This window comes from Pyxicephalus adspersus, chromosome 2 (assembly GCF_032062135.1).
Source record: "Pyxicephalus adspersus chromosome 2, UCB_Pads_2.0, whole genome shotgun sequence".
NCBI classification, from domain to species: domain Eukaryota; kingdom Metazoa; phylum Chordata; class Amphibia; order Anura; family Pyxicephalidae; genus Pyxicephalus; species Pyxicephalus adspersus.
In genome coordinates, this window is record NC_092859.1 from 88,368,279 (window position 1) to 88,440,367 (window position 72,089).

General features: G+C 36.0%; 1 protein-coding gene and 1 long non-coding RNA gene across 3 annotated transcripts in view; one reads left to right on the forward strand and one right to left on the reverse strand.

Annotated features, from left to right (window-relative positions):
* Positions 1-15,901: 15,901 nt before the first annotated feature.
* Positions 15,902-28,719, forward strand: LOC140322100 (uncharacterized). Its single transcript, XR_011919135.1, has 3 exons — positions 15,902-16,065; positions 26,073-26,219; positions 28,042-28,719. It is a non-coding gene; the product is annotated as an uncharacterized lncRNA (long non-coding RNA).
* Positions 28,720-70,988: 42,269 nt separating this feature from the next.
* The window catches only part of PHLDA1 (pleckstrin homology like domain family A member 1), a 13,571-nt gene continuing 12,470 nt past the window's right edge, over positions 70,989-72,089 (reverse strand). For both annotated transcript variants that reach the window (XM_072401387.1, XM_072401385.1), the window contains one exon: positions 70,989-72,089. This exon is cut by the window's right edge and continues 3,052 nt beyond it. The gene's annotated coding sequence lies outside the window, so the exon portion shown is untranslated.

Genomic DNA, 72,089 nt, shown 5'->3' on the forward strand with positions numbered 1-72,089 from the left:
TTAGTGTCCTGGCCAAGATTCGAACCTGGCTCCTAACACTGCAAAGGCCAGAGTGCAAAGCTTTGGACTAACCATGCTACCACCATGCTGTTGTATTTTGTTGCCATTTTGTGAGCTTTGACAATTTAATGATTTGCCTTTCTATTTCAACTTTCTATTTGAAATATGCTTTCATTTTTCACTAAACCTAAATGTGAAGAAATTAGTGTATTTTTCACAAAAGTATAGTTTTGATCATATGATATAATATTGAAAATATTTTAACTACAACATTTTTAACCTATGGGTTTTTTTCAGAAAATGTGCATTTTACCATGCAATGGGACTTTAACAGGGTAAATGAATTCATACAGCATAGTCAAAGATAGATGTAAAGTTTTAAATTGATTTTAAGCAAGAAAAATACAAATCTGGGTTCTATGTTGGCAGATTCAAAGCAAAACAAAAGCCTGCCATCACTGGTCCCTAAACTCTAGCTAATGGTATGTTTAGGCCATTAATACAAGGTACAAACCCTATAAATATTTAATATAATATTATATTATAATTAAATATAATAAATATTAAGGTACAAACCCTAAAAAAAGCTGACCAATGTAGGCACCCACAGCTATGTTTGTCTAAATCTCTATAGCTGTATCTATAGATGGATAGCTTGACCTGCATGCAGACCTACATAAAAATATGAAAACAGTTACCAGAATATAATATTTTTCACAATAGCCTTTGATACCATTATTGCTTCATCATTCATATTGGCCCTGATTTATTAAAGCTCTCCAAGGCTGAAGAGAATACACTTTCATCAGTGAAGCTGGGTGATCCAGCAAACGAGGAATGGATCTGGTCCAGGATTCAAATAATTTGCTAGCAAATAGCAAATGACTGTGAAGAAATCCTTTCCAGGTTTGCTGGACCAGCTTCAATAATGAAAATGTATCCTCTCCAGTCTTGGAGCTTTAATAAATCAGACCCAAAGTCTCCAAGAGAGCTAGAGCTCCTGTTTTCGGTTTTCAGCAATAATACTACTGGAAAATTACCTGTATTAGTGAAGAAAAATTAACCTTTTAAAGACTAATGACACATTGGTATTGTCCTTTTTCTTAGCTAGTTGTACTCCAGATTGTTTCGACAGAAAAGAGCAAGGCAAGGGGCCCAGCACTGGGATAAACACATGTTAGAAAGATTAAAGGATCATACTGGAAAGCTGTATGAACACTATAAATGTTCCAAGTATTTCATTTACATCCCAACGTGTCTACATTTTTGCTATACTAATCTCCAGTTCGGAAAAACATTTCCACAGCAAAAGCCCAGAGGAAATAGTAGTGGGAGTTGTGGGAAAGTAGACACGTATGCAGAGGGACAACCTACAGAGCACAAATCAATGTATAAAATACTTGTGACATTGTTCAGTTCTATATCAGCATACAATGTGGGAATATTGAGTAATGTCCTGCTTTCTGCATTCACTCTGTAAGGTCCTTTAATTGCCAATAAAGAAACACATCCACTACTCAAATCTGCTCAGTTCCCAGAAGAGCACAGCAATGATTCTGTCGTCATACTAAGTTTAATCATCAAATTAAACTATAAACATACTGTATTTTAATGAAATAATTGAGCAGCTTGCATATTTATAAAAGGAAATGCCTTTAGATTTACCATGCTAAAACACATTGTTTAAAGTAGGGCATGTTCACAAGTCTTCATTGCTGTCTGTATTTCTATTTGGTAGATTAGTATACTTAACTGTCTTTGTGACTATCATTTTATGGTTGTCATCAACAACTGACATCTGTGGACATGGATCACTTTATTCACAGACTTCCTATTTGGAAGACTTTATCCCCCATTCATAACAGGCAATAAATTACATTTATAATTTTCAAAATTTCTGCTCTGTCTGCCCATTATATATTGCATACTATTATATTCCTTGACTTTATTTTTATATTTATTATATTTAAGAAAGCTTTCATTGAGATACTGTTCATATCTTTCTAATCTGTGGCCAGATAATGCAAGCACAGAAAAAGTCCCTGCTTAACTATTTTTAAAAATTTAACTTTTGTCCTTGGACATTATTCTAATTATTTCAGACTCTACATAGTTTAACAGGTTTATAGATGCTTGTGCACCTGAACTGAACCCATCAAACGTTTTTTGATTTATGTGATGTAAAATATTTTTTAATTGGATATTCTCTACCCACAAATGTATAGAAACTCTCCATTTCATGTCATTTCAGTGATTATTCCAAGTAGTACCACCGCAGTTCGTCACTTTCAACCTTTACTGAGCAGTTTCTGAATGGAGATGACACAGTGGAACAACCCGTGTTGATCCTCCCCTTCTCAATAGAATGTGTAGCATTATATGAACAGCACTTGTTCGTTCCCACTGTCACCAAAAACATTCATTTTTAGCTACAATATTCAATATACAATAAGGGTTATATATTTCTAAATGTGCGAGCACTTGCATCTATATATTTATCTACAAAATCTATGATACTAGGTTCAATTTAATGTTGGCCATTCTCAATGGGTCAGTGAATTATAAAAACTTGAACATAGTTCCTCAAAGCTCTAGATCAGGGGTGTGAAACCATACATCAAATACACAGTGGGCCAAAATTAACAACTTAAACAAAGTTGCGGGCCAAACTTGAAACTGATATAGCACCGCTACTACAATTCCCTGCATCAAGAAAACAGTCCAATGTGGGGCTTAATGTTATGCGTGGCTGGAACTCCCTCTTCACTGAAATAGCACCGCTACTACAATTCCTTGCGTCTATAAAACAGTCTAATGCGTGGTCAGGCATAGGCAGAGAGGCCAATGGTCTATAGACGCGAGTGATGCCGCTACTACAATTCCTGGCATTACTTGTGTCTATAAAACAGTCCAGTGCGGGGCCACGCTTAGGCAGAGAGGCCGCTGGTCTATAGACACAAGTGATGCCGCTACTACATTTCCCGGCATTACTTGCGTCTATAAAACAGTCCAATGCGGGGCCACACATAGGCAGAGAGGCCGCTAGTCTATAGACACGGGTGATGCCAGGAAATGATCCATCTGCAACTAGAAGCAAAAATAGTCTGGTGCTGCAGGAAGAGATATCTCTTACTGAATCACTGAAACGCTAGTGTATACTTGGTTTATCACTAAACCACTAATTAAACAAAGTAAATACATAACATTCCCCAAACCCATCAACTACAGTTTTATTGAGAGACATAGGGAGATGGTTACAAATGTAAAAATGGAGGTAATGACCTGCAAGATGTAAGACAAGTTGTTAATAAATGAAGGGAATATATTGTGAACTGAACTACAGTAGATGTTTTCAAAAATAACCAAACTGTTTTCATTCAAGTTTTTATATTAGTTGAAATATATTTCAGTACTAATTATAATAGACAGAACATATATTAAATCTAAGGAATCTGTAACACAATTCTTATTTGGTATTACTGTCAGAATACTGTGCATATAGTTTACAGAGAACTTCTTACAATGGAAAACATGTCTTATAAAATGACATACTATTAAGAAAAAGTATACAATAGCATTTCAAAGCCTATATATACTGTGAATGTAAAATAGTCGACAAGTGAAAATAAATATTAGACTTCAGTTGTTGAGCTCTTTTGGATGGTGGGACATGAAGCCTCCCTCCTACATATTAACATACTTTGACAGTGGCCATAAAAGGGCATTATCTGAACACAAGATAAACATCTGTAATTAACCACTTAAAACACTATTGAAAGTTTATTTTCCTACAGGAAGCACTAAGATAAAATCAACTGGATAAACTTGCAAGCACTGATTCATTAGCAACACATGAAATATACTCCTCCATTCATCATAAAATTGTAATATTTTGCCTTATGTGGGCTTTTGCAATAAAGAAAAGCTAAAAACAAGTATGGTATAAAAAAGATCCACCAACTTCTAGAAGAAAGTAAAAAATCAGTTTACTGTAGTTAAATTGCTCAAGATATTATTGGTATTGGTATTATTGGTCATTTTGAATTTATAGTTCTAAATAAATAGCAGGACTTTCTAGGATCAACTGGGGACACCCAAGGGCACATTAAGGTGAATTTGTTATAAAACATGGAAACTGGGCATACGTTGATTGACATGCAGTTGATAGCAGTGGTCTGTCACAGGCTCAGCCACCCTCCCAGCTGTTCCTATTCTAGCTGGATGACTATTCATGCTTCCTGGCATTTGTGCCAGGTGTTCCATCATTACAAAGCCACCATGGCTATGAATGCAAATGGTCCCTAAAAGACCCTAGTGATATAGATAAGCCATCTAAAATTAAAATAAAAACACAGTAATCTTGTTACCATGTTGGCATGCCTGCCCTTCCTGCTGCCTCTTTGATGTTTATTGCGGCTGCTTCAGTGTTTAGGAGTACTCTGGGACTGACCTCCACCACCTGACGCTGTGTTAATAAGGGGTATTCTGTTTTTTAATTATTGGACATATCTCGAATCTTTTCTGATGAAGCGAACTTTGACATATGTGAAACACAGTTGCCCAGATTTATTAAAGCTCCCCGAGGCTGGAGAGAATACACGTTCATCAATGAAGCTGGGTGATCCAGTAAACCTGGAATAGATCTGGTCCAGGATTCAAAACATTTGCTAACAAACAGCAAACGGCAAATCACCCAGCTTCACTGATGAAAGTGTATCCTCTCCAGCCATGTAGAGCTTTAATAGATCAGACCCAATTAGTTTTATTCAAGATAATTGAATTGCTTTATGTAAACAGTTTTATTTATGGGTTTTTGTATGTTGTATTCAAGTTCAAGTCACAGCAGCCGGAACACGGTTGAACACAGTTGCGTTTGTTTTCTTTTCTCAGTCAAGTACCTATGTAACAGTCAGGAGCAAGTTCCACCCCTTTTGGTGGTTTTGTAACGATCAGCTTTAAACATTTTTTCAATACATTATTACTTCACTGCATTGCACATCTAGTCTAAGGGAATTTTAACTTTTTCACACTCCAAACATTTAAAAGTAAATTCAGCCAGAGAATCATTGTACATTATGTTAAAAAAATCTATGCCCATGGCATTTCATTATAGTCAATATGGGGCTACAGACTATATTGTTTTGGTAGTAATGCTGTTTTGTATATTTAAGAGGATTTTCAATTAAATTGTCGATGGAAATCAATACCGGCAACATTCCTCTTTTGTGTCTATCCACCATGAAGGTGGTATTAAGGTCTTCTGACCGACCATCCCATACTATATCTCTACTGTATACTATTACTCTCTCAGAGATTGTGCCCAACTCTCTTATCTATACCAGGTACTGGGAATCAGACATAGGAATACCCATATATGACTCAGAATGGGAACAGGCCTTCATCCTAATGCATAAACTTGCGCTTCCATGTAAAATTCAGGGGACCAATCATAAGATTCTCTCCAGGTGGTATAAATGCCCAACCGATCAACATTGTTTTTCTTCTTTTGCCCCTGATACATGCTGGTGATGTTTATCCCATACAGGTTCAATAATTCATATATGATGGTTATGCCCACCTATTTTTAAGTTATGGGAAACAATCATGAAGGTATATCTTACATTTACAGGTTCTGATGTCCATAATAACCCCAAAGTGGCATTACTATCCATGATTCCAGGTACAGTTAATTCCGTCAGAAAGAGTGTGTTACGTCTTATTTTAACAGCGGCCAGGGCCATTATCCCCAGGAAATAGACAGCTACTCCATCCATGAAGGAGTGGTTTACAGAGTAGGAAAAGACTTAACATAAGAAGTAATTTGAAAAATATAAAACCCCATGGGCAGCATGGGACTGGTTCAAGGAATCCCCCCAGTTTCAAACTTAGCTGTCTAGAGTTGGGATAGGTGCCTTGGCATTGAAGAAGCACAATCTCTTCATCATATGCAACCTCTTATCTGTCCTCTTATGACCCGACCACCTTATCCTAGTCATACTCCCCCCCCTTCTTTTCCCCCTACCCAACATATTTCTATCCCCCCCAACCCAACAGGGCTACATTTATATGTGTCCCCTTGTCTTTTCCCTTTTGGTATTTTTCAATTATAATCCACATTTGAAACATACGTTCTCGGATTCCTCAAACGTGTACCAACCTTTGAACAGCTGTACAATCTTTTGACATTAAACGATCTTAATTTCAATTGTTTGATGTAGTATACTGTATGATTCACCTTACTTTTGTTTCTATATATATTGTTATATTTATGTTGCGTGTTTGTTTTATATGAAAAATTTATAAACTGGATTGAAATAAAATGTCCATTGATATGATGTATTATTGGAACACTTTAATATCTGCCTGCATACGACACAATGCTAGAACTCAATAGCAGATGGCAATGCAGGTGACATTTGGAGCTCCTGGTTGAGGCTAAATCATGTAACTCCTGAGGGTTGATCTCTCTGTGTTGCAACAAATGTAGGTCAGAGCAGATGGGAAGAACCATTTATACTGTCACCTTAAATTAGATTAAACTATAGTTTAATCTAGTTTACTTTATCCAAACTTTTTGTATTTTTTCCAGGTTAGAGGGAGTTTAACCTCTGATGTGTTTTTATTGCAGTGTTCATTCCCATTGGGTAGATTAGTGAATATTACCACTATTACAAAAGTGATGAAACGAGGGGAGCTCCCATCAGAGGTAATACAAAGTGCATTATAAACCAAATAATCAAAGGTTTTTCAGTTTTCTTTGCCTAAAAAAAAAGATAAAGCCTTGTTTACATACATGTTATGAGGTAACACTACTCCCTTTCAACTAAACTTAAACTCTCTTTCTAATACAAAGCTTTGGTTAAAGATCCTTACGTCGAACTCCAGCTGTAACTTTTTTCCTGCTCTTTTTTTTTTGATTGGATAAAGTGTAGAGCAGTGTTTCTCAACCAGGGTTTCTCCAGAGTTTGCTAGGGGTTCCTTGAACAATGAGCAGTTTGTGACTTTCAAGTCAGTTTAACTAATACCAATGGCTATTTGGCCCACTGGTCAGCAATGTGGGAGACATTCTTCCTAGTGACCACCAAACTGTGAGCCATGGGTATAGTAATTATAGCAAGATTCCCTGACGACTTGAAAGCTACACAATGGTGTATAGGAAATAAATATTTGCTAGCTTTAAATTAGCTATGTCCCAATTTATGAGAGTTATCCTCACTTAGACGGAACAGCAAGTAATAGAAATTTACCTACTTCCTGTCTAAGTACTGGCTATCAGAGTAGGAAGTGAGGGGAAATCCAAAGCAGTACAGATGGCAATAAATAGAGCAGAGTGTGAAGGTGAAGGTCTCTGCCAGGATTGTGTTTCCATAAGAGAAATGTCCCTTTACTTCCCGTCTAGTTGACCAAAATCAAACAGCAGGAAGACAGGGTGAAATATGTGAATAATAATACTTTATATGTAAAACAAAACATTCCATTGGGGCATAATGTAAAGACTGGCAGAGATTTCAACTCACCCCTACTCTAGCCAAAATAAAAAAAAGTAGAGTTAAGGTAAGCTTTAGGTTCTATGCTGATGAACATTTGTTCAGGTCAGATGGAATTTTGCATTCATAAATAAGTCTATGGCAATAAAAAAATGTCACTTGAAACAAGTCAAATCCAGGGTCACTGTAAGTCCAATGTACCTGTCATTGAATTTTGAATCATCTGAAAAGCATTCAAACTGATGTCAAATTGATGCTATCAACACAAGCCCAAAGCCCATCGACATGAACCCTTAATATTCTGATCATAAATCCAGGGTTTATGCCAGAAACAGACATGTTGGTTGTATGCTCTATATACCCACAGGACACTTTATATGGTAAACCTCTTCAACAGCTTGGTTATACAAATACCTAATCCGCCAATAACATGACAGTAACTCTGCATTTAGACATGAAGATATTGTCAAGATGGTCTGCTGAAGTTGTAAATGAGCATCAAAATGGGGAAGAAAGGTGATATAAATGACTTTGAACATGGCATGGTTTTTATTGCCAGGAGGTCTGGTCGGAGTATTTCAGAAATTGCTGATCTACTAGGATTTCATGCACAAACATCCCTAGGGTTTAGGGAGAACAGCCTGAAAATATCCAGTGAGGGACAAAAAAGCCTTATTGATATAAGAAATTAGGCAATAGTACACTGGTTCAAGCTGATAAAAAAGGCAACAGTAACTTAAATACCTGTCTTATGACCAAGATATTCAGAAGAATATTCAGATATTCTTTCCCTCTGAATGTACAACATGTTGACCTTAAAGCAGATGGGCTACAGAAGTAAGAGAACAAAATGGGTGCCACCTTTTGGAACTTTGCCTGGTATGATGAGTCTTGATCTCTGCAATATTTGGATGGTAGGGTCAGAATTTGGCATCAACAGCATGAAAGCATGGGTCCATCCTGCCTTGGTGTAGGAGATATTTTCTTGGCAATCTTTGAGCCCCTTAGTACCAACTGAGAATTAAGTAACAAAATACCTTGGTATTGTTGCTGACCATGTGCATCCCTTTATAACCACAGGGTGACTTTCTCCTATTGACTACTTCCAGCAGGATAACCTATTGTGTGTGAAATTCCCCCACCTACTAGATTGTAAGCTCTTCGGGGCAGGGTCCTCTCCTCTTGTATCACTGTCTGTATTAGTCTGTCATTTGCAGTCCCTATTTAATGTACAGCGCTGCGTAATATGTTGGCGCAATATAAATCCTGTTTATTAATAATAATAATAATAATAACACATGGTGTCACAAAACTCGGATCATCTGAAACTGGTTTCTTGAATATGACAAATAGTTCACTGATCTCCTAGTCAAATGACCTCCACAGTCACCATATCTTAATCTAATAGAGTACAGTAGGGATGTCTTAGATAAATACATTTGTTTAATAAGGATATGCAGCCAACAAATCTGCAGCAACTATGTGAGGTTATTTTATCAATAAGAAACAATATCCTGGAGGAATGTTTTCAGCACCTTCGTAAATCTTTGTCACAAAGAATTATGGCAGTTCTAAAGGCACAACGGCGTCCAACCTTTTACTAGCAAGATGTCCTTAGAAAATGGCTAGTTTGTGTATGCTGGAATTGCATTTGAGATCCAGTTTTCCATTGAGTGTATATACTAGAACATGTGTGTAATTTATAGAACAAGAAACCAGAGTGCAAAAAATAAAAAAGATACATTCAGGACTTTTTTTTGGAGGACAGGCTTGTCAGCAGAGAGGTGAGACTTACGCAATTATATAATTTGTAAATGCAATCACTTGTTATCACTAAACAGTGGGTGTTTTATCTCGGTACCATGCTGAGAATGTGCTGAATAGTAACAGAGGTTTATATAGAAAAAACACATTTGGCAGTTTTAGCAAAAAGAAAATTTGCCAACCTTTGTAAAGTTCTGTTAATAAAATAAACTGTATGGGGTGCAGCTCGAACAATGTGAACTGATTTTGAACCTGCAACTTTTCAAAAAGACCTAATAGACAAATTGGGGTAAATTTATTAAATAAATAGAGCATGATAATTTTAAAAACTCATTTAGCTAGTTGAAAGAGGTACAGCTGTGCTGACTTTGGTTGTCCAATCATGTGTGAGAAAAATAATTCTATTTTTTATTCATTGTAGATCATCAGGTATTATTTGCAAAGGTAATTTTCACTTTGCTTTACTACACATATTAAGAAGGAACTGGTGTCTGAAGTCTCCTTACCCTTTTTAAAAAGGCTAACAACTAAAAAAGTTAAACATTCCTAATTAATCATTCTCACACAATGAAACATGGGGATTGCAGCTGCTTCCTGTTTGATGTTTTTGAAAATGTAAATTTTCTGGCTTTCTTGAAAAATCATGGGTGTCAGTATTTGACACTGGCATGAAACCAAGCTTTAGCTCAGGCACTATGGCTTTACTTTTTATTCCCTTTCCAGGTCACTAACTCTGATAGAGTTAAACCAAAGTTAGACTTTGAAGGACACTCACAATTGATGAACCATTATTTAAATGTATTTTGTAGTGAGGAGTTGTATTTTCTTTTATTGGCCATGAGTTTCGAATAAAATGCTAGAAGTATGAAGGCCATCTACAGCTGCCTTAGAAAAAGATCAAATTTAGTATCATGAATTCTATAAAATCCAAACACAGAACAATCAGACAGCATATACATTGAAACCAATATAATCTAATATATACATATGTACTTGCTGATCTACACAGATTTGCTTCCCCATCAGGCTGCCATATCCATCTTTACCCTTCTTATTTCTGTTATGTTGTTTAATTACTGATCCCAGCAGTAGCAAGAAAATAACTAGCTAGTTAACTGATATGAATATCTTATCTGCTGGAACACAGACTTAAGCTGCGTACACACTTCCAATTTTTATCGTTGGAAATGCGTTCAAAATGAACGACGAACGATCGATTGGGCAAAAACCGTTCGTAAAAAAAGTAACCAACGACGCCGACGAACGAGGAAAGTCGTTGGAAATGAACGACCGGACCGGCGGATCGGATTGGACGACGATCGTTGACCATCGTTCGTGTGTACGATCGTTCATTGATCGTCCATGGTCTGAGCATGCGTGATGAACGAACGTTCCTGTGGTGCACGTAACTTCCTGTATCGTTCAAACGATCGCATCTATTGTGTGTACAATATCTACGAACGATCGTGTCGTTATCTGTGTGTACAGGATCGGTGCTATACGATCGTTCGCACATATCGTGCAGGATCGTTCGTCGTTCGTTTACCAACGATAATAATTGGAAGTGTGTACGTAGCTTTAATTTCCAGAAAAACTGCCACACTTACAGTTTAACCTGAAAAGGTCTATGAATTTCCCATTTACCTGCTCAAGCACTTCAGAGCCAGATGTTAAGTCCATGATTCAAATCTGAAAAAATCAATGTCAGCCATCGTGGCCCCTACAAAAACATATATCAGACAGAACTGAATTCAATCAGGAAAAGGTAATAAGAAGCTTACTGGGCTCTAGGTTATTGCTTATGGTGATTGAATTTGCAAGAAGACACAATCTAGGCATCACAAACATTAAAATGAAACTGTAAATTGAATCTGACTAATCTGTGTGGCCTTATAACCCTATCACTGCTATTTACAGAATAAAAATTGGCATGCTGTTTAGGAAACAAATATCAGATAAACATTTGTATAAAATCAGTTTCATTATACAATAAATGATTCAGTGATCATCATAGTAGCAGGAACTAAGGTAATGGAATGCTAGACACAATACAACTGTTGACTGATTTTGAGCATTATATTCTGATTAAAACACATTATAAATCTGAGCACCATTGCAAGATATGAGCCATGACCAGTAAGCTATTACCTTGTTTACTGCTCTAGGCCTAACATGGGATGAGATTTAAATTTGCTTGGTAATGAATTTGCTGTGAATTTGCAGAATTTATATTCGCCTTGAGCAGACAAACATTTGGTGAACCCACAGTGGGCAAGTTTTCACACCAACTAATACATCCTTCTGCACCCTTTACCTTGGTGAGCAGACTGACTGTAAGTTGTTTGTGGACCCTTGTAATTACAGTCAGCAACTAATATGATAGGTTGAGGATGGCCTGAAATCCTAGAGATGACCAACTATAGAAGCTTTCATACATTAGGTTTATTAATGATGGACAGCAGATATTGTTATCCATTACCCAGTATGTATTGATGTGCTGTGCCCACCTCTGCTCATCATAGCCTAAGACTGTCATGATTTACACCAAGTACTACTCCCCAATACACACTAATTCTTATATCAATACAAATTTACTTTTTTCTCCTCATTATTCAAACATTCATTCCATTGTTCCTGGTGTTTGTGAATTGTGTGTGTAGAAAGCTATGATACTAAACTGTATCCATAGTAACCAATATCCACATGACATTTAACACAGCATGAGTCTTTTCTCCCAAATAAAAAAATCCATATGTAACAAAGAAATGTTTAATCAATGTATTCTGTATCATCAATCCTGTGAACCCAATAGTGTGTTACAATGATGGGAAATGACCTTTGAAGGATGAATATTTGGAAGAACACATATGTAGCTTGAACATACCATCATTGTATAACCATTTCTTTATTAAACACCTATATAGAGTATTCAGACCTACAGGTATGCCATGATGCAAAGGAGTGGGGTTTCTACCTTATCAAATTATTCCTCTTGTATATGACTGAAACAGCCATATGCACATGATAAACAGTAAGGTAAATAAGGGTAATGTCACAGAAAAGGTTTTATTTTAGTTTTAACTGCCAAAGAATTAATTTATATAAATAGTTTAGTAACAGAAATAGTGATTAGTAGATTTCTTTAATGCATATTTTTATTTCCAAGAAAGATCCTACCTGGTCAGACATGTTTCAGCCATGCATTTTTGTTAACATACAAGATACAACACAAAATTAGCTTAGTGACTCCAAACTCCAGTCCTCGGAGACCACAAATGGCTCTTTTTTTCTACCAGGTAAGAGCACATTTGTATTCATTAGTAACAAGTAATTTTCTTGAAATATTCACAAGTGGCATGTTAGGGTTCAATTAAAAACAGTCCTCCAGACTATTAGTTCTCCATACCTGACTGAGCCCATCCTTTAGCTTTGTGCCTTAGCTATTGTTAAACAATACCTGAGACACATGAGAAAGATGCAGAAATGAGTAAGACACCCTAAATCAGGCATGTCCATGGTCCAGCCTGGGGGCCAATTGCGGCTCCTCTTCAAATTTCCACCAGCCGTCAGCCTCTGTCATAAAATCAATATTATATGGCCCGCCAGCACTGTTGACCACAGTAAAAAATATACGCGTGCAAAAAAAGCTGTTTTATATTTCATTAGAGTTGATCAACTGGGCATAATCGGCAGGACGGTAGTCCCCATGTGTGCACAGAGAATCCCCTACTTCAAAATAGTGGGCGTGTGCTGTATGGGACCCGCCCCCGCAACTAATCGCCACAACACCGCACAGACCCGCACCTCACCAAATCTGGCCTTCTTTGCAAAAAGTTTGGAAACCCTGCACTAGATGGATTATGGGCACGTTGCCTACTGTAGATAAGCATTTTATATAAAGTAAAAAATTGTTTTTTCCCCCTAAAGTTTTTTTTAAAAGGGGGAAGCCCCTCCCCTTCTGCCCTTACAGCCGCTGCAGTAAAGACTGAATAGAAGCCCAGAGCCTCCTGGGAAACATATGTCTTTTCCAGGCATTGAAAAAAAAGTGTGAGATTTACAGTGTGAGATTTGGTGATATAGGCAGAAAAAGGAAGAAGGACAAAAGAATATAGTGGCACTGGCGCTTCCTCTGCTGGGACAAAAAAACGAACAAAAAACCAGGAGGGCGCAGGACTGAATCAAGCCCAGAAGTGGAGGGACCAGGGGTTTTTTGGAATTGAAGATCAGTGGTATTTTCAGTGGTAAATTCTTTATCCTTATGACAGTTCAGCTTTAAACTCTTTATTCTATTTTTTTGTTTCCTTTATCTTCATCTCACTAGCTGTGCAATGTAATCCATAGCTATGTAATGTATTGCAATGTAATGTTTTCAATTTGACACCAAAACACATAGGGCTCCATTTATAAAACCGGGAATCTGACATTCCCTCAAACATTCTCTGGTAGGAATCAATTACTGCCACTGAAACACATGGACCTGGAAGATTCTGAGAATGTTTGAGGAAATGTCTGATTCCCTGTTTTATAAATAGAGCCAATAGAGACATGTTCTAGTGAAACATCATCAGTTTTAAAGGAAAGATTTATTTTTACAGATTGCCTCAAAATATTTGGACATTTATTTGCTGAAAAGTCTGTAAATATAAACACACATATTATTAGATGAAAAGAAGGAGTATGCTGAATTCTCCTTATATAGGGATGAACTACAGGGCTGTCATGCTAATCCAGTGGCTTCAAAACTTTCTAAATCACTGGCTCAGGGCAAATATGTGAAATAGAAGTTTTGAGTTTACTTAGACTTTCCAGATCTGCATGCTTGTTCTGTGTCAGTGTCTCAAAGCCAGAGACACGCAATATTCATTTTTAAGTAGGTCTGACCCAATATTTCTCTGAGTAACATTTCATTGCAGAGAACAAGAAAACATTTGCTCCAGAAAGATCAGCATACATAAGATTTAATACAGTCCCAGGTTCAAGGAGGTTGTAGAATGTGACCAGATAATCCCTGGCGTTATGTATGGAAATAACTGCAGTGATTTATGTTTGAATTGTACTAAAATAACTATTATCTGTTACATGTAGCATGGCTTTAGACTTGCCATTGTAGTCTCCCTTAACAAACATGCCTTCTTCTATTGTGAAACGTGATTTATTAGAACAAGTTGACCAGTCAGTCACTGGAAAAATACAACATGGCATTTATTCAGTATGTACATTTAGCCCTAAATCAATCACACCAAACAATATAAAATGATCAAGATATTAAAAAGAAACAATAAATCTAGGAAATGTAGTTATTGCAATGCAAAAACCATTAAACTAATTCTATGCACACTATAAACATAAAAATATTTCCTAACATCTATAGGGTGATGAAAGTTGGCACTGCTTAACGCAAAAGTCTGGGAAATCAGGCCTCAGCAAATGTAATCTTTTATTCACTTGTTTTATTATGAGGATAATGCTGGTAATTCTGTAAATCCAGTAATGCATGATATACATCTTTTAATCCTATATAGAAGGATCATTTACATTCCAAGAAGTCCTTTGGGAAAGACAGCAGAAAATAATCCCAGCAAACATACAGCAATTGTCATCCCATATCAGTATGTACAGTGTTGTTATGCATTAATGGTACAAGCCCAAGGCATTCCAATGAACAGACTACAGTGAGGCGCACTGTGTGGCTTTTGGAAGCTAATCAAAATCTAAACACTAGTGCATTGAGGATTTCCTGGCATCCAAAGCGTTAATTGTGTCTCACTGCAGGAAGTCACATTAAGACATAAAAAAAAGCTTTTCAAGATTATGCAGTGTACAGGGATTTTCTTGATCTTAAGAATACTGCACCTGTGTTAATGCACCTTAGACATAAATATGTGCAAAAAATGTAATTTTATAATGTAATGTTATATTCAGTTCTAGTATATTTTATCTTATATAGAAAAATGAATAGTAATAAAAAGAGAAGAAAACTGATGAGTGAATGCCAACACAGAAAAATCACCCACTACTATACTATAGCAGCTGAAAGGATCTGCTTCTACTTCTACGCACTGACTTCCCCTGCACCAGAGAGACAGACGTCTGGAGAGATATCCCAATAACACACACACACACAGTATGGTTTTAGGAATATACTCTAATCTTTACTTAACGAAGTGATCCTTTTATACAGACAAGGAGTGGTCATTAGTTACATACATCTATTCAAGTTTTAGTCATATGTGGTGTTATTCGATACATTGTAATACAAAAGATTTTGCAATTTACAACATCTGTTTCCTTTGAACTATAAAAACAAGAAAGAAGAAGTACAACTTCCCTACTGAAAAACATGTATGGCTCGAGGTAGATCAGCTATTTTAACCCTTCAGCAGCCATGGGTCAACTACTCTTCTCGCCCCAACACAAAACAGTAGGTGAGGTTTCATAAATAAGTTGATGTTTCCACATTCCTGCATAAAATTCCTTCAACCCACATTGTTGAATAGATCTGTAGTAGTATACACTAAAATAACATCCACTGCTATGCTACAAAGAAATGATCAAAGTTGCCCTTTCAAAGCAGCACACACTAACAGGTTTGCTAATATTCATATCAAACATCTGTAAACCAGAGTACCAGGGCCAAATATTCTCTATGGCAAGGTTATGACCTAGGGCACCATGACAGCTAGGTGGCAGTGGAATTGGAACAGAATGAAGAATTGGACCCCGATGCAATTGGTTGACTAGCTCTACAGTAACAGGAAGCACACAGTGAAAGTGAATATACCAAACTCGGATACAATGCAGGGATCTGTGCAAGGTGATATTTATATTGAAGATATTACTATTATCTCTCCATTCTCCTCCTTCCTTGCCCATCTCTCTCCCCTTTTCCTCCCACTTTCTTTATCCCCCCTCTGTTTCTGCCCTGTCTCGTTTCTTTTTCCCTTTCTGTCTCTCTACTTTCCCATACTCTCTCCCTCTTCTCTCTCTCTCACCATTTCTCTCTACCCTCTTCCTCCCACTCTTCACCCCCTCCCTCCTCTTGCTCATCTGCTTTTCTCTTTGTTCTCCCTTTTCCCCACCCCTTTCCCTCTCCCCTTCTATTTTTCCCCAATCCCCCCCCCCCCCACCCCCTCTCTTTAGGTCTAATTTATTAAATCTCTCCAAGACTGGAGAGGATACATTTTCATCAGTGAAGCTAAGTGACGCAGGAAACCTGCAATGCATCTGGTCCAGAACTGATAATATTTGCTAACAAATATTATTATAACAAATGGTTTTGTTTTGTTTTTTTACACCCTCTCTTTCTCCCTCTTTTTCTCCCTTCTATCATTTCTCTACTCCCCTTTTCTGCTCTGATTCACATTCCACCTCTCGCCTCTCATTCTCTCTCACCTCTCTATATTTCTCCTCTCTGTTTCCCTTTCACTCGCCTCTCTCCCTCTCTATATCTCCCTCCCCCCATTTCTCCTCTATCTCCATCTTTCCCTCTCTCCACCACTCACTCCATCTCTCCCCTCCATCTCCCCTCTCCATCTCTCTTTCTGATTTTTTTTCTCCTCTCCGTCCCATCTTCCTCTCTCCTCCTCTTGCCTCTCACTCTCTCTCAGGGCAGCACAAGCTAGCTGGCCTAGGGGAACAAAAAAAACACCCTGATGAGTACCCACAATTGTAATTCAGTCTTTATGAAATCACTAGCCCTATATATAATAATCCTGTCTATTGTCTGTAAAACGATAAACCCCAGTCCTGTCATTCAGTATCTGAAGGACAAAAAAAGACCCAGCTCTACTATCAGTGTCTGAAGGACAGGTCCCATCCTAGCGTCTGAGGAAGCCTCAACAGTGTCTTTTGGAATTTTAACAAATTTTAACACATGACAAACAATTGAATAAGCATTCCCTATAGTTACTCAATGCCAAATCCCCAATTCAACCAAAATTGGAAAGAGGGAGGGACTTTAACGGCATAATTGATTCTATGTTTTACTGACTAGTTCTATACAACAACAATTGCATCAATATTGTGTTCTAAAAACAACTTTTGGTACACTTCTGTACCAAAAGTGTTACAGGTTTTCATGAAATTTTTTTTTTAAATTGTACAACATAAAAAATGTTTGAAACACACAATCATGTAAAAAAAAAAAAAATAAATACTTTTAATAAAATTAAAGGAAAAACACAAAATTCAGCTTAAACAAGAATACATAAATAAATGAAAAATACTGAAAATGCGATAATTCGGTATACTGTATAGTAATATATTTTTCTAAAACACCTCCCTAGTGTCCAACCGTCCAACGTCACATACCTATAGACAAAACCACATAAATATATTTTGTATTATTTTGTATTGGATTGGATACAGGACTTTGTATTCAATCCAATACTGAAAATGCGATAATTCGGTATAATGTATAGTAATATATTTTTCTAAAACACCTCCCTAGTGTCCGTCACATACCTATAGACAAAACCACATAAATATATTTTCTATTATTTTGTATTGGATTGGATACAGGACTTTGTATTCAATCCAATACAAAATGAGAACAAAATTCAAACTCTCATTATGTATTGGATTGAATACAAATTCCTGTATCCAATACAATACAAAATACATACTTTGTATTTATTTTTAATTGAAACTCATTCATTAATTTTGTATTGGATTGAATACAAACTCCTGTATTCAATCCAATACAAAATGAATGAATGAGTTTCAATTTGAATTTCCCGCACACGCGCCGACGTCATCACGCACGCAGCCGGCCGGCCGGCTGGCTGTTTTTTTCCTCCGCCGGCCGGCTTCTTGTTTCAGAGATCACCCGGAGCTTGAACGAGAACGACGCTGGATGATCAGCGGGACCAGCGGAACACAAGATGCCGGCCGGCTTCTTACCTGGTCCCGCTGGTATACGAGAAGGCACCCGATGCTGGAGAGGGAGACCGACGGACGACGATCGACGGAGGACGACGCTGGAACACGAACCCGACGCTGGATGAGCACAGGGGGACCGAGATTTTCCCTACAATAAAATCCCCACTTACCTGGGTAAGTGGGGATTTTAATGTACGGAAAATCTCGGGCTTAACGAAAAGAGCAACTTTTTTTAGCCCGTACGAAGGTCGGGCTTAATGGTCGGGAGGTTAAAAAACCGACTTCACAGACTTGTATTTGTGTTATCTTGATTACACTGACATATCAGACTTTTCCTCGACGCGTTTCGTGACTTTGGTCACTTCTTCAGGAGGAATACAAAGTCTGTTCTATAAATACAATGATACTTAATTAGACTCATACATATATATACATCGTCATTAATATACAAAATACTTTAATATATTCATTATTTTCGTACACATCTGTTTAATCCAATGGAATCAAGCCCCTTTCTGGGTAGTCCAGTGTACATGGGGGAAAGAAGAGGAAAAACACTTGTGACATGCATCCACAGGCAGCTCTTAATATTTGGTTTTGAAGACCCTTTTAATACAAAGACTATTTCTTATTTCTACGTTCATTTGCTGATAAGCTCCAAAATCATTATCTAATTAATTGCTTTTAAATATTAATAATTTCAAAGATCCAATTTTTAATAAAACAATTAATTAATTAATCAGTTGCTTTTCAAGTATCATAGACATCATGCTATCAATTCAATCACTTAATGATCCAATAATCCATATATGCATCTGGTGGTAGATAAGCCTCTAATTCATAATCATATTTCTCTATTTACCAAGTGATGTATAGAAAACAAAACTAACCATTAGCTTTTTTGTATATAATATAATCAAAAATTCCCAAATACTAACAATGTGTAGTCTATAAATTTTAACACATACCAGTTTTTGCAGACTTAAATCTCACAGCCATTCCTTCTCACCTTCACTGAAAATATTGTCCCACACAATCACACTGGATTTACTGATACATTTTATTTTTATATTATAGATAAATTAACATTTTAGACTCATGAAAATTCTGTGAGCATGCATTTTTATTTCCTACTATTTACTGACTGCTATTAATAGGATATAAATAATGTAAACCTGTGTCATCATTTTGCACAATTTTAGTAAAATAAAAACAATTTAACTTTTTAGAGTAATAGATTGCAGTGATACAGAAAGATAACCTGTGTAGGCAATAACAAGCGTACATAATGATTTCCATCTCTTACTGAAGACATGAATAATGCAGAAGGATAACATAAGCAAATATACAATTTCCTGTGAGTCAGAATGTTGCATTTACTCAGATTTTTATTTCCATGTTATGAAATCTTACTGCTTTTCCCATTATTTAGGTATTGCTTTCTTATGGGCACCATACACTGAATATAGTTAGAGATGTGGCCTAAATCCAGGTTTGCTGACATGGGTGTCATGTTCAAGTAAAGAGCTCCCTAAAAGAGAGGATTGATTTCAATGAAAGAAGCTAGTGTACTTCTTATTTAATTACCTTCTCAGTTAGAATAATATGTATCCCATGCCAAGAAAATCATCACTAGTTCCAGCAAACCTTGCATAAACATGACACAAACATGTAAAAACAGAAAACAAAGGTTACATTAAGGACAATGAGCATGGTGTCTTATGCGCCATCACTTCTTTCACAATTGCGTGTTTTTACATATGACCATTTTACAAATGTTTAGAAAAATCTCCTGTGTTTCAGTTTATACACTGCCTGGCTAAAGTTAAGTCCCAAGCCTGTGGGGGGCAGTGCTATGATCTGGGGTTGCTCCCGTTAGCCAGTTCTAGGTTCAGCAACGTTATGTGCCCAAGTGGCATGGGCAGCTTCCAAGATGATAATGCCAAGATTTATCATTTTCAAATTGTCAAGGAGCTGCTCAGGGAGCATGAGACATGATTTTCTCACATGGTCTGGTCACTACAGGGTTCAGATCTTAAACTCATTGAGGATCTTTGGGATGTTCTGGAAAAGCAATCCAAGTCTTAACATGAACAAGATCCTAATAAAACCATTATGCAACTTCGGATGGAAATAAAAGTTGTGACATTGAAATGGTATTATTGTGAATGTGTGATGTAATCAAACCTAAACGTGGTCCAGTTATTAGAGTGTGGGACTTTTTTTGGACAGGCAGTGTATACCTCCAGTTAAGACTCCATTTACATTTTTTGGTAGTTAGGTAGTAGGAATTCTGGTATTTATTTCAATTTCTGATAGAATGGGGAAGAGTACAGAACCTCTGTAAACAATGGAGGCACAGATAGTAATAAAACGTTTATTTAAACAGAATGAGGAAAGATGTGTAAGAACACTCACTTCCTGTGTGGTCACCAGGGCTAGAAGTAAAACCCTGTACAGACGTCAGATAGACATCAGATTACTGCCAATAGAAACAATCATTTGTGAATATTTCAAGTGACAGCAGAACAAACAAGCGCTGTACATACAGCACGTTCTGTTCTATGGGGGGAGGGGGCAAGTGACCATTTGTCTTGGGTGACAATCATTAGAAGTATGTACAAAGCCTAAGAAGAATACTTCCCAACAGGGAAACACTCAGACACCAATAAAAATCTATTAAAAGTTGCAACCCTTCCCCACTCTAACCAAAAATTTAGTTTGGCTGGAAATCAGTTTTGCAGAAAAAAACAGGAAAATTAAAGATATAATATTTTTCATGCATTTTCATCACGCTTTCTCCAGAGTTCTTGTAATCTGTATTTTATTAGTATATAGCTATTTGCATGTATTAAGTAGTGGAAAAGGGCACAGAGGCCTGGATTTTAAACTAACTTGAATTCAGGTTCAAATTGATGCTTCTTCCATCCATAGACTTGGGGAGTAATGTGCCTGAAATTCAAATGCTCAGTAACAAGGGTATTGTCTCTGTTTATAAAGAACCTTCATGCTCATCTGGATTGACAGCAATGGAGTAAGTATATTGGAAACCTCAGATATAGAATCTATTATTATCTTTTATTTATATAGAGCTGACATATTATGCAGTGCTGTACAGAGTCATAGTCATGTCATTAACTGTTCTTCAGGAGGCTCACTATCTAATTTTTAGGGGGAATAGCAATTATTCCACGAATATGTTTTTGGGATTGGACGTAGGAGAACCTGAAGAACACAAATACAGGGAAATACAATCTCCATGCCAGTAGTGTCCTGGCATCATGAGGAGCATACTATACACAGAACTACCATGCCATATATGTCTATCATTACCTGTCACTCATTAGGTAAATGAGTGATTATCCTAGCACACACCACCTTAGCAAGCATTTTGTTTAAAAGAAATATGGGGCTTCAGTGGATCACATACAATTTTGTTATCCTGCATAAAAATGAACCAAGATGGGTTCCAAGTATGTAATAATAAACCAACCCCATGATTTAACTGTAAATGGTATTGCCATTGTCCACTTGTGAGTGGGTCATTGATGTAGAACAAGTATGCAGATTCGAAGAGTCAGGAGCTCTTTTCTCTATGCTAGTACATTGACTCCTATGCATCATTGTGTAAAAACAAATATGACTCAACTGTATTATGTTCTACCGTAAAGAAAATTTTTTTTGTATGTTTCTAAAAAATCTTACAGATACAACTTATTTACTGTGCTATCAGATCAGTCCTGTTTATTTCAAGACACACCTTCTAGTACCCTTCAACAGGATTTTTGATTAGGAAGCATTTATTCTGGTTTAAAAATGCAAACCGCTTAACATTCTTTTAATATTCATAAGCAATCAATTGTATTGGTAATGCAGAATATTTTCTTTGAGATGACTGCACTGCATAATTATTGGTAGAGGCATAGTCAGCTATATAATTATGTAGTCTGCATTATCCTGGATGTTCCCTGATGTTTTGCATATTGTCTGCATAGAGGTGCTAAGTTAGCTCTGGGCACAACAGATATTTTCAACTAATATTTCGTTTTAAACAAGACATTTGTATTCCCTAAAGCTTTTCATAGAAATTGGGTGGATCTGCTCTTGACCCATAAATATGCCTTGAGGTAGTGCGGATCACTGTTCAAACATGTGATGCGGAACAAAAGACCTTTTGTTTGACTTGGGCTTGCTCACTACCCGGACCTGAAATAAAACATAAGTAGACATATTTAATTATCACTGGCAGAGATGAAAGCCAAGCATTATGTGGCATGCCCAAGTTAACATTAAATAATCATCGTTAAGAACCATGCAAAATAATAGAGGCATTCTTCACAATGCAGTGATGATAATATTGCAAAAAAATGCTGATCATTTATCTACTATCACAGTGAAGTTTGTCAGTGTAGGTGTCATAATACCTAAGCTGAAATACAGACAAAAAAGGGATAAAATGATTATTTAATTATATTAAAATGTAAAATATATCTAAGTCTAAAACAAGAGACATGTGTCTTCTAAACCTGTACAGTAATCCAGAATTAAACATCTCCTGTGCTTTGCTTTTGTGGGTTTTTTTCTTTGATGAAGACCAGTCCCTTCTCCCACTTGTGCAGGAAAAGTGATCTTGTATCCGCCTCTCTATATTACTCTTTAAGCAGTATATATTGGGAAAAGTGACGGTTTTAATCTTTGTATGTTCAGGACAGTAATGATGTTAATGCTACGTGATAGCACAGTAATATCGGGGCTTATAAAAGCCATTTAGTATCGGTAAACTGAATTGATATCGGTTGTGTCTATTGGGCAATATATTTCTATAAAGATTTTTGTGCATGGATTTTGTTTTAAAGTTCTTTAAGTTCTTTATCCATAAAGTAAAGAGCCTTTTTTTCTCCTAGACAGTGGTCAATAAAATAGATGTACCCATTGGAAGATTTCCCCATGAGTGTGAATCACCCAAGCAGACACCGACATAAAAAGAAAAGATATGGTTGTTATATATGCAATAAATAATAAACTTTACATTGGGCCGGATTTTTTAAAGCTCTGGAGAAGAAGATAGACTATCATAAGAGAACCTGGGTGATCCAGCACACCTGGAAAAGATTTCTTAAAATTATTTGATATTATTTGGCAAAAGTCTTTTATCCTAGACCAGATTTATTCCAGGTTTGCTGGATCATTTCCATTGAAGTGAGCTAGAAAGTACAAGCAAAGAACAGGAGTACAAAGATCAAATTAAATGGTTAAACTTGCTTTCTTGCATTTGTGGTATAAGAATGTCTATCCACATCATGTTTTACATTTTCATTATTTTCTCAAATAGTACAGTACAAATTACAAATGATTATAATTATCATTTAACATTAGGATTAGGCTCCCCTATATCATGTAGTTTCTGCTTCAACCTTTTAATTATCCCTTTAAATATCTGTGCTAAACCTCTGTTTTACCATCAATTCTATTGTACTTTAACAGGCAGAGCTATCCTGTTCTTTGCAGGTTTTTTTTTTGCTGGTAGACACTCGGTCTGAAGGAAGCAGGACCCAACAGTTGCTGAAATTATAACATATATACAATGTTCATAGACATTTTTTATATGTCACATGGTTGTGGAATGAATTTCAGTCCAGTGTCTGTGTGTGAACACAGCTGCACTCGCTTCTTAATAAGTACACAACTTGAATAACAAAAAAGCACATGATTAGCTGCTTCTGGGTGCCCCATTTGCCCAGTAGCAAAATAGACAGAAATGAGACATAAAAGATTTTAGCTAAACTACAAGATTAGTCAGTGCAATAATTATGGATCTCTTGCTTCCCCCTTTTCTATGTGGAACCCATTGGAATAATGAAGGACAGACTGACATTTGAATACACAGACATGAGGTATTTAAAAAATAAATACACATTTGAGCAATTTATTCACCAGTAGGGATGAGCGAGCAAATTTTTTTAAATTCGGTCTCGCGGTGAATTGGGCTATTCTTGCTTACCAAACATGTAGGCAAGAACAGCCTTCGTACATTTAGCCAGCAAGACCGAATTTTTGGGACCTGCAAGACCAATCAGGGAAGTGGAGCTGTCAGCCCTCCTCCACCGATTTTTGTTGCAGCCTGTACTATGTGTTCCTGGATAGAGTTTCTCTATCCAGGAACAGAGTGTGAGTCTCATTGGCTGCTCATAAATGAATGCAGCGTGGGAAAAATCCTCTGATTTTTCTCATGACCGTGTTCATTCATAAACACAAGCTGTATGACTCAGGACTCTGAAAGGGAGGAGTATCGCGGCTGCAGTTATGAATAGAGCCGCGAGAATCCTCCTCTAAGTGAGAGATCCCCGGGGACTACAGGTCAGAATGTGGGCTTGCCCTCATTCTTACCTGTAGTGGCCGGGGATCGTTTTTAACTGACAGGAGGATTCTCACGGCTGTATTAATGAATGCAGCCGTGATAATCCTCCTATAGTGAATTCCGTTGTTTTCCCAAAATTTTGCCGAAATTTCGCTAACTCATCGGAACTTTTAGCGAGAATGCTCCAGAGAACGCTCAACCCTCATTCACCAGTAATATGCCTAAAAAGAAAGCCACAGATATCTGATATGCTGATAGAAAACAAATATTCCCTATGGATTATGACAGTTCTTTACCTTACCTTTTTTCAAGTAATTTACCTTTATCATTCATTTTATCAAACAGTTTATTGTGAAGTAAATCAGTTTTGAAGGATACCAAAAAAGAATCTGTATCCATAATAGGATTTGTATAATGAAATGGAGACAAGTCTGAACATTTACAATTGCAGATTGAAATTGTGTCCTAAAAGCCATTACCTAAAAACCAGCTCTATCAGGACTGAGCCATCGTTATTTCATAAAAATATTTCAACTGAAAGGAATTTATAGTGGAATAGATACTGCATTCCAGATTGTTTTATGATAAGAATGGTGAACATATGTTGCTGAGACAAAAGTTCATGAACGCGTTCCCCATTGATCTGACCTTTCTGCTAAAACATTGGCATCTATTCAGAGCTATGAACATATTATCTATTCATGAAGAATATTTCAAAATGAACCAAAAGCATTTCTGGGTTTTCTTTCCTGCTTTAAATTACCTTTAGGGAATTGTATTTTTAACAATATATTTAACAATGTATATTTTACAACCTGTTACTCTGTTGGGAGATCTCTATTCCTTTATTGTCCTTGACACCAGTATAAGAATTGAGGCTACTAGGGCAGGAATACAGCCTCCCAACCCCTTAACTTTTCCCAAATCCCTATTGCAATATACTTTTAGCACATGTTAATTGCATTTACTTTAACACAGAAATGACATACACTGAGGTGCAGGTATATCTGCCCATTTTTTTTACAAGCATTACTTTTACCAAGGCAGCACAATGCAATGCATGCAGACACTAAGGAATTAGAGAGGGAGGTTAACAAAGGGTGAAAATGTTGTTTAATTTTAAAGTTTGTTTCTAAATGTAAAAAAATAGGTACTAGGTAATGGCCTGCTTTAAGAGTCACATTTAACTACCATGTATCAATATTTACTCACATTTAAACAAACAATGAGCAGAAGCACCTGAAATCACTTATAAAAATGTCACAGGTAATTTCTCTAAAAGTACAAGGATAGCTCAGCAGGTTTAAATGTATTGCACGTGGACAGCAAAAATCTCCTAAAGTATACAAAAAAATATTTTTAGGAATAGTTTGTACCAGAATAAATTCATACCAGTTAAATTAAGCAGAACTAAACAGAACAATAAAAAAATCCCACTTACCTTTAACCACCTGGGCAGTTCATTCTGTCCGGATTTATATGTCCAAAAGTGGTACATTGTTTTTCATGAAAATTTATTTTACAGTATAATATAATAGTATGAGTATATTAAAGGTATTTTGTATTGAAAACAACACAAATAGATTTGAAAAAATTCCCACCACGCCCCCAGCGCAACAGTCGCACGTACCGACGTCACCGTGAACTACTGGTGACTCATCTGACGCAGAGAACGCCGGCCAGAGGAAAGGAGAGGACGGGGAATGTGAGGGAGGACGCTGGCGGATCAGGTAAGGTTGTATTTACTATTGTATTTCACTGTTTTAGCTGTTTACCGCTTTCAGAATCTTTTTTCTACCCTGAGTCACATTACCGATCAGGGGTTACCGATCAGGGGCTTAATTCCGTAGATCCGTTGGCCCTCTTCTTCCTTCTTCTGGGTACGTCACCTGATTTGGCACTGCACAGAAGAAAGAGGAAAATGAGTTTGGGTTTTTGGCCATCTTGATTGATTGGCCAGACCAGGATGACATAAGACCCGTTCATGCCCACAGGAGCTCATTTATTCTCATGTATGTTGAGATCATATATTAAACAGAAGATTGCAAACAAGCAGGTATTTTTTATTGAAGAAGAAACGTAACATGTACTCTGCCAAAACATTTAAAAAAATATTTTCTGGCCTAACTAAATCCCTCAATGAAGTCCAAAGTCCAGAGGTAGTTATCAAAGCTTTTAAAAGAGGGATTTACTAAGAAGTCTACACCAGACCAAGGAAGCATAGAAGGTTGATTAAGCTGGCATACAGGATATATATATCATTGACATAAATGACTATAATTTACATCTGTGTAAGCACCACTGTTAGCACCTGCCAGCACCACCTGGCTATGACATAGAAAACAAAGAGCTCACTGTGCTGTTTAAGATAAGTAATGAGGTTGAGCAGGTCATGGGTTATGATTTCTGTAACACATACAAAGCCAAATCCATTACCAGAAATGGAAAATGGGATTTTATCAAGAAATGGATGAATGCCTGGTTTAACAGTCAGTTTCTAAAATATTCTAAAAGATGAAAGAGAGCATTTCATTTTAAACTAATATGACTTTGTTTGCCTGGTTTCTTTCAGGATATTCATGTATGTAAATGAATTGACAGTGCCTAGACAAGCAAGGTATAGCCTTATAGAATATACCATATGTCTGGAGTAGGTATACCAAGGCTACTGTGTATATTTTTGGACTTTACTAACAAACGTAATCTACTACGTAATGTGCCAGAAAAAAAAATGTGATTTGCATTTTTAAATTGGCAAAAAAATTGGCTAAAACATATTGCATATTACATAAGCGTGTGTGTTGAGGCAGCCTTTTTTTTATGAATGTGCTGCCAATGCACAACAACAGTTAATATAGCATCTTTTTTTCTCAATCCACTTTACCCCAACTCAAGGTATGCATAATATGAGCTACAGAGAGTTGTGGATTTACCTTTTTGTACAGTTTATTCATCCCAATGGCACAATAAAAGCAGATGGTCAAATGCATTGCGATATCACATACATGTATATGGGCCCTAAAAGTATCTTTAAAAATGCTATTATTTTTACATTATTCCCTGGAACGTGAAATCACTGTTTTCTCTAAATGTAATTTTTGCAATTGAATCATGTGCACCTGCTTCCAGATGCTGGAGAGAAAGGTGGGCAGGGCAGATTAGGGGTTGCATGTCTTTTTATAGAAATACCTTGGGAATGTTTGCACTGACTTTTTTGCTATACACCAGTTTAATGAGTGTCAGCTAGGCATGACCAGCCACTTACTTCCACTGACCTCTTGGTATTACTTAGAGGCTGATCAATCCCCTGTGGCGATGAGTTCAACTATGATCAAATCCAACATCAACACATCCTGTGGTAGTTTAGCAATACAAGCTTGACAGATTTCAACATCTTCCTATACAGACTTCTTCAGAACATGTTGAAGTTTGTACAGAAGGAAAGATGTTGGATATCTACAAGTGACAAGTTACTATGTGACATTTTCAAAAATTATTTTTCACCATGGGATTTTATTTAGTTTGATAACTATTCCAAATACACTATTGCAGAGGTGAACATGTAAAGCATCCAGGCAAGAACCCATCAGCAGGAGAAGGAGAGGCTAACTAAAAGGCTAATTGTCACCTTTGGAAGGTAAAAAGGGGTCTCTGTGGAAAACGACAGCAAGAGAAGAATGGCAGTATACAGGCTGAGAAGTGGTTTCAATTATTATTGAGTGCTACTTAACCAACTGATATGTGACCATAAGAAGTCATTATAAATATAGAAGCTATATTTACCAAACCCAATCAAAAAAGCTCAAGGGATTTCCAAATAAAAGTTCTCAAACAGTGGAAATTGTCCCCTGAAGAAGCCCACATGGGCGAAACGCGTCGGGAGAAGACCCAACTTCTCTGTCTCTTTGATTCCTGATACAGATTTGTAAAAACTTTGTTAAAGGATACAGTGTATGTTACCTCTGTTACTCTCATTTTTTTATGTTTTTTTATAATTCTTGTATATTTAATAAAAGTGATTTTTTTTAAATTTCATACAATACCTAAAAATTTTTCTGTGCCACAAGTAGCCTACTGTTCTGTCCTTACATTTCTAATAAGTTGTCCCTACTTGGACATTAAGGGCTTAGGCACATTAACCATATTGAGTGGGTTATATCAACTTACATTATTATTAGAAGGTTGACGACAGTAGATTTGTTCCCAATCTACTAATAAATATTACTTTTTTTTTGCTTATTTGCATATTGGTTTTAAAATATTTGTACAATACCTTCTTTGTTTGTTAACAGTGGTCAATGAAAATATCTAGACAATGAAAATTATATATTCTGATTTCTGCTGCACAATTATGTAACACTGTGACCTCGTGCATACAGATAATCCCAATACAAATCAGAAGTAATTATGAGTGTGTGCTAAACCTTACTCATAAAATTGGGATAGTGAGAAACACTTGACATAAGACAGTACTTATAAAAGGCCAAGCTATTTAGAGAGAAATAAAGCACACAAACAGAAGAAATGAAGAAAGGATTCTTTACAAGCTGGCTCTTATTTGAAGTAGGGGGATAAGTATCCTGTCAACAATTCCACTTTACTCCATATTTTACTTTCACCATCCTCCTCAAAGTAACTCCACTTTATTTGCCTCTTTACTAGTGATGAACAGATCAACATGTTGAACTAAGATATGACTTATTTGATTGACAAGTAAATGGTTGATGAAAATTCAGGATCCACCACTAGACTAATCGATCTTCTCAGTTAGTCCTTAAGAACTTCCAACAGTTCAATAAAGAGTAACTAAGTGGGATCCAGTCTTCTATGTATTATTTTAGAAGATTCCAAATAAACCCCTTCAACAAACCTCCACAACTATGAAGGACAGGTTATGAAGAAGATGTCCTAATCATTGAATATGTCCTCCAAAAACTGTAGAGCCTGATATGGACAGACAAGCGGGAGGACAATCCCCAAGCATGTTTATATGGACATGTTATATTGTTTACCTCTAAGCTGCAGCAAAAATTGTGTCATCACAGTGTAATGAAATAGTTTTTTTTTCAAACTGAATTTGTAAATAAAAAATTGTCAATAAAACTTTACATAATAAAATGGACAATTCCAAATTACTTAGGACAAAGAATATTGTAAGAGCTAAATGCTGCTGCAGATTACCTTTCACCAATGTTAATAATGCCACATCTCTTCTGTGGAGAAGTTTGTATCTTCTCATAGGTGACCTAACACCCCAATCAATGTCATGTTTAGGACTTGTGTAGTTAAATTGAAAAACAACTTTATATTTCAATGAAAATGGTATGAACTAGTGGTAATATTGAATATTTTCAGTTAGTCCTACGAAAATGTTTTGCTATCATACTGGGAAAGTTTGAGTCAAAAATTGACCAGGTCTTTGTTAATCTCTATTTCTTATATGAAATTAAAAATGCATTTATCTACTGCATCATCCTCTATAACAGTGGCCCTCAACCTTTCTTACAGCAGGGCCCGGTAACAGGATAAAATTTTGCAGTGGCCCGTTAGTTTAAGAGTTAAGATTAGATGGACTTGAATGAGTGGGAATTTCATGTTCAGGGTTATGTTTTAGTTTTAGATTAGGGTTGAGTTTAAAGGTTGGCTAGGTTAGTTGGTAATTTTTAATGATACATAAACGCTGGGCATGCACATGTTGATAAAAGATCAGTTATAGATTTTATTATTTTAAAAATCACTCAGAGCTAATGTTTACCATAACAAACACATATTAGCTTAGTCGAATTGAGATCCATTTTCCAACAGGTTACACCATGCCAATTTATTTCTGTGCCGTAAATGTGTGTATGTGAGTGAAATCAAGTTCAGCATGTCACCATAGGAAGTATTGCTTGTTGATTCAAATTTTTCACAATTTGAAAACATCAAATGTTTAAAAGTGTTCAGAAAAGTCAAATGTCCTCCCACTGAACACTGGGAGATCCAGATATTGACCAAATTTAGGCAAGTGTGATTAGCTGGATGGACATTTTCAGACAAAAAAAAAACAAAAACTTGAACGATTGTTTAATTTATCATTCTACATATATATACCCACAGAACGTAAAGCTGCTATGTGAAATAAATGTTAAAGTGAGTCACACTACGCCCAAAGTTTATGTTTTAGGAAGAAAAAAATACAGGAAATATGCACTCAAATAACTGTGCTGAGAGCAGCTGCTTTCTTTTGGGCTTTGGACAAACACAGCTTTTGTTCAATGCCTCAAAACTATAAAAATAAATAGGAAATTTAATCTCTTTCTATTACTTAAGGTGTGGAGCAGTTTAAGCAAGAGATAAAGTGTAATTTTAATACACAACAAACATCCAACACTACTGATTGTTCTCCAGTCAAGGTCTTTCACATCAAATCTTAAAAAAAAAACCTTCATAAAATATACTTTCCAAATCCCGAAAGGTTTTATAGTTTGCGTAATGTAAGAAATGTGTTTCAGATGAAGTCTGGATCTGTTTAAGGTTGAGGGACTTTTGATTAAGAAGATTTATAAGGGTTAAATATATACCACCCCTCTAAAATATACAGAGTGTGCTATATGCGAATGATGTATATTATTCACAAAACAGGAACAAAGCCCAGAAACAGCATGACAAAAAGTCCTTGCAACAGCCTGTAAATCATTCTTAATGTGTCCTGGTTTTCTTTTTTCAGTTATTGTTTGTGGTTTGGACAAAACTACATAAAAGGAAACATTTTCCATCACTTATAAAAAGTAGAAATAATAAAAAAATTGTGTGTTTATAAAGAAGCAGACTAGTTCAGACCGCATACATTTTTCTATAAAAGCGCTAAATACTTTTGAGCTTTAAAGTGAATCTGTGCCCAGTGTGTGCAAACTAAAGTATTTACACATTATGAACAGGCAATAAGCCTGTCCTGTACTTTCTCTGTTGTGTTTGAATATACTGATAGTCGAGTCACCTTGCCTTGTCATGTGTATCTTACTATTAGCTAATCAGCTCACCTGTAATAAATAAAGATTAACTCCAACATTCCCTTTAGCCTTGCACAGTTGTACAGGCTCCTCTACTGTACTGAAGTTGGATTGGCAAAGTTGTGTTGCAGGTAGCCCTTCCTCACACCCCTGAACCACTTCCCAAAGCTGCACATGGTGTCTTACCCACAGCAGCCAATGAAAATGAATGAGGTTTGGCAGTAATTGGTTCAGTACCTGCTGTTACCCTCATTGCAGCACGTCTCAACTTAACCTGATTCTGATTGCATTGCACAGTGTGAGCATCTCAGAAAGATAGAGGCCACCTCATTCCCTGGCTTCCAGACACCTGGCATCATGTAGTCCTTTTCTCCCCAGCCTTACTTACCTTGACTTGTCCCTTTTTTGAATGCAATTGAACTTAGTTTTGATGTTTGCATCACTCCTCCAAAAGGCCTGCCCAATGCATGTACCAGGACTTGGGAGGAGTACAAAGGCATGGTACTGTGATGTTTGTAGGAAATTATGTATAGCACTCTACTAGCCCCTCCTACCAGCCTTCAACCTTCTTGAATCAAGATGGCACCTAGGTCAGTGCATTAGATGTGGGAACAAACCTTACCACTTATAATCAGAAAACAGTCTCATTCAGGTATACGGCATTTTTGTTCATAATCCCTGCAGGACAAAACAAAGGTAAGTGAGCATTGAGCTGAATAATTTCATCATGGATACTTAAGATGATATTTCTGGCATGCAGATCAAAGGGCCTACCATGTTTGCAGGCCTACCATGAAGCCTATCTACTTAATAGGCAGCTTCCTGTAAAGTCTCTCCAGAAACTATTTTCAAGGTGGCTTCAGGTCTTCACTGCATACATTTATGACCCTCTACATTTTGGAACCTGTAGATTTAACTACAGTTGAATTTAAAAGTTTAGTCTGCTGTCTCCAATGGCTAAATAATTTTTCTTTCAACATGCCTTGCTGTGTAGTCTAGTTGTTTCCAGACTTGTGTGCATCATGGAGCTGTCAGGAAAACACAAAATTGTTGCCAAATACTTACCGTAATTTTCCTTTCCTGGCTCCATGGCTGCACACGATACCCCTCCCTCATATAGAATGGACTAGATATAAAAAAAAACACCCTGCAGGGGGAGAGGGTGTTAAATTTATGATGTTAGGATCCTATGGGGTAGAGGGGATGGATTCTACCTGACTTGTGTGCCCCTATGGAGCCCATCAGGAAAAGAAAACTACAGTATTTGGCAACAAGTTTCCATTTTTTTATAGGGATAAAGTGATCAGTATGACAAAATGGATAGATTTGTGAGCACACTAATCCATCATCCTTCCCCCCATCCACATGTACTTGGTAATGAGAGGCATAAGGACACAAGAAAGTATTTATTCAGTCATTAATTCAATTATTCACTCACAGAATTGAGATCTACACACACACACATACATTCATTATATATAATTACAGCACTATTTATGTCCTTCTTTCTTGATGTATACACAACACTTCTGTCATGTGCCTAAAATGTAAGAAGGACTACATTCAAGATTGTTATAATTTGATTTGACAAAGAATAGACAATTGCATTAACGATGCTTGCTGACACACAGCCTTGTGGAAGAGCTGGTGTAATGCCAGAAACTAAGGGTAAGGATATATATATATATATATATATATATATATATATATATATATATATACAGCGACCAGCTTTCTTTAGTTGGCTATAACAATATTAACTTTTACTTGAGTCAGTTTAAGTGTCAAGGACTCATTTATCACTGTGCCCTGCATCTGAGCAGAGACAGCAATGATTTCCTGTGAATGCAGCCTTGTGCCATTTACTGAAGCCTGTCAAACGAAAATATATTAATATGCTGGCTTTATGGTCTGAAAGACCCTCCATTAAGCTGCAGCTGCTTTTTTCCTTTAAATATATCAAATGTTGTGCAATGTCCTAAGCAGAGGCAGCAGATTATCAGAAGGTTATGGCATATTTTATTAATCCTTCTCAAGTATTAAAACAAAACAAAAGAAGAACTGTTTATGTGATGATACTAATATTGAAGAGGTTTTCCATGAAGATTGAAATCCCCTAAATTATTCAACCTCTTGCTTGGACCCATCACTGTTCAAGTGCCATTGTATTAGAGTTTTGTTTTGAGAAAGGGAAAGGGCTTAAATTCATTGTTACCACATCTTGTTTTTTAATAGATTTTTTTTTACCTCACCAGTGCATTTAAAATTAATATAATTACTTAGCTACATACTTAGCACCTTTTCTTTAAACATACTGTTCACTGTCAAAGGTGATCATAATTCCATTTGGACAAATTATTAGAATAGGTGACTGTTAAACTGTTTTTATCATACCTGGGACAAGGGCCTGATTTACCATAAGGTACACTTAGCCTATCTCTACAGGTACCTACAGGTAGAAAACTCTCCCCGCCATTTATATTTTACTGTAAATATGACCTCTCACTATATGGTTATCACTCATAGTTACATAGTAGGTTAGGTTGAAAAAAAACATAAGTCCATCAAGTTCAACCACTATGGAAATAAACATATCCCAGATATAAACCCCTATACGACATAGTTGGTCCAGAGGAAGGAAAAAAAAACCCTGGTACAATTTGCTTCAACAGGGGAAAAAAATTATTTCCTGATTCCATGAGGCAATCGGATGTTTCCTGGATCAACAGTCACTGGTATTTTTACTTTAAAGCCTTAATACCCAGTTATATTCTGTGCTTCTAGAAAAACATCCAGCTTTTTCTTAAAGCAATCTATAGTAGTTGCTGAAACTACTTCCTGAGGGAGCTGATTCCACATTTTTACAGACCTTACAGTGAAGAATTCCTTCCTTATTAGGAGCTTAAACTTCTTTACCTCCAGATTCAAAGAGTGCCTGTCACGGTCCCTTGCTGTTCTTTTGGTGTATTGGTGTTTTGTTTAGGTATTTGTTGTTTACTAGGCCTCAGGGAGACACTGGGTCCTTCATAGGGGAAGGGACCAGCAGTCTCAATCCAGACCCTACTGCTAGGGCTGTGCAGGGCTAGCAGGGCCTAGGTTCTTGGGTATGAGTATCCCTACCTTCAGGGGATGCTCATATGGTTAGGAGGCAGGGCTGGATTAGGGTTTTGCAAGGGGTGACCATTCCCTTTTCCCTAGGTATTTGAGGCCTAGTAGTTTATACACCTTCCTGTTACCCTCCCCTCCCTGTCATTCGTGACAGTGCCCTCTTGTTCTTTGTAATGATCTCAAAGTGAATAATGGGGAAGAGAGTTCTCTATATGGACCGTTTATATATTTATACAGGGTGATCATATCCCCCCTTAAACGTCTCTTCTCAAAGGAGAATAGATTCAGTTCAGCTAATCTCACCTCATAGCTGAGCTCCTCCATTCCTTTTAATAATTTAGTTGTCCTTCTCTGCATTCTCTCCAATTCCACAATGTCCTTTTTGTGAACTGGTGACCAAAACTGTACTGCATATTCCAGATGTCGTCTGACCAATGCCTTGTACAGGGGCAGGATAATGTCTTCATCTCTGCAGTCTATTGCTCTTTCAATACAAGAAAGTACTTTACTAGCTTTAGATATTGCAGCTTGGCATTGCATGCTGTTATTAAGTCGATGATCTACCAGAACCCCCAGATCCTTTTCCATTTACGACTCCCCCAAATGTATTCCCCCTAGACAGTATGAAGCATGCATGTTGTTAGCTCCTAAGTGCATAATTTTACGTTTATCTATAATAAATGTCATCTGACACTTGGCTGCCCAATCAAACAGTACATCCAGCCAGGTCTGCTTGTAGATTATAGACATCCTGTATGGACTTAATTCCATTACATAGTTTGGTGACATCTGCAAACACAGAAATGGTACTTTTAATCCCAAACTCTATATCATTTATGAAGATGTTAAACAGTAAAGGTCCCAACACTGAACCCTGGGGTACACCACTAATAACCTTAGACCATTCAGAGTATGAATCAATAATTACAACTCTCTGGATGCGATCTTTAAGCCAGTTCTCTATCCATATACAGATTGACTTTTCTAAACCTTTCGACCCTAACTTGCATATTAACCATGTCAAATGCTTTAGCAAAGTCCAAGTACACTATATCAACTGCTATTCCACTGTCTACCTGTTTACTTACTTCCTCATAAAAAGAGAGTAAATTTGTTTGACAACTTGTCTTTCTTGAAGCCATACTATAACTTATAATATTATTTTCTAGCAGAAACTCCTCTATGTGGCTCTTTATCAAACTCTCTAAGACCTTTCCAACTATGGACGTAAAAATAACTTTTAGGTCTTTAGTTACCTGGTAATGACTTTTGCTCCATTTTTGAAGATAGGAACCACATTGGCCTTATGCCAAGCCATCGGTACCTTGCCAGTGACTAAAGAGTCTCTAAAACATAGAAATATTGGCTTTGAAATACCTGAGCTCAGCTCTTTGAGGACACGTGGATGTAATCCATCAGGTTCTGATGCTTTGTCAACCTTAATTTTTCCCAGCTGTTTCTCAATCATATCAATTTTGCCATTGTGACTCATTTAAAGCAGTGACATTGCTATTATGAATTTGGACTTGAGCTCTGCCATTTTCCTTCGTGTACACAGAGCTAAAAAAAGTTTAGAAAATCTGCCTTGCCTTTATCCCCAGTTACCAACCCAGCGACATCCTTTAAGGGGCCTACATGCTCAGATCTGAACTTTTTGCTATTAATATATTTGAAAAAATTTTAGGGGTTTGGCTTACTTTCCTTTGCAATCAGTCTTTCATTTTGAAGTTTTGCACATTTTTTCTCCTTTTTACATTTTTTGGTATATTCTTCATAGGTTTCAAATGATGAAGGTGATCATTCATTTTTATATTTTTAAAATTCCCTTTTCTTGTTCCTTATGGCTTTTGTAGCATCAGCTGTAAGCCACATAAGTTTTAATTTTAGCCTCTTAAACTTATTACCCATTGGAATATATTTTTTAGTTTGCTTTTGTAGAACAGACTTGAAACATTCCCATTTCTGTTCTGTGTTCTTTGAGGACAATATTGTCTCCCAGTCCAAGTCACAGAGAGCCGCCCTTAATAATGAAAAATTTGCTCTCTTAAAATTAAATGTTTTTATCTTTCCTGTTTTTGCTTCCTGTTTACAGCTAACATTAAATGAAATCATATTATGGTCACTGCTACCCAGATTCTCATTTATTTGCACATTTGTTATAAGCTCTGCATTGTTAGAAAGAACTAGGTCCAGCGGAGTATCATTTCTAGCTGGGGCTTTTATAAACTGTACCATAAAATAATCTTGTATTAAATTTACAAATTTCCTCCCTTTTGCTGTTCCTGTAGTGCCATTTCTCAAGCCAATGTCAGGGTAGTTGAAATCTCCCATGATTAAAACATTCCCACTTTTTGCTGCTTTTTCTGTGCTTGTAGTTGATTTTCTATTTCTTCCTTAGCACTCCACAAGGTCTGTTAGCTTTAGCCGCCAATCATGCAATTACAAATTCATACTTTCATTTATGAAAATGTATTTTGTACTCCAAAGAAGAAACAATAGTAATAAAACAAAGATTTTCTTACAATAAAATATTAAACAGAGAAATCAAGTCTCCCAATAAAGTTACAATAGATAAAATACAGAAGAAGTTACGGGGAAATAATACAGATGTCTGGGAAAAATAAAATACTAAAAATACCTGACCTTTTATCAGCATAAAAAGAAGGTGGGCCAAAAATCATACTTTTTTACATCTTGCACATGATTGTGTATTCTTTGCACAGTGAATTTTAACTATTAGCATTAAGTATAGTGAATATTGAAAAAAGAACAACTACGAATGCAAATCATTTCCTTTTTGTAGTAGTATGCTAGGTAGCTCAGTGATCCATTTCTTCTCATTTAGTCAGTGTTTAAATAACATATTTCTCATGTAATATGTGAATGTAATTTAACTTACAGATAGCAAAAGATACACAATATTGTAAGTGTTCTTTGTTACATTGTAAGTGTTATGTTACATTTGTACTTATGTCAGTTGGATTCACAGATTTGTTCTTTCCTCATTCATATAAATCACACTTAAATGTGAAATGGTATTTCAGAGACAAGATTCTTGACAAAATGAAACCATCTTGTGAAGGTAAAATATTAGTGGAATCTCTTTCTGTTGTCTTATAGGTCAGGTTAACTTGTAAACAGTCATGTTGCTGCTGATAACATCCCTTTATCTTAGCAGTAGCTTTGTCACATTATCTAGTATGCTACTAGAAATCTTTCTTTCCTTTGTTGAAATCTGCACCCTCTTCAACCAATGTTCCGAACACTCAAGGACATACTTCAGAAATTTTCCATATCTTTTACTTTCTTAAGCTACGTACACACTTCCAATTATTATCGTTGGTAAACGAACGACCAACGATCCTGCACGATATCTGCGAACGATCGTATAGCACCGATCCTGTACATACAGATAACGACACGATCGTTTGCAGATATTGTACACACGATAGATGCGATCGTTTGAACGATACAGGAAGTGACGTGCACCACAGGAAGTGAGCAAACGTTCGTTCACCGCGCATGCTCAGACCATGGACGATCAACGAACGACCGTACACACGATAGATGGTCAACGATCGTCGTCCAATCCGATCCGACGGTCCGGTCGTTCATTTCCAACGACTATCCTCGTTTGTCGGCGTCGTTGGTTACTTTTTTTACTAACGATTTTTGCCCAATCGATCGTTCGTCGTTCATTTCCAACGATAAAAATTGGAAGTGTGTACGCAGCTTTAGGCTATGTACACACGCGCAATCATTGTCATTGGAAAGGATCTTTTACGATCCTTTCCAATGACTAACGAATGCACAATGCATGAATGAGTGCTGTACATAAGGAGAGGAGAACGACAGAGCAGCACCTTGTTGCGCTCTCTTACCCTTCACTTTTATTACAATCGTTCGTTGTCCATTGTCCATGGATCTGCAAGGACGGTAGTTTGGATGATGGACGATGAGTGCTGTACACCAGAAGATTATCGTCCGATATTGGCCCTAAGCCGATTATCAGACAAGAACAATTGCAATAGGTATTGTTAGAAACAAACGATTAACGACTGATCGTCCGATAATCGATAACAAAAAAAGTGAACAATGACTGGCCAACAACACCGCTGAAGGAGGAAAGTCGCAGGAAATGAATGACCGTCCCGGCGGATCTAATTGGGCGATCCAGTAATCGTGGATGTTTCAACGGTACGCTTTCTCCAGTACACGTCACTTCCTGCATCGTTCAAACGATCGTATTAAGTGTGTGTACATTATTGGTGAATTCTATTTCAACGATCATATCATTACACCATTGTTACAATCGTGCACTATACAATCCTTCAAAAAAATTGTGAATAATCGTTGATCGGTCGTTAATCGCTCGTTTTCCAACGATAAATATTGCACGTGTGTACGTAGCCTTACCTAGTGATGTCTTTTGTATGTTTTCTCTTGCCAATGCAGAGCTTTAAATGAGGCTGTGGACACATCTCACTGCAATGTAAATAGGCTTTCTATACAAAACAAGTGGTATAAATTCGGAATTGCCAGGTCCCAACATGGGAGATTTACAGTCCCTACATGGGCCATATGTTTTGCTCCCTGAAAGAGGCCCTGCACATCAGCATATGGGTGATATGGCAGGACACAGATTACATGGAATATTCACATCTGTACCTTGTACTAATCTATAATCAATATTGTCTTTTTTTAGCCTTTACTAGCATCTCTTTGAAACTTTGGTATGAAGTCAACTGGTAGGACTTTGCTTAATTATGTCAGCGTACCCCCCAAAATGGCCAACAAGTAGAATATTCAAGTGCACTTCAGTGTTTCTTCATACAGTAATTTTATTAAGATAACTTTTATTTGATCCAAAGTTTGTAGATACTCTGGAGCTGATTTATTAAAGCTCTCCAAGGCTGGAGAGGATACATTTTCATCAGTGAAACTGGGTGTTCCAGCAAACCTGGAATGGTCTTACTAAAAGTAATTTGCGTTTTGTTAGCAAATGTTTTCAACCCTGGACCAGATCCGTTCCAGGTTTGCAAAATCACCCAGCTTCACTGATGAAAGTGTATCTTCTCCAGCCTTGGAGAGCTTTATTAAATTAGGGCTCTAGACAATGTTATTCATTCATATCTGTCACCATATATTGATAATATATAATAAAGGATATTCAAAAATACACATATTAAAGGAAAGCCTATTAAAAAATTGTAGATCTTGTTAGAAATAAGGATATAGGATAAAAACAGTATTATAAAAATTATCAACCATTAAGTGGAAGAAATCATTGACATTGGGCCTGATTTAATAAAGCTCTAATAACTGGAGAAGATAGACTATAATGGGAGAACCTGGGTAATTCATTTTGGAATGCTTTAATAAATCAGACTCAATGTATTGCTAGATGTGTGCATGTGTATCTTCTAGAGAGCTATATTCTATGTTTTGGAGCAGTCAACCAATTTTCAATGTGTTGAACCAGTTTTTGAGTTACTTGAATTCCTGTATGTATTACTTGTTTCTTCTTGAATGTACCATAAAATTATACTAGCAAAGCCACTAGCAAGTTTTATCTGGCCAAAAATGGATAATAATATAGAACAGTACTTGACATGGCATAGTTAAATATAACATAGTAGTTACAATTCTTGTATAGCTATAGTCACTGTTTGACATTAGTATTTATCAATGGCTCTCTGAAGTTGAAGGGCATACATAATGTAGAATAATTGTAGGGTGTATATGTAAATAAATACCTCTAATATCCCTTTTTCCCTGTACAGCAATCTTCCGCTGACACTTGACAGCAGTTACTTGTTTTGTAGAAATACTTTAAGTGGATTGGTGGATTAAGAGCTAAATTACATAGCCATTTTAAATCTCATGATACTCAGTTATTTAACCTCTTGCTGGCAATCATTTCATCTACAACACAATGAAATGAATGTAAGCTGTAATACAGCGTAGGCAGCTACATAAATGGCATTGTGCATTACAGATTGGTATAATTGCTGTTAAAGTTTGTCATAATAACATACAAATCCATGGAGAACATATTATTAAGAAATACTTTTTGTTTACAATAACAAAATAAATCAAGCAAGATACAGAAATTACAGGGGTAAATTAGCACTCTATTTCATTGAGATGAGCAGAAGTTATTTAATTGGGAAAACAAACAATATCAATCAAATCGTTTCTGCAGCATGAAATAAATAAAGCTATTATAGATATTATTTGAAATAATGCATCTTTGTTCTAGGCTGTACAGTGTGGACAGTGTATCCCATGGAATACACATATAATAGCACTGAGCAATGAGCCTGTGCAAAACAGAAAAAGCCAAGTTACAATATAAACATGCAGCACACTATAGCGACTAATCAACATTTTCCCAGGGGAATGCAGACCAGGACAAGGATCATGACTACTTGCTATTGGGTCTATTTGTAAAGTAGTGAAACTGACATTCAATGAAACATTCCCTGGTGGAGAATTTTCCAGGTCAATGTGTTTCATTGGCTGTAATTCATTGACAGGCTGCCAATGTAAAACTCCTGAAAATGCTAGTTGCTGGCTGTCATGTTAATCCAATGAACTCCTTAGCGACCCAGTCCTAGAAATATAATTCAGCCAGTATAGCCGGATTTCCTGATTTACATTCTTGTTCTAGATTAGTAACCCTGAAAACATTGATGCTATAGGATCAGCACAACAGCCACACATCTAAAGCTTTCAAGAAGGCGTCAGCGTGACAGTTTATGAATTTTTCTCCAGTTATACATTTGCGCATTTCCCACAGTGCCTTGGGCAACAACCTTAGTCACAGCCATAGAATTGTATATTGTTCTATTTGTTTAGTTTACAAAAGTGATTTATGATGCAACTACCCTGAATGCAATATAATTGCTACATAAGGTGTAGCCTAAAAAGACTGAAATGTACTTTTCATGCAAAGTGTACTCTTTGAAGACAAAGCAGTCATTAAGATGAACTTAGATTGCTTCATCTGTAAAACAATAACTGTTTTCCAACAATGATGCCTATTGTTTCATATAAAAAGTAAATGTTTTCTGTGACTGCAATATTCACCACACCAACTGACTCATTCTGACATTGTTAACTAGGACATTTATATCATACAGATGGCATATATTCCTTGGAAATTTATTAAGTGCAGTAACCTAAGGCTGCCAGTCACAATTCACTCTAAAGAACTTAAGAATATGAACCTAAATAAAATTAAAAAGCTACTTATTTAATAAAACTAAATGGGTGAATTTATTGATTTTACTGTAACATCAATACACTGAAGGAGGCACTACAGTATATGATTTTCCTATTCAAATAATTGCTGGTAGTTAGGTAGTTTGGTTCTCTTTAATGTAGACCAGCTAAGCTCAATAAATGCAATGAACTAAATTATGTCCAGAGAACAATGGGTAATTGAATTAAGATATACAATCTTCTAGTTTCTTCAAAAGAATATTTAGAACTGATTTGTACCTGATGCTATCACATTGTTAGGCAAAAAACAAGAGGGCAAACTTAAGCTACGTACACTTGATTCTCACCTAACACAAATGGCCATGCTCAGGATGCCGTTGGCATCTGTATCATTTAGGCCAATCAAGATGTTAGTAATAAAATTGTCAGAAAAGTAAAACAGTATCTTACCAATTGTAATGTTTTGTAACAGTGCAATGATGGTGAGGAAATGCCTCTCGTTAAACATTCCTCCCTCCTACAATGTTAACATTTTCCGACTTTGCTGATTTTCATTGTGAACATCTATCAATGTTGGATTCTCATGTGCACAGTTTCAAGGATACCATCATAAATACTGCCTGCTCAGCTGTTGCTGCTTTCTTTGTAATTATAAGGTACTGGAAGATGAAAAGTGCTGTATAAGGTATCACTGTTTATTAGCATATTTTATTTATGAGTCATCCATATTGCTAGTTATGCATGTGAAACAATTACCTGCATCTTAAAATGTTAACCTTCTGCGTTATTAACATGCCCTTGTGTAATAATGATTAGCATATCATTTTAGGCACACAAGATATTAAACACTTCTTTCCAGCAGGCGTTCCAGGTAGCAGATAATGAGAACAAGTCTCTTTTCAGTTTTCTGCTGATAACCACTTACAAAGGCAGAGCTGGTAGGTAGAAAAAAAGAATAACATTGTTTTAAGTAAGTATAAGAAAACTTTTAATAAAACCGTGTGACTCCCCCAGGTCAACTTTTAGGATGCCACATCTCTTAGATATACATGGATACAATTACAATTAGGAGCAAAGTATGGCACCTTTAAGGCATCAATATATTTTTTTTTATAATAATACCCTAAAAGTCCTATATTTTGCTCGCCATTTTAATTATATCTATAATAATACTTACCTGGTAATACTCATAATACTGCCATTCAAAGTTTTGTTTCTAAAGTGTATACATTAATAATACTGCGGTATGAATGAGTATAGAGCTGCAATAATGTGTGTCTTGTATCTGCCTAGAGTTCTTGACAAGAACTCTAGGCATATGTTTTATGTAAAGAGAACAATATCTCTTGATCCAACCAGCAGCTTAAACTTTCTCATTCCCAGAGCACTACTCTGAAGGCCATTATTCCCTGTATTTTCAGGTATAAAGTATTTTTATTACCAAAAATACTACAAATATTGGTTGCATTGTGCATGTCATTTCCTGTAAGATGAACTAGAAGAAGAAAACTTTGTTATCATTCTTGTGTAAATTACTGGTCTTATCAATCCACCATGCAATAGGGATAATAAAAGGCAGACATATTTAAAGCCCAGCATGTGCTCCCTTCATAAATTTAGTGTAGAACCGAGTGTAGCTACTAAAAAACCTAAAATGTGGTATTCCCCAGATTACCCTGTAAAACCTACCAGATAAAAAATCTAATGTTGCCAAAATAAGTACTAGTAAGTGGCGATTTATTTGCTTTGTTTTCAGGTTTAAAAACTGTTTAAGAACCTGTACATGGTGGCACAAGGCTACAATATAGGCAAATGGTAAATAGTATGGCCTAAACTTTCTTTCCTCCAGACGCAAAGATTGCCCTCTTGTTCTTTGTAATGATCTCAAAGTGAATAATCGGGAAGAGAGTTCTCTATATGGACCGTTTATATATTTATACAGGGTGATCATATCCCCCCTTAAACATCTCTTCTCAAGGGAGAATAGATTCAGTTCAGCTTATCTCTCCTCATAGCTGAGCTCCTCCATTCCTTTTATTAGTTTAGTTGTCCCTCTCTGCACTCTCTCCAATTCCACAATGTCCTTTTTTTGAACTGGTGCCCAAAACTGGACTGCATATTTCAGATGTGGTCTGACCAATGCTTTGTACAGGGGCAGGATAATGTCTTCTTCTCTGCAGTCTATTCTTCTTTTAATACAAGAAAATACTTTACTAGCTTTAGATAATGCAGCTTGGCATTGCATGCTGTTATTAAGTCTATGATCTACCAGAACCCCCAAATCCTTTTCCATTTCTGACGCCCCCTAATGTATTCTCCCTAGACATTATGAAGCATGCATGTTATTAGACCCCAAGTGCATAACTTTACATTTATCTATATTAATTGTCATTTGCCACTTGGCTGCCCAATCAAACAATACCTATTAAAGTACTTATTAAAATCCTAAAAAATGATATGTTTTACATGTACTTTCTTTGTTCTTCTAGTTTTGTAAACTCTTTTTAGACATCTGTGAAATTTTCAATAATTCTGTTGTTCATTGTACAGATTTAATAAGCATGAAAAAACACACAGATCCATCACAAAAATTAATTAGATACAATATAATGGTGTTTTTGAACGTTAAATACATAAAACAAATCCATTAGATGTACAAATATTTAAAAGATTCAGTTACATGGCAGGAAAGAAACAATGACAGTGACCTCCTCATTTGTGATAAAGTAAATGTTCTGCTGATGCTGCACACAAACACATGGAAATATCTGACACAATGCACCTGCTTATGGAGCTGGCAGTGTGTACAGAACATCACAGCCCCATGGCATAAGATAAGCAGACCATTAATAAAGTCAGTTCATGGGGATATGTCAATGACTCCGGAGCCAAAGTGTCCCCTGCCAACATTTCAGTTGTGTGCAGGAAATTCTTAACCTTGGCTCTGTTCATTATAGAAAACTGGAGTCGCCCTCTGAGCTCAGCCCCCAGCTGTAATTCTATTTTTTTAAGCAATCTCCCAGACACTGTACAGAGTCGGAGAGAATTTAGGCATTCAGAATTCATAATAAGTATGTTTTCCCACAGGAAAAGCCACCAGAAATCTAGGTCAAAGGAAAATAATAGCAACTTGTGTAAACTGACTAAGATTACGTTTCATATACTAGCTTTTGTGCTGGATGCTTATTTTCTTTTTTTTTTTTTTTTTTTTTTTTTTGGTGTCATGTAGCAAATGCTGTTGTTAAAATACAAGCTTGTTTAGTAAAACAGCTTAATATATAAAGAGAAATAAATTTTTAAAGTGTATTTGAAATACAGCAGGGCCAAGAGTATCTGCTTGTAGGATTTGGGTAAGGCCATCTGATATCACATCCTTAAGGATCAGTATCAAGTATTAAGTGTTCCACCATGCTAGGATTGTGAGTAGGATGCCCACTCCCTTTCTAGGCCACATTGTTCCCATACAGCCCAGCCAGGTCACGATTCTGCTATGCTTCAGATGTGATGCTAACATATGCCATTGTACACATAAGGGCCAGTTATTAAGCTTAAGTATATTTGTATTTTCATAACTGTGCATTATTTGCTTCTTCATACTATCAAGAATCATATTTTCAATTTACTACATATTTTATCTCAAATGTTAACACTATATACAGCATGCACATTATCAATTTTATTATTTTTGTTCAAAGCAAGACCCCCTCCTCCACAAGGCACAATATTCACCTGCAATATACTTCAAGGGAAGTAAATAAAGTTGAGCAAATGTCAAGACATGACAGCTCTTTTTAATTAACAGAACAGTGTTTGTTTTTCTTCTCGAGTTCTTAATTCCTTTCACTACAAGCCGCACATGTTCAGATGTAAATGCAAAAATAGGTCAACTTTACCTTTGGGGAAAATCAAATAATAAGACATATTGATTAATTCCCTTTTATTACGATCTCAGGGACATAGCTTGTGAATGAGTAGGCTATAGAAAAATAATAAAAACCAAGAGTAAAAACGTCTTGCAGGAAATGAAAATCAGATTTTATAAAAATTATTAAAACATATTCTTATAATATAGTCTATTTCATATTCAAAGAGGACTGTATTGTGTACTATTTTGTTCTTTTCATGTTTATATATGTTTTATAAATATATAGCACTGACATGTTACTTAGTTCATAGTCTTGCTACCAACTGTCCTCAGAGGAGCTGACAATCTAATCTAAAGTCCCTAGTCTAAGGCCAAATGAAGGCCATGGGGAGTACATAAAAACTCATGGCATTTATTCCTATTATTATTATTATTATTATTATTATTAATAATAATAATAATAATAAACAGTGTTCATAAAGCACCAACACATTATGTAGCTCTGTACATTAATTAGGAGTTGTAAATGACAGACAGATACAGACAGTGACACAGGAGGAGGAGAGGACCCTGCCCAAAGAGCTTACATATAGTAACCTGTCCAAAAATGAAACATGGGGCCCCGGTAGGAGTCCTAATGCGTGAGATACCATACCACCCTTTAAATTGCAGATAAATAAAACTGTAGGATGAACTATTGAGTGTTTAACGTTTAAAAACCCCATTCCCTAACTTGTGCAATCACCCTCCATATGTCTTTATTTACTTCCTATGTTGGCCTCCCACACTATCTGGAATCTGGCCAGGAAAGTCTTGGGCTGTTCTTGTCTAGACTTTAAAAGGGTGTACCTGTACTGCAGGTATTTAAGTCTGTAGGAAATTAGTACACAAGTATCAGGCACTCAGTTGTTAACAGACAACTCAGAAGGAATTTAAAGGGGAGTGTTTATGGGTCAGTATTGTATTGACCCATAAACACTCTCCCATCTAAATACCACTCTTATGGCAGAAAATGATCCAATTTAAAGGATCCCTTATATGTGCCTGGAAATCTGGCCTAACCCATTTATGTAATAAATATATGCTGTTGTTTGCCAAGAGATATGCTTTATATTTTTATCACGCTCAGTGTTCATTTAGTGTTTTACCACCAATCTATTAACCGTGTTCCTTTTTAGCTTTTGTTTAATACAATTACCCTCACAGTACATCCAACAATTTTTGACATAACCAGTAATAAAAGTAGTGACTACATATTGTTATGCTAAAACAATATGAAAAATATAATATAAAACATAATAGTATAATAAAAAAAACTTTACACTTAGTTATGAATAGGGAAGATGGAGTAGGGAATTTTTCGTAATTCACTAGATAGGAAGTGAGGGAAAATCACCAACACATACAGAAATAAATATTTTTTTGTAGAATCGGGAAGGGATAGAACCTCCATTACATTTTTATTTCTGCGTTGTTTCTGTTGCAAAATTTCTATTCCTTCTTGTCTGGAATAAAGCTTAGCACCAGAACAGAAAATCTCTCTAATAGAGCCCTGGACAGCAGTAAAATCCTGATAAAGGGTTGTAATTCTCCCCACTCCTTCCAGTTTTGGCTGGACTTTCACTTTAACATTTGTTAGTAATTGTATCCATAAAATGTTTGTATTTTTTGCTACAGTTTGATATTATATCATTGTATTTAATATGTGATAAACAAGAACATTGCGTTGATCATATGCATCCACAATCCTCAAATTCTTTTACTTTGAACATTACGTTCAAGCGGTTAACCTCACTTATTATGGGGAACATTTTGGTAAGAGTCCTATGTCAGTGGGATCTCTATTTCCTTTAAACAATGCCAACTAGCTTTTTAGCTTTAAATGTGATGCCTATTTATCCCTAGATGACTCATGTGAAAAAATGCCATAATTATAGCTCCATAAAGGAAGTGATTCATCGTTGGTTTCCAGATGCCATCTTTCAAAAATGAAATATTCCTGGACTTTGCATTTTATTATTGTAAGGAGGAGTCTTCCTTCTTGTATGTTTATCTCAATGATGAATATACAGCTGGTTTATAAAGTAACTTAATCAAAGGCAAACCATTATTCATGCATTATATCAGATTGTTTATCATTTGGACTTCTTGCCTTTAGATAGATGTTATAGTATAGATAAATAACAAAACACAATAAACTACTTACTGTTAGCAATATAACTTGTAAGACACTGGCTTTTTAGAAAATGTCTCGATGCTTTATAAAGATAATTAAATGCAGTAAGTGTATTGGCATTGTTGATAGGTCCAGTTGAAAGAGGCATATTGTGCATTGCTGATGTTTTGATGAATAAAAATGCACTCTTGTGTCACTTGTTGTTTTTTTGTTTCCCTAAAATCCCTACAAAGTGTTCTTTTTTATTCTTGATTATTGTGTTCTGCTAAACCAGAGTGCTTTTCTCAGTGGGTTATTATTCTGTGTTATTCTTGGGGGCTTGCTGCCTTTTAAATTATCCATTCCATAAAATAAATCTCCAGTGCTTGATGAAAAGTTCCTTCTGTTGGTTTAAAGCTAAGAAGAATATTTGCATGCTTGTACTGGCAATACATTTTCCTACGTTTATCAGTTTGGAATTAAAGAGAAAATTGAGTTTTATTAATAAAAAGTTAACTATTTAAATACCATTAGTTATATCTGGTTAAAGTGGAATCTTGGTTAACAGCTTAATACAAAGTTGAAAATCTGGGCCAGGACACCATATGCAGAGTATGTATGTTCTCCCTGTGTTTGCATGAGTTTCCTCCCACATCCCAACAACATGCAGTTAGGTTAATTGGTTCCCCTTAAAATTGTCCATAGATTGTGTTAATGACATATGACTATGGTAGGGACATTAGATTGTGATCCTCTTTGAGGGACAGCTAGTGACATGTCTATGGACTTTGTAAAGCAAAAACAATATTTTTAATAATAGTCCTCATAGTCACATTCACAGCTGAATAAGAAATACTCTCTTCTCCTCCCCTGGCTGACATAAGTCACAGTGCTCAACTTTCTTACTAAAAAGCACATTCAGTCACAAAAAACACTGTTTTATTTGTGTGTAATAAAGCATTTAAAACAGGTCATACAAATCCATTTGAATAAAACATTAGTTTATAAATATGTTACAGCAGCGAGCAATAAATATACTGAAAAATCATAGTTCATAGCCCTAGCTACAAGCTACAAGGCAAATATGGCAAAAACGCAAAACCAAATTCTCCCTTGCAAGCAACCAATCCCCTTTTTTATTAAACAGCATTTATATAGCATCAACATATTACACAGCACTTAACATTAAATGGGGGTTGCAAATAAAAGACAGGCACAGACAGTGACACAAGAGGAGGAGAGTTCCCTGCCCCGAAGAGCTTCCAATCTAAGAGTCAGGGAAGCAGAAAATAATAGGAGGGGGGGGGGGGGGCGGAAACCTCAACCTCTTTCCTATTTACCCTTCAAATTCCCATTAGTCTCACTACTAGGATGGCCTCCCCTTGGTACTCTAAAGAAGTCTTCTTCATTTGAAACATTTGAATTACCTGCAAATTCAATAAAATTATCTCCAAATCCATAATTTTGCTCAATCAATTATCACGTATCAAGGCTTTGCTACTCCTATGCCTTTTGAGGGGGCATGTGTGGGAGGACCAGCAAGGAGGGGCCTGATTTTCGATATATATCGGATTCTGGCAGGGGGTAATATGGATCTCATGGCATAAATGGGAAGACAGATTGGGCAGACCAAAGCTTCAGAGCTATGGCAAATCATTTGGGATCAGCAACATTTGCTGGCAATGTGGAACAGCAGTGGTACATTGTTACACTTCCTTCGGGACTGCCCAATGATTATGCCATTTTGGAGGATAGTAGATAAACTTCTGTCTAGCTTGCCTACCCAATCTGAAGAGTTCCCTTAACACATCTTGGTCCCCCTGTTAAAGGCCTCACTTAAATACAAACCAAATTAATGACCAATGTTCTAACCGCAGCTAGGTGCTTGATAACACTGCAATGGAAGTCATCTTCCCCTCCTACAGAAATAGATCTACACAAGAGAATCCATGTATGTCTGTATGTCTTTCAGTGATGGTTCTTTTCTGGTTCAGGTCATTACACTGATAAATTACTTACCTCTGTGCAGGATTAAAAAAAAACTATCATAATGAAGCGGATGTATGGTTATTTTTTTTTTCTTGTCATGATGTCTTTTTGTTACAAAATCCTTCAATAAAGTTGTACATAAAAAAAAAATCAAGAAAAGAAAATCATAGTTTAGGCCTCATTTAGGATAACTAACCTAGTGAGTTGTAGCCATTAGACTGATTTATCTTAAAAATGTTCTCTTCTGAAATGTTTTCATAACCAAAACAATTTATTTGTGCATGATTGTATCACATTGTATGATTTGAATCATGAATAAAATAAGCTTTTCAGAGCGAACAGTTTAACCTTCTTTTATGCTGGTATAGCAGAATCTGTAATAGAAGGAAGTGTGTTCCAGATCACCAAACATGTTGATAACAGAAAAATGCACACTCTGAACTCCCTCCCTATTCCAATGACTACAGAAATAGCAATCATTGCATCAGAACCTCATGGATAACACTAATACGTATTTAAGGCCTGGTCTCTGTTAGTTTCTAGGAGCTGCATTTCTCCCTCTCCTCACATTCATTGTATACTCAGAATAACTACGGTAATTACCTGTATCTCTGACAGCTGGCTATAGGTGTAGCTTGATTTTTACCACTTGCAGCCACTGTGGATCACACATTCCAAGCATAATTTAACCACTCCCCCTATCTTAAAAATGTGACACCAGCTCAGCATGCAAACATACTTCTGCCCAAAGAATAAAATGAACTCATACTCTTGGCATAACTTATAAGAGGCTGTTCACTTTCACAATACAGTTGTTTTCCTAGAAGAGAGGAATGTGTGCCAAGCAGGATATGAGTGCTCGACATTGTCAGATGTACTGGCATTTCTGGGCTTCATGCTGGCTTAGCCTTTGTTCCTAAATGGAATCTCTGTTTATTCTTTATGCTACCCTATAATGATACACAACACCATAACCTGCCATTCACTGCTCTGGTGAGTCAGTTGTGCTCCAGCCAATCAGCCCACTAAGAATTGGAAAGCGCCTTAGAAGTTGTTTTTCTAACTGTCCCACATATATTAAGAAGAACATGAGATCTGGAAGTCATCAGGTTCTGTTGTGTATGTTATTGTTTTAGAGTTGTATTGCATGAAGATCACTGAAAGTCTGTCCAGGGTCTTTTTGAATATTAGCTTTATTTTTTTTTAAACATATTTTTGAAACTATCATAAAGTTCATTTGTGTATGGCACAAATACATATAATTTAGATCATACCAAACAAGTAACCAACACTTAACAAGCAGTAAGAAAAGTAATTCTTTATTGTGTACAATTTTATACAATCCATATAAGCCATAGGTTTATTGGTATGACCTTAAAGTCCAAGGGTAAAGCAGGTAAACAGCAATTGTTCAGATCGTTAATAACTGCAAGGCTCAGATCCCACACAGAATTCAGACTCTTATATATCATTAAAATAAAGTGCACAAGTACTAATCTAAGGCTTGATAAATTACATGCTCTGGAATCGTACATTCTCCTGCCAGCAGAATATTTATGTGAAACTCTCAGAAGAAAAAGGCTAATGTTTTAACCAAGTTTTTTTTATTCAAGTTTATATTATTTCTGTATCTCCAGTGTGTGAAACTGTTCCTGGTAAAATGTTATGTTCTTAAGCAAAGTTCATTCAAGCCTTTAAGTCAAGGTTGTTATGGACAATCAAAATGTTATTTTAATGTGGCACGCAAATGAAAAAGGAATTCCATTGCTGCAGGATTGGTTTTTCACCAAAAATTTCAAGTTAATGGTGGAAATTTTGCTTTCCATTTCAACTTTGAGGCCAAAACATTTAGAAGTTAATTGCTAGTGACATTTCGTGTTAATTGCAAATGCTATCATCATCAAAATGGGATTGTAAGAAGGACCAGTGATAACAAATCTTAAGAGAAAAACAACACATTTTTAAAGATGCTTTGCAGGGCAAGTAATTTGCATTGGAATTAGGCTCTATAGTATTACAATGCTTCCATCAACTATAGGCTTTTGCCCCCAAGTCAATTATCAACACTCCTTTAATTGTGACAGTTTATTACATTAAAAAATTCAAACATTTTTCCTAGTAACTATTCCTAGAGTTAGTAATGCTAAACTTAAAGCAAAACTGCAGTCTGTTTTCCTTTAAAGATTGCAAGAAGCTGATAACACGTCTTCACCGGTGTCTTAGGCTACGTACACATGTGCAATAATTATGGTTGGAAAAGAACGACTAACGAACAATCGTCCAATAATTGTTAACAAAAAAAAGTGCACAGGAACTGGCCAACGATGCCAATGAACAAGGAATGTCGCTGGAAACAAACTACTGTCCCTGCAACGATCATTCACTATCTATTTTGTGTACGGTCATTCAGTGATTGTTCTGTGATACACTTTCTCCCGTGCACGTCACTTCCTACATCGTTCAAATGATCATATCTAGTGTGTGTACATTATTGGTGGATTATATCTGAACAATTGTATCGTTTTAGCATGTACAGAATTGTGCACAATATGATCATTCAAAATAATGGTGAATAATCATTATCAATCGTTAATCGTTGTTTTCTAACAAAAATTATTTGTATTATTGTATTTGTATGCATGTAGGTTCATCATCTGCAGCACCTATTTATTGTACTGTGTAGTATGTTGGCACTTAATTTTAAAAAAAGGATACCTAAAAATGACTATTGAGAGCTCATGTTTAGACTCTTCCTAAAAGCTTCACCACAGTCAATGATGAGTGTGATGATAGATTTCACCAGGAAGTTTTAACCATGTTGAAGTCCCTGTAGAATGGCCGACTTGCTGGACCCTTTAAAGCAATGTTTCTGAGAAAATATTCAGGCAGTTTCTTCTCATTAAAATGTAAATTTAAACTATCAAGTAATTGTGCCTGATAAAAGTTCTTTTATGATATAAATTTCTCATTCATTACTTTAGTTTTATACCCAAACTATCCAAATATGGTATCCCAGATTAGAGAAGAGAATGTCTAAGTACTTGTTTGAAATGGTAATGGCCAATACATGGGCTTGTACTCTTGAGTATAAATCTAATACAGATATTTGAAGAACTGTGATGTATCCAATAGAGGAAATGTTATTAGGTACACTAATTTTTAGGAAACCTGCTGATATTTTGACATAGAGAAGCCCCTATCCAAAAAGTCAAGGGTAAATAAGCAACTCAACATTGGCGTTTAAAGATGCTCTGGTCATGCTCGTGACAATCTTTTAAATTGATTCTAGCTTCCTTTGGACACTGTCTGTCTTCTTTGGTAGAGATGCAAAAGAATACTTCTCCCAACAAGTCCTAATAGTAAAAAACGACAAAACAGATTATTGTCTTGTTCTGTAGCCAATTTACATAGGTTAATTGAATTTTTAAGGCTGTCAAGCCCTGGCAACCTTTCCAAGTGTGGTTTGCCCTTGTGACTATTGGATTGGGTTCTTTTCAATTTACTTGTTAAATTGTTTTACCCATGATCTTTTTATCGCTGGAATAAAAGGATCTTTGTGAGCTGTATAAGCCCATGCTTCTTAAATTAAAGCAATTAAAAATGTAACTTCAACTACATAAAATTTTCAACATGTAGTTGTAGTCTACCAAACAAATATTGAAACCTTTTGCATCCTAGCCTAAAGCAAAGGGTCAAACTAGAAAATGCTTGCATTCTAAAATGTAGATGACAGCACCTAGTTAGTTATTCCTGCATGTGTATTAGGATAATGTAAAATTTGTGGTTGGTGTATCCAAATAACCAACCATTTATCCAATTATAAGGTCTGTGTGTTTGTTTAAATCCCTCAAGCATAAATGACACACTGTATCCTCAAATAAACCTAGAATAGAACATAGACAAAGTCAAGCAGAAAACATTGTGCAGATGTTATTATTATTATCAGAAGCTTCACAATCACTTCACATGAAATATTAGTCTGTTGTCACCAAAAAAATGCCATCTGCACGCCATTAAAAAATCATCAATTGGTAATTTCTAAAAAGTGACAAAGACAGGGCATCAAAAGGCAATCGGTCAAAAAACACGTGCTGGAACCCTAACCCTAATGCACCAGAAGACATCATAATCTAATTTTGTGGAAACATGCCTGCTTAATAAAACAACTGAAGGTTTGACATAATGCAGATGCCAGTAACTAAAATAGAAATGTAACCTAAATGAAGACTTATCTGTGTCAGTAATGATTATGATAATGAACTGATTTATGTCAACTAAGAACAGAGAAAGGCTATTGTTAATGAAAAAAAAATCCCTGATGTTACCAGTGTCACATGCAATCCACAATGAATTCACTCCTGTCTGAGGGTCTCTGCTCTAAAAAACTAATCACAACCAGCAACCAACCACAATAAAACCTGCACAGAAAAATAACAGTTGAAGTTTTGCCTCCCACTGGCTCTTTTAAGTTGTCAGGCACACATATTCCGTCAATCCCTTTATCATGGCCCTAGAGAGCTATACAATAACACTATTTAGGTGTAATTTTCATCATAAGAATGTATGCGCTCACAAAATTAGCGCTACTATATGTTATACATATTCCATTTCATAAAAACTTGTAAGGTATTACTCTGTATTTTCAGTTAATAGATTGTGATGAGCACTTGGTATTGAAATAACAGGTTAGTGTGCTAGTTATATGTTGATTGCACGATGAACCAATCATGGTCTTTCTTCCTGGTGCCAGGCACCTAAAATAATACTAAACACATTCTAGATATAACATAAAAAACACTAGTATATCTGCTTAATGGTGATTTTTTTTATTCTAAAGAGAGTATGGAAGGGTAATGTAAGCTGGAGGCAATAAGGTCAAGTTTTATAACAGTCACATGTACCAAATGCTTTTTTCTCGAGACAGAACTACTACATAGACATATAAAATAATCAAATACATAATAAAAAGCTTCATATATACATAACAGGATGTATTTTTTTTTAATAATGGAAGATTTGTTTTTATGTAGAGGAAGAGTTCCAATGAAATATTTTCTATTTCTCAAGATTTGCTAAGATAATAATCATATGGATAAGATAAAGATATGACTCAAGTCGTGGGAGTAATATGGGGCTACTGTTATTGCTGACCACTTGCAAAAAATGCTAGTTGATTGTCTGTTTTGCTGACTTACTGTTTTTAACATTTCTGAGTCACAGCCCTGGGATAATTTTGCAGATAAAAGATCTCAGAAATCCTTAGCTGCTACTTGTTCTGTTATGAAAGCTTGGATGGAAATATTAACCATAGCAGTCTCCATGTTATAGGATCATTTTTTTTCAATATACGTGACCAAATATATCTATCTATCTAGAGAGAGAGAGGGGGGGGGGGGAGAGCTTTGTCATTGCTTAGGTAAAATAAGAAAAGATTCTTCTTCTGGGGTTGTGTAGCTCCAAGTGGGCTGCAGAAAGAAAGTATTGGAGGAAAGGGGACAAGTAAATGTAAACTTTAGAGGCTTGCTGATTGTGGAGGGTGGTGTCATTTAAGGAGGTATTGTACTGAAAGTATATTTAGGCTTTCAATTTAAATCAAGGATTGAAAATAAAATATCACAATATCATATGCTTGTTTGTAAGAAAGAAGTTTTAGTAGTACATTAGTAGTACTAGTAGTAGTACTAGTAGAAGTTTTAGTAGTACATTACATTTAGTTTTAGAAGTACATAGTCTAATCTTGTGTCTCTTTTGCCAACATTCACCTTTGTGAACCTAATCTGTGTCTAATTTGGTTGCATAATTATCTGAAAAGGATAATATTTTAGTAGTGTAAACCACAGGACCACACCTATTTATTTTTCACTTACTCATCTACTGCTGACATCAATGTGCATTTTTTATTGTTTAAACATGCTGAGGAGGAAAAGTGACCCTATACAGATCCAGTTTTATTCATCATTTTGCAAAGTGCTGCTCTGAGCCAAGGACTGGCAAATAACACACATTTGCATAACTTGTCCATGTAGTCGCAGTGCAATTCTTTCTCCAGAGTCAGAAGAGACTAGTCACTTTCAGGATCTGCACTGCAATCCACCATAACTGTGTGCAAGCGAATGCTCAGAATGGTTCCCATCCTGTCCCATTCAGCTGATTGGTGCTCAGTTGGGTGCACAGTTAAGTGGTTGGGTGCACAGTTAAGCCAGCAACAGAATGCTGTGGTGAACTGCATGCCCAAAAATGTCCCTAAGTCTCTAGTATCTACTAAAATCATAATTAGATATAACTGTAAGTAACATTTATAATATTACTTTATTATATATAGATAATTTTACTCTTTTTAATGGGACCTACTTAGACTTTTGCAATGGAATAGAAGGAAGGCTATGGTATTATAACATAATATGCATTTTAGGTATTACATTGTTTTCCTTTGTTGTCAGATTTTGCTATTTTAAAGTTTTTGCTTTATATTAAGGTTTCTTGTCTAGGAAATTTCAGTTTATTAAAGAAAAGTCATGGCCACACAGAAACATAAAATACCCAAGGCTATAATTCTCCTTTTCTTTCCTAGTGCAGAATCAGCTCTATGAGCAGTGATATGAGCTAGCTGTTATTATACACAGAGACAGAAAAAGAGGGATGAATTAATGTAACACCTATTTTCGCACCTACATATGAAGTCTGACAAAGAGATCAGGTAGATGCACATGGAGACTCAGCTAACATCCAAGAATAGAAATATTATTTGACATAAAGATAAATTGAAGACATTGCTGTATTCAAAGATGGATTATGTATTAACCAAGGTAGACTCATGTCTAAATGTATTACTACGGGAAGGGTGCCTGAAGTTGCTTCTTTATTGTGGATCAGACCCAGATCCTATGATTCCAGCATCTCGGCTGTATCTCATTCACCCAAGGATTTATTTCCCAATATACAGACACTGCTAACATTTTGAGAGCCGATTTCATGTCTGTGATTCTGCGGCTACTGTGCAAATGAATATATGGTTTATAAATGCATTGCAACAGTATCATTTTATTGGTTCTTACTACTAGGCTGTACATAACTATTTCCTAGATTTCATGTTTCATTTTGTTTAATTTTAGCTTTTTTAAGTTTTTGTTTAAGTTATTAGTTTTTAATATAGGACTTTACAGGCATAACATATGCATGGAGTGATGGAGTCTGCTCCTAAACCTGTAAATACCAATGCAATGCTCTGTACCAGAATGGTAATTTTAGTGTCATTATAAACAAATGAAAAGCGTATAAATTATATTTTTTCTAGTGACACTATGGGCTCTATTTATAAAACAGGAAATCTGACATTCCCTCCAATATTCTCTTGTGGGAATCAAATACTGCCATGGCCCTAGAAGATTCCCGCGAGGGAATGTCTAATTCCCCATTTTATTTGTTTAAAAATGAATACATGTTAAATTACACAAAAATTACTATTTTTAAAGAATATATCAATGTTTCATGGTAATGATGACTGAGCAACAAATTTGTTTGTTAGTAGCCTTTGTAGAGTTTGTTTTCAACTAGACACATACCTCCACTTGGGCATCACCCTTCCAATGTGTCAGTGGCTGAGAGCCTAATTCTCATCTCTGTCTGGTTCCCCCTCAAATCCCCCAGCCCTCAAGGACCAACTTTTCTCTTGGTCCTCTGTCTGGTCCACTGTCCAACAAAACCGTCTGATGTCTTCTGAGCAGCAGACGCTATATGCTAACTGTCACCACTCCCAAGTACCTAAATACAACTCTGACGACCATATCTGAAACTTGACCTATAATCTCATGCAGGCTCAGTTAAATTTGGCCCTAAGTTTATAGGACCATGTTCCATTGCTTGGTGGGCTTGGATGGTGGACAACAGCCTTACCAATAGCCTAATGACTTCACACACTTAATTTTCCTGACTGTGCATTTCTAATACAGGCTGTACCTCTATATACTCCTCTAGCTGTCACTTACGCTCACTATACTAACAAGACACATGGAAAATTCCAGGGGATATACAGAAAGAAAAGTTCTACAACACTTATGTATCTGGGATACAAAATGCATTTAAACAGCATTATGATAACAAAAATGACAGTAACACATCAGAAATTGATAAAACATGTAGAGCACTGAATACTGACCAGGTAGATAATGAGATAAAATATATAATGAGATAAAATATATAATGAGCTAAAATATATCCCAGGGTTGTTTAGTTCACAGGCAATTTAACCTCGAGTGCTATTAGTGCTGACAGACATCCCAGAACAACTAGAAATAAAGTGATGACATTAATTCTGCTTCCAAATATGTAAAAGAGTGTGAAATTGTGAAAATGCCATCTCACATTCCACACTATTGCCATTAGCCAAAAAAAGCTCAGCTGTAATTCGTTTACTCTTCAGTTTCATCCTGTACCTTAAACACATGGTCATGGTCAAAGGTTGTAACTCTCAATCCACTTTATTAGTAACATGGATCCTTCTTCTTTTGTGCTATGAAGGTTTCAGAGTGACATTGTCCCCCAAGCACAAAAAAAATCCTTATAAAAGGATCTAAAAATGCAGAAAAGTAAATAGGAAAGCAGGGAGGGTTTATAGCACATATGTAATGGTATGCAGTTAGACTGCTTTCAACTTTCAAACTTTTCAAAATAGAATGCTGTATTACCATCTTTATTACAATATGGTATAGAATTTACTAAACGTGAGAGTCTATTCAAGGGCAATAGCATCCACAATTAATCTGAAGGTTTAATGGGCCTGATTTATGAAAGCTCCCCAAGGCTGGAGAGAATACACTTTCATCAGTAAAGCTGGGTGATCCAGTAAACCTGAAATGGAATTGGTCCAGGATTTAAAACATTTGCTAGCAAATAGCAAATGACTTTGAAGAAATGCATTCCAAGTTTGCTGGATCACCCAGCTTCACTGGTGAAAGTGTATTCTCTCCAGCCTTGGAGAGCTTTGCTAAATCAGGCCCAATGTGTGTGTTTGTAACATTTGTCCACCAATAGCATTCAGAAAGAGTGTTATAATGATCTCACCAGAATCCAAGAAAAGATATATAATATATATAATACCCCAATCAAAGTCACTGCAAAGATTGAATATATAATTTATAAACACTCAGCATTGTTTTTACTCATTCATATGCTAAAACAGGATAGTAAAAGGTCAAGTAGAGAAAAAAACTTTACATGAAAAAGTTAATTTCTGCTCTATTAATAAATAATACGTACTCATGCAAACTAAACTAATTACTAAATAAAATACAATGTCATCATTACTTTTATTTTTTATTTTTTAGATTCCATCAAAGCCCAACTAAACTCAATGCAAGTTTTAATAGCAATTGAATAAAAAAGTGAATACAGTGTATAAAAGTGGTGGAGATATTACCTGTTTGAAGCTTGAAGTGTACACTACACTACCATTCATTGTGAGGGTCAATCAGATATGACCATGTGCTACCCAAAGTTGAAAGAACAATAGATGTCAGGCTATATTTCCCAGCATACTTGCATTACAGTAGAACCCATGTGTCTACATGAGGTGGAAGGCCATGTAGCTGCAGGAAGTAGGTTGGAAACAGTTGTGACACCCTAATCTGTTAGCAGGAAAAAAATGCAGGACCGACTTCTATTGAATATTTTAGATTTTGGGTCACACAACATTTCAGGAAGTTGATGGTGGTAAACTTCCCACCAAACCATGACCATGTGATAATGGGTCTGAATAAGAGTCAGGAAGATATACAACACCCTGCAACTATACCTAATGGTGGGCTCCTCTCTAAATGGAAAATATCCTACTTTACTACCCCAAAAAATATTATTTGCTCAAACCTGGCAGAGAAATGCCCTCTTGCCCCCCAACTAAAGAATATCTAAAAAAATGATTAAATGCTTGTTTAAAACTGCATAATTTTTCTCAGGGGTCTGTTCCTAAATGTTTTCTCCCAAGATTCATCTAATGTTTACCCAAAATACACATGTGTTTTCACTTTGAATTCAATTAGGAAATGTGTGAATCAGCTTTTACTCATGACCCGTACATGTATTTCTAACTGTAAAAGATGGAAAATATGAATCTTTTATAAATAGCCTAATAAAGTCTAATATTTAGGTGACTTCAATTTCTTCACCACGCATCAGAATAACGTTGGTTGCTTTAAATGACAATAGTTAACAAACAACTAATATTCACCTAATATAACTTTTATAGATTTTACCTTTAGTTGAGCTGTTGATCTTTATGAATCATATTATTTTAGCACCTCAAACACTAATCAGTCCTGCTGTTTATAGTGTTCGTGAGCGTACCGAGCAGGTGTGGCTCTTGTCTATGATTATAAAGCCTCTTAATAATAGAGGTGCACAGTACCAGGTATTTTCCCACAGATTCACTGCAAACTGCATGTAAAATCCTATGTTATTTCTCATCCAAGTATTTCAGCAGTAAAATAAAATTATGTACACATTAACTAAACTAGAATAAGCCAATGTACTATGCCCATTATTGAACTTAAATGTTCAGATCAAAGAGAAGTAAACAGGTTTATAGAATTGTTTTTATTTGCAGTTAGGTTAGATTTATAATCTAGGATTAAAGTTACATAATGTAATTGATCTGATCTGTGAGAAAATCACAGCTACACCTCTTTCATTAAAAAGGTGCAATATGCTAGGACAAGTATAAATAAATATTACAGAACTGGATCACATGTATTGAGTTAAATGCAGAGGAATGGTTTAGCAAACATAAATATTTAATTTAACCCAATAAAGCTGTGTTTATCTAATTAGGAAACAGGAATTTAAAGCAGTGCACATTTTTGTTAAAAATAAACTATTAGGTTACTTCTCATTCTTTGATTTATTGCCAGCAAACATAATGATTATTTCCATAAAGCATATGACTTTATTTATGTGTCTGGGAGCTCATACAAAAGGAAATGTGCTGATGTCGGTAAAGAAATGACGGTAAGTAAACATTTTAAAAGCATGCACGCTATCTCTTTAGACAAGCATGTTACTAGCCATTCCCTGAGAGCCATTCATGTACTAGCCTTCAGATAATACATAAATTAAGGCATTTTAGGGATTTGCTTTTGGATGAAGCTGTATGCAGAATCTTTTGTATGTAAAGATGATTTTATTAAAAAAAAAGTGACAAGACGACAGACAGATGATCCTGAACAGCAATTAGAGGACAGCAGAAAAAGTAAATGGAAGGATAATAGATCAGATGGTATATTTTATAACGTTATTTGATTTACCTGAATATATTAAAAATGGTGTTCTACAAAAAAACTACCCCTTATTGAATGTGTAACATAAACATCTGATATCTAGTGTTGGTGGTCGAATATCTCACTGTTTGATTCGTCAGCTATTCGATCGAATAGGGGGATATTGTTCGGGCGATCGAATGCCGAATTCGAACACCATTAAAGTCAATGGTGGGAAAATTCTGGGGTTATTTTTCGGAACTGTGAAGAACTGCAAGAGCAATCAGGGAGCAGAGCTGACAGCTCCGCTCCCCTAATTGCTCTTTAAGCCCTTTACTAGTTGTATGTGTTCTTGGATTGAGAAACTATCCAGGAATAGGGATGGTGCTCCCTGATTGGCTGAGGAAAGCTTTCCTAAGCCAATCAGAAAGCGCTAGAGGTTTCGAATAGGGAGACTTGTCCCCATTTAACCTAATTTTAACCTAACCCCTAACCCCATTTTAACCTAATTTCTAGTGCCAGGGATCACATACTATTCTCAATGAATGCGACCGTGGACACATTAATTAAGAAGATCCCCGGCACTAGAGGTTAACTAACCTCTAGTGCCGCGGATTGCACACTGTTCTCAATGAATGCGGCCCGACCCGAAAAACACGGGATTCGCGTAAATTCGTATGTAAAAAAATGTGTTAGAAAAAAAATTATTGGTAAAGTAATTTATTGAATATGTGTGATTTGTGTAACAAACTTTTATTTTTTTACAGGTTATCCCACAGTGACAGGATGATTCCCACGGCTGCAGAGTCATGGGAATGCTCCTGCCAGTGTAAGATCCCCGGGGCACTAGAGGCTAAATGGGGACAAGTCTCCCAATTCATTCACCTCTAGTGCTCTGTGATTGGCTGGGGAAAGGAAAATCCTGATAACGCTTGAGCTGTTATCTGGGTTTACCTTTCCTTACCCAATCACAGACATTAAATAAATTACTTTGCCAATATTTTTTTTTAACACTTTTTTTACACACGAATTAGCGTTGTCGAATCCTTTGTTTTTTAGGTTGGGCCACATTAATTGAGAACAGTGTGCGATCTGCAGCACTAGAGGTTTATTAACCTCTAGTGCTGGGGAATCATTTCAATTAATGCTTCCCAATCTTCTCAATTTACCACATTTTATTACATACGAATTTGCGCCATCGAATTCCATGTTTTTCGGGTCGGGTGTATCCAAATTTGAACAGCCCTATTTGGGTCGAATGTAAGGACAATCCGAATTTGAACACCAACACTACTGATATATTGCTTTTTGGCTGCCTGCTCTGGTGTGTCCCATAGCTACAATCCAGGTGCTCTCCTTTGTAAAGTCCACTCCTTCTTGAGGGGTGCCTAGTGACCATGGCCAAATCCTCCACAGGCTCCAGTTTAGCTTCAGTACCCTTGCCTCCTAGAAAAAAAGTTTAGGTATTTAAGTCTAAGTTTTACTGACCCCTCCACACTCCAATGCTGTTAATAGCTTCTTCCTCGCTCCTCTTTGGGTAAAACAACACTGAACAATTGCCTACTCCCAATGGGCTCAGCCTGTCATTTACACACCCGCTGAGTATTGTATTATTGCACATTCTGGGCTCACAGTACTCCAGTACTGATCATTAAAAAAGCATATCTATGTGATTTCCTAAGTCCTAGAAAAATGCTGCCCACAACCGCCAAGGAACAGAGGAAACTCTTATTATGTCAATGTACTATTGGTAAAATGGGGAGCCTAGAGGGTGGGAAGAGCTACTATTGTGTTTAAGGTAATGTTATAAAATTATCAATTATATTTAGCATAATAAAAAACAAAGTGGTTTCAGTTAAAATATACTTTACAAATACAAGAGAAAAGCCTGAAATTCTCTGATATGATTAAATGTTGCTTGTGCTTTTACAATACACTGTGAATGTTAATAAGTCACTGTGTATGATATGAATGCACTCAGCACAAGTATGATGTGCTCCAGCCTGGTTCAAATGGCTCGCTTGTAGCTGTATAAATCTCACAGAGCCAAGAGGTCAGCACAGTCTGGAATAAAACAGAATTTTTTTTATTGTCCATCTTCTCCAGCTTTAACAATATTTTTTTTAATATTCAGCCACCTCATGAACTACAAAAAAATAATTTTACACCAATTTCAACTGGGAATTGTATCTTTTATATTGAAAAGAGCAAAAAATATAATTTCTGTATTTTCAAACATCAGAATTACCTGTTTTTAATGTAAATATTTTCATGTACAGTAGGTCTGTCTAATCGGAGAATTACACAACCCAAGAATTATTCCAGGAACATTTTCATGAATATATTCAGAAAAATAAATGTAAGAATGCTGATTTACCTGGTTGTCAAAGCAATCTGATCATTCCCAGGAAAAAAACTATGTATTCAGTTGTTACCTGGAATTATAATGGATGAGAACCAGCATGTTAGACAGAGCTTGCAGTGTAGGCTCTGATTTAGTTGTGTAGATAGCGGTTCCATGACCATGTATAACATCACTGTTTATTTCATAGCATGACCTATGTCAGTAGCTGTTTGATAGCTAAAATGTTCATTCATTTGGTTTTTTGCAGTAACTTCATTTGAAGTCAAACATTGGGTGTAGAGATCTGGAGAAAGAGACATATAAAACAATATAACATGTTAGTCAACCTTATATTGTTAATTGTAAACATAGGATGTCAAACATACTTTGTTTTTATGAAAGGTTTGACTGTACATGGAGAGTGTTTACATTTTTGTACAGCACACTACCTCAGTATATCTAATGGGAAAGTAACCACTACAGAAATTAGGAGTACAATGAGTGTACGAACTAAACATTGGCCTGAATACTATGCGCCATGGATAAAAGTGGTACCCTAAGATTTAATATTGTGATCATTGTGTAAAGCCCTGGTCCAGTACCAGTACTCGCCAGACACCAGTCCCCCAATAGAATGCCGCAGTCTTCGCCTATAGCAAGCATCTGCTCAGCCTCAGGAGACTGGTTGGACCTCCCAGGACATGGTTGCCCCCCAGGACTTCTGTGCACAAGGGGTGGCGTCTGGATAAGGGTTGGCAGAGGACCAGGAGCCCACAAATAATGCAGTACCAAGGTTCTTACAGAGGCAAATACAGAATACAGAGGTCATACGTGGTTAATCAATCCACCAGGTGTCCAAAAGAAAATACAAAAGCTGAGTTGGGGTCACGGACAAGATCAGTCCAGGCAGCATACAATCAGTCAGGGAACAGGCAGAATCAGTAATAGTAAATCCAATAAAAACAAACAAGCAGCAGATCAGCCCAGGTACTGGTGACAGAGTATAGAGGCTATGAAGTTCCAGCAGCTAATGGCAGCACTGAATAGACCCAGGAACTAATCTGCCCATAAAATCCCTTTTAGCTCTGCACAGAATCAGTGTTTGTTGGGGATGCCAAGAGGGTACACCTCAGGCGGGAAGGGTACACCTCAGGCGCGGGAAGCAGGAGATGCTGCTATTTCCTTGTTCTCTTTGATGCTGAAAGTTACATTGTTAGACAAAACATAGTGTAATATTGCTATGGCGCACAAAATAGGACTGCAGGCCAGATAACCATTTCCTAACACATTTCTCTTTTTGCTACCCTTTTCTGCTACCCGATTTGCACTTATGTTTGATGAAGGATTGCTGTTTTATTACATGTTTACTACAGCTTTGAAAGTCTGTGTTTTAAAAACAAGGAAAAACTTTGGTACTATGTGTCTCATGATGGTTGTCCAAAAGTTTATCAAAACATAATATTTATTAAAAATACAATATCATTATAGATATGTACAAACACTAATTGGCTGCTTGCCCTATAGCTGAGAACCCTGTGGTTATGTTCAAACCATAGAGGCCATGAGGCCATGAGGTTGTGATGTGCTTCCTCATGCAAGGGAAGTGAAACAGCCCCATTGAGAATAAATGAGGGCAGTAATGACAGTGGCAGTACTGCTCACTGCCGACAGCTGACATACAGGCGTCTGCTTGTTCTTCAAGAACCAACACTGTGGTGCAAGTAACCAAACGCCTGGTGAGGTGCCAGCTGCCTCGAGCCACACAGGATAGCTTAGATAGATAACCATGTTTCCAAATTTATGGCAACAGTTTAGGGAGGGTCCTTTTCTGTTTCTTCATAACTTTGCCATGTGCACAAAGAAAGGGCTCTTAAGGAAATCATTTGATTAGTTTTACATTAGGGACCTTAAGTGGCCTGCACAGAGCCCTGACCACAACCCTACTGATTACCTTTGGGTAATAAGAATTGTGAGTCAGGTCTCCTTGTTCAACATCAGCATCGGACCTTACAAATAATCTTTGGGCTGAATGGGCATACATTTCCACGGATACATTCCAAACATACAAAAATCCATACATACAAAAAAACAAAAACAAAGGGTTTTAAACCCCTTTCCCCAAAAAAGAAGGTAATTTTTGCCATATATAAAAGGGTTGTCTACTCTTTTATGTTAGGAAAAATGTTTCATTTAGGTCCACTTTAAAGATGAGTTCCATGTAATTGGATTATGTTGTATTTTGTAGAAGGAGATTTTATGAACACAGATACATAAAAAGTGGTAACATTTATATCTTGTCCTCACTTCAGGCTTTACCCTTCCACAGGCTCTTAAGAAGCCTGTGCTGAGAATGCTGACAATTTGCTGTATGATGCTCACTGTAAAAGACTGTCACCATTACCTCCTTATGACTGATTAGCTACTCATCACAAGGACTGAATGCCATCACTTGTCAATGACCCTACTCTGGAATGAGTTCACTAGAATGTACAGCATTTCCATTTTTGTTGTTGTCTTCCTGTGCTGAAAAATTGCCTCTGAAATAATAGTCACTTAAAGGTCAACAGCACAATACAAAAGAAAATTAATTTAGAAAGCAATTACAAATTCAGAATTTGGTGGTTGCTTCATATTATTGTCCCTCGTACATCATTATGGCTCTTTGTGCTGTCCCAACGGAGAAATTAATATCACTCAGTGAAAACAATTGTTACAAAGGACAATATAGAACATAATAAATAATGTCTGCATGTATTTTACTTAAACAAAAACATAGTTTTTAGTAAACTAAATAAACTAGTGTAAGTGGTAGAAGGTTTGCCTTTTTTATCTGCTCCTGACTCAGGGAAATGCAAAAAAAATATACTTTGACTCAAGTAGCTGTAGAATGCAATCAAGTTGTTAAAAAGTGGTAGAAGGTGGCTGGGAATAAAATAATATTGAAGTATATGCAGACAGTAAAAAGGGAAACAATTATTCATCCTTATCATGGATGTTGTATTTGTATGTGGGAATATGGCCAAAGGGTTTCAGGACAATTACAGTGTCCCCATCATTTGGGTTATGGATAAAAAACACGATAAAATATTTATCACATTTAGAATAAAAAATAATTTGTCATTTATAAAGAAATAATTTTAAAGACAATAAGGAATCAGTCTAAACATTTGTTCCATAAGTTTGCAGCAATACTCACATTGATTTACACCTTTGTAATAGCTTCTCTAGAAAACACTATAAGCATAATGGGTCAGTTTGAAACTAATGGCAGGTTTATACATTGCATTGGGTTTGACATTTTCACATTGTACAAAAGTCTAGCAGCCTTATATATTTTGCATTTCCATGTAAAGGTAAACCTTCATTGATAATCTGAACATGTTAAATTTCAATTGTGTTACTGGGTTATTCAATTGTGAGATCAATATAATATAGGTGATTTCTGAAAAAACAAAAACTATAATGAATCCATTGAACATTAAAGTAATCAATAAATAAATGCTTTAATAAATGTATTAATAAATGAAACAGAATTCTTTAATGATTGTTGGTACTGCTAATTATACTGTATACTGAATACACAATATATAATCTAGTAAATTATAAGTATATGATATAAAAAACAGTATTTATCAAGGTACAAAACATAGCTGAAATACATATATGTGCACTGCCAGGTGTTTTGTAATTTATATTCTGTTCATACACTTCCATATTACATTGTATTTGGTGAAAGAGATACTGATTCCATACAAAAGGTATTTCATGATAAGCTTTTCATTTCTTTTATTATTCAGTTAATTATATAGCTCTTTCATCAAAGAATGAGGTATGGAATGCAGTAATCCACAGCAGCCAGTTAATAATCCAACTATATTAAACTTTTAATATATGGTTTACTTCACATCATTTTTTATTACTATGGTATTATTTCAAAACATGCAGTTAGGTTAATTGGCTTCCCCCCAAATAGACTGTGTTAATGACATATGACTATGGTAGGGACATTAGATTGTGAGGGACAGCTAGTGACATGACTGTGTACTTTGTAAAGTGCTGCATAATATCTTGGCACTATATAAATACTGTATAGTAATAATAATAATAAATATATAAAATGCCTAAGTGTAGCAATGGCGGTCAAAGTAAAGTTCCTAATGGGCAGCAGTCTCTAAACACAGCACTGGCTATCAAGAAGGCAGCTCAAGACCATGTTCCAGCATCAGTGCCCAACCTCAAGCCAATACCTCAAATAATATTTAGTAAATTAAGTCAATTTATTAAAACTTGGAAGTGATTTTTATACAGGCTATTATTAGGTCTGCCTAAACTGACCTTGAAATATTAGAATAACTGTAGGAGAAGTATTATGTTGGTCCATTAATCATCAGTTCATCATAAACTCAATGACTAACATAAATCAATAAAAAGTATAACAATAAAGTGACGAGAAATATAAACCAGACAGATTCTTTATAGCAGATCACGCCAAAAGTAGGTTTATTAGCATTGTTCACTCTGACTTTGCAAGTCTCTCAGTTTGTTTTAATGTTGGAGTCATTTGGTATGTGTTTACCTGGGCAAACATATAACGTAATAATGAACTCTGTTTAGTCAAACAGAAAAAATAAAAGTTATTATAAAGTAAAAGTTCACTGATAAGTCACCTTGTGCAGCACACAAAAGCTACTATCACCAAAGTAAAGCCTAGACAGTATAACTTCCTATTAATCACTGACTAGATTCGTGTGCCAAAAAATACACCAGAAGAGTGGCTGTCTCTACTCTGACTTACAGCATTATGACACTAAACAGTCATTGTTAACACATCTCTGGGACACTGGAGGGACAATTCATATTTTCATTATCTCTATTCATATTTATAAAACTGCTCTAGGCATTTACTTTATTTTAGTTAGACAGATATGAAAAAATCCACATCGCAGATTGACCTTGCTGGATTAAAAACACTTTCCATCCATTTTTTGTTCTGAAAATGTGACCAGTAATTTTCATAGCACTTTGGTGGCATGGTCATTTTTTTACGTTTGATACACTTTCCTGTTTTTTCCTTTTTTAATTTTTGACTGTGGCTAAAATGTCTGTTTTTCTTACACGGCATTTTCATATGGCAACTTTCCATGTCAAAGTTTTGTGAACTGGTAATTGAATGATAACGTGTAGCAAATGTTTAGGGAGGCTTTATGAACTGCTTGTTCGCTCTGTGTTAAATTGGTATTACTTATTACATAAAGTCCAATCAAGGTCACATGTATAGATAATTGGCAAGATGGTACCGAAAAACTTTATTTTCATTATCTTAGCTCCACGTACCTATTTTAGCAGTTTACTATTTAAAGACTGAATAGTTTATAAGTGACCTTGGCCACTCTGCCCAGTGCACTCTGTAATCCATCATCCCTGATCAGACACCCTTTCCTCTTCTTTAGTACTTTTGTACAAGTGTAACAGGTTAAGTTGAAGATGGAAGAAGTGTAGCAGTTACTCAATCTAGAGCAAGGGAGTGGGAGATCAATACAATTTTTTGACATTGACAAGTAAAAATTAAAAGGCACACATGCTGAAATGTACATGGAAACTTGCATGAAACATGCCATTTGCACTTCTACCTATAAAATCTAACTTTTCACAAACACAATATAAAAGTTGTATGGGTGATAGTGTATCCTCCAAGCCAACCCATTGCTTCAAACATCCATGTCTGCACCAATCTATCAGTCTAGCTAGGTGTATTGCTTTGGGTTAAAAACGGGTTGCGGGGAAACAATATCTCCGTGGGACTTAGGAAGTCTAAGGATTTGTTTAGTAACATGGGGGAAGTCCATGTACCATATAAAACAAAGAATCTCCTGACAACATTTGTAAAGTATATATCTGGGAAGGTTTACAGGAAGGGTTTGTAGCAAGTACAAAAAAACACAGAGGCATGACATTCATTTTAAACACAATGCAACTACCAAACCACAAAAAGGTTTATTGCTTCAAGTGTTGTAAACCTTTCTTGATAGAATTAGGAAGATGTATAAAATTTTAGTCTATTACAAGTGAGAAATTAGCAGGGATAGGAGTACCTAAACAAGAAATAGCAGTTTTCACCAAAAGAAATAAAAAAGTGAAGAGCTAGACAAGGTAGTTTGCAGGTAAGATTTTGCAAATTTTAAGTTGGCTTTTTAAGTCACCCTGTATGAGCCAATAAAAGTTTATGTGATCTCTCTGACTCTGGTTTGGCACTTTTCTTACATTTGTTACTTGAATAAGTGAATTTTTAACTCTGGTTTCCCCAGTAAAAAGGCTGTCCTGATTTCATGAGAGCAGCCTCACCAGAGCCACAGCGCTCCATACAAAAGAGACTGGCCCTTTTTGTGGCCTTGATAAAGAGGACCATTGCACCCCTGAAACAGGTTGGTCAGTATGGAACCTCAGTAAAGAGAAATTCGAAAAATCGTAGGTGTTGACATTATTTTTTTTTAGGAATATAATCCTATCAGAAGCTTTAACCTCTAAAATAATTAACACAAATAAAAAATAATTTCTATTGATACTTTATTTGAAATGTAATGCACTTCAAAAAATAAATCATTTCTCACTGATAATATGGTAACTATTTGGACAGAGAAAAATGAAACGTGACTGTCCCCTGCTAACAGTATTGAAGCTTTTGGTGAATGATGACAACCCTAAGGAACAATTTGTGTGTTCGACTTTCGTGTCATTCTAATTTACATATTGTGAACTAAACGAAAGAACAGAACGAGTCATATCACGTTAATATATCAAATGATCCAATATGACTTTTATGCTGCAATAACTTAGAACCCCTTCTGTTTCCAGAATTCGTGATTTTACACCACTCACTACAGAATACATTTTATAACACATGTTGTGTTTGATGATTCATTCCCAATTAGACTTTATAATTCTGTTCCTTAAATGGTATGGAAACCCCCGGGCCATAAATATCGAATACTCATCAGAGTAAGAACACAGAATAATATGTTCCCTAACAGATTGTCTATGGGAGGATTTGCTGTCTTGGCTGTTATTTTAACATTAGTTGGAATAGCTGTCTGGCTTGCCACTAATATCATTACTTCTATAAATGGATTATTATATCGAAGGCACGCACTGAAGAGAGAATTTAAGTAGATGTAAGAAATGAAAGCCAGCTTTGAAACTTGATTCTGTTGTAGGTGACATCAGCGCTGATGGAGTGCATGAGCACATTCTTCATAACACTGCGACAAGCCAGTAGCAAGAACGTCACTGGAAAATATGCGTTATAAAGAAATTCTGCCCTTTCTTTATTCAAAAGTTCTGAATGGCTCACTGTTCACTGGATGTTTGGTATGTTTTGATTATTTTGGGACTTTTGCTATATCATAAGATTGTGAAATCACCAAGCCTATAATATAGCTGAAGCTCTGCTACTGAACAGCTACCAATGAATGGATTGTATGCAGTCTGGTCGGGCACACTACTCGTATATGCATTTCTGATTTTTTAGCTAATGTTACGCTATAACTTTTGTATATTAAAAGACTCCATAACATAATTTACACATTTACACCTTTATTTTTTACACTAGTTTATGGCAACATGTAAATAAAAATCGATAAGCAGAGGAATCTTGCACATTCAAAGTAATAAAAACACACACACACACAATCATAAAGAAAGGAAAATAAAATGATGGCACTCAATGATCCAAACTTCTATGTACAAAAAAACTGACACTATAGAAAAGTCAAAATAAAAAAAATGTAGCTTTATGTAACTAACAAGTGAAATCTATTCATGTTTCCATGTAGCAGTATTTATTCCTTCATCCTGTTACTGGAAGAACTGGATGTCAACTATGTCAGTATTAACAAAAACATACAACACATCGACATTTAAGACACATATCTATTACTAATGTGCGTTATTTAGAGTTCTTATTCAAGATCTTTCCACAAGCAGCTTAATGATAGTTTATTAAAAAAAATGATATGATATCATTGACAACATGTTTTGTGTATGTGATGATCATAAGTGCTGCAATACACAGAAATGACAGCTTTGTTTTACCAAAGCAATGCAAACAGCAAAGATGAATTATAAAGTATAATAACCTATGAAAACCAGTCAAATATTAGTCTTATTAACAAAAAATTTGGGCTGGTGCTAGGGGGTACTGCTTTTCACACTATGATGATTCTTTGCTCCCTTACTGAATAAATCTGTATGTTTACTGAAAAATAAATATTACACATGGTGTAAAATATGGCAACAAAACCACCCATTTCTGTTTGTGCACTGGAGTGTTTTAAATTATAAGATATTTCTATGTTATTCTTTATTTATTTGGATATACTGTATAAATGTTGTGTATTGGCTTTGGTCATTTTCCGGTTCTAGGACTGTACTTTCCATCCCACAGCATATTTACTCCAAACTGGAAAAAAAAGGTGAAATTAATAGACTAAGGATTTGGAAACCAAAGCAACAGAGAAACAAAACTAAATTTAAACGCACCTTACATTAAATTGTAACCTAAAGCTATGGTTGGATAAATAATACGGTAACAAAAATGTTGCTCCAAGCTCCTCTGGTGCTTATTCACATGGCCAAAACTGCTAATTTAGTTGGCTGTATTTATTGATGGGTGCACAGC